Genomic DNA, 72,089 nt, shown 5'->3' with positions numbered 1-72,089 from the left:
CACCCTCCCTAACCCACCCCTCTAGGTGGTCACAAATCACCTAGCTGATCTCCCTATGCTATGCAGCTGCTTCCCGCTAGCTATCTATTTTATATTTGGTAGTGTATATATGTCAGTGGCAACTTCTCACTTTGTCTCAGCTTACCCTTCCCCCTCCCTGTGTCCTCAACTCCATTCTCTATGTCTGCGTCTTTATTCCTGTCCTGCCCCTAGGTTCTTCAGAACCTTTTTTTTTTTTTTAGATTCCATATATATGCATTAGCATATGGTATTTGTTTTTCACTTTCTGACTTACTTCACTCTGTATGTCAGACTCTAGGTCCATCCACCTCACTACAAATAACTCAATTTCGTTTCTCTTTATCGCTGAGTAATATTCCATTGTATATATGTTCCACATCTTCTTTATCCATTCATCTGTCTAAGGACACTTAGGTTGCTTCCATGTCCTGGCTATTGTAAATAGAGCTGCAATGAACACTGTGGTACATGACTCTTTTTGAATTATGGTTTTCTCAGGGTATATGCCCAGTAGTGGGATTGCTGGGTTGTATGGTAGTTCTATTTTTAGTTTTTTAAGGAACCTCCATACTGTTCTCCACAGTGGCTGTATCAATTTACGTTCCCACCAACAGTGCAAGAGGGTTCCCTTTTCTCCACACCCTCTCCAGCATTTATTGTTTGTAGATTTTTTGATGATGGCCATTCTGAATGGTGTGAGGTGATAACTCACTGCACTTTTGATTTGCCTTTCTCTAATGATTAGTGGTGTTGATCATCCTTTCATGTGTTTTTTGGCTATCTGTATACCTTCTTTGGAGAAATGTCTACTTAGGTCTTCTGTCCATTTTTGGATTGAGATGTCTCTTTTTTGATATTGAGCTGCATGAGCTGCTTGTATATTTAGGCGATTAATCCTTTCCCTGTTGATTCATTTGCAAATATTTTCTCCCATTCTGAGGGTCGTCTTTTGGTCTTCTTTATGGTTTCCTTTGCTGTGCAAAAGTTTTAAAGTTTCATTAGGTCCCATTTGTTTATTTTTGTTTTTATTTCCATTTCTCTAGGAGGTGGGTCAAAAAGGATCTTGCTATGACGTATGTCAGAGTGTTCTGCCTATGTTTTCCTCTAAGAGTTTTATCGTGTCTGACCCCACATTCAGGTCTTTAATCCATTTTGAGTTTATTTATGTGTATCGTGTTAGGGAGTGTTCTAATTTCATTCTTTTACATGTAGCTGTCCAGTTTTCCCAGCACCACTTGTTGAAGAGGCTGTCTTTTATCCATCGTATATTCTTGCCTCCTTTATCAAAGATAAGGTGACCATATGTGCGTGGGTTTATTGCTGGGCTTTCTGTCCCGTTCCATTGATCTATATATCTGTTTTTGTGGCAGTACCATACTATCTTGATTACTGTATCTTTGTAGTATAGTCTGAAGTCCAGGAGCCTGATTCCTCCAGCTCCATTTTAACTTCACAAGATAGCTTTGGCTATTCGGGGTCTTTTGTGTTTCCATACAAATTGCGAAATTTTTTGTTCTAGTTCTGTGAAAAATGCCATTGGTTGTTTGGTAGGGATTGCATTGAATCTGTAGATTGCTTTGGGTAGTACAGTCATTTTCACAATGTTGATTCTTCCAATCCAAGGGCATGGTATATCTCTCCATCTCTTTGCATCATCTTTATTTTCTTTCATCAGCGTCTTATAGTTTTCTGCATATAGGTCTTTTGTCTCCTTAGGTAGGTTTATTCCTAGGTATTTTATTCTTTTTGTTGCAATGGTAAATGGGAGTGTTCCTTAATTTCTCTTTCAGATTCTTCATCATTAGTGTATAGGAATGCAAGAGATTTCCGTGTATTAATTTTGTATCCTGCTACTTTACCGGATTCATTGATTAGCTCTAGTAGTTTTCTGGCAGCATCTTTAGGATTCTCTACGTACAGTATCATGTCATATGCAAACAGTGACAGCCTTACTTCTTCATTTCCTATTTGGATTTCTTTTATTTCTTTTCTGCTCTTGGCTGTCGCTAAAACTATGTTGAATAATATTGATGAGAGTGGGAAACCTTCTCTTGTTCCTGATCTTAGAGGAAACGATTTCAGTTTTTCACCATTGAGAACAATGTTGGCTGTAGGTTTGTGATATATGGCCTTTATTATGTTGAGGTAAGCTCCCCATGTGCCTACTTTCTGGAGGGTTTTTATCATAAATCCATGTCAAATTTTGTCAAAAGCTTTTTCTGCATCTATTGAGATGATCATATGGTTTTTCTCCTTCAGTTTGTTAATATGGTGTATCACACTGATGGATTTGCGTATATTGAAGAATCCTTGCATTCCTGGGATGAGCCCCACTTGATCATGGTGTATGATCCTTTTAATGTGCTGTTGGATTCTGTTTGCTAGTATTTTGTTGAGGATTTTTGCATCTATGTTCATCAGTGATATTGGCCTGCAGTTTTCTTTCTTTGTGACATCTTTGTCCTGTTTTGGTATCAGGATGAAGGTGGCCTCATAGAGTGTTCCTCCCTCTGCTATATTTTGGAAGAGTTTGAGAAGAATATGTGTTAGCTCTTCTCTAAATGTGTCACAGAATTCGCCTGTGAAGCCATCTGGTCCTGGGCTTCTGTTTTTTGGAAGATTTTTTATCACAGTCTCAATTTCAATGCTTGTGATTTGTCTGTTTATATTTTCTATTTCTTCCTGGTTCAGCCTCAGAAGGTTGTGCTTTTCTAAGAATTTCTCCATTTCTTCCAGTTTGTCATTTTATTGGCATATGGCTGCTTGTAGTAGTCTCTCAGGATCCTCTATATTTCTGTAGGGTCAGCTGTTACTTCTCCTTTTTCATTTCTAATTCTGTTGATTTGAGTCTTCACCCTTTTTTCCTTGATAAGTCTGGCTAATGGTTTATAAATTTTGTTTATCTTCTCAAAGAACCAGCTTTTAGTTTTATTGATCTTTGCTACTGTTTCCTTCAATTCTTTTTCATTTATTTCCTATCTGATCTTTATGATTACTTTCCTTTTGCTAACTATGGGTTTTTTTTTGTTTTTCTCTAATTGCTTTCAGTGTAAGGTTAGGTTGTTTATTTGAGATGTTTCTTGTTTCTTCAGGTAGGATTGTATTCCTATAAAATTCCCTGTTTGAACTGCTTTTGCTGCATCCCATAGGTTTTGTACCATCGTGTTTTCATTGTCATTTGTGTCTAGGTATTTTTTTATTTCCTCTATGATTTCTTCAGTGATCTCTTGGTTATTTGGTAGTGTATTGTTTAGCCTCCACGTGTTTGTATTTTTTACAGTTTTTTTCCTGTGATTGATATCTAGTCTCATAGTGCTGTGGTCGGAAAAGATACTTGAAATGATTTCAATTCTCTTAAATTTACTAAGACTTGATTTGTGACCCAAGGTATGATCTATTCTGGAGAAAGTTCCATGAGCACTTGAGAAGAACATGTATTCTATTATTTCTGGATGGAATGTTCTATAAATATCAATTAAGTCCATCTTGTTTAATGTGTTACTTAATGCTTGTGTTTCCTTATTTATTTTCATTTTGGTTGATCTGTCCATTTGTGAAAGTGGAGTGTTAAAGTCCCCTACTATGACTGTGTTACTGTCGATTTCACCTTTTATGGCTGTTGGCATTTGCCTTATATATTGAGGTGCTCCTATGCTGGGTGCCCAAATATTTACAATTGTTATATCTTCTTCTTGGATTGATCCCTTGATCATTATGTAGTGTCCTTTTTTGTCTCTTGTAATAGTCTTTAAAGTCTATATTGTCTGATATGAGAATTGCTACTCCAGCTTTCTTTTGATTTCCATTTGCATGGAATATCTTTTTCCATCCCCTCACTTTCAGTCTGTATGTGTCCCTAGGTCTGCAGTGGATCTCTTGTAGAAAGCATATATACGCATCCTGTTTTTTCATCCATTCAGCTGATCTATGTCTTTCGGTTGGAGCATTCAATCCATTTACATTTAAGGTAATTATCAATATGTATGTTTCCATTACCATTTACTTAATTGTTTTGGGTTTGGTATTGTAGGTCTTTTCCTTCTCCTGTGTTTCTTGCCTAGAGAAGTTCCTTTAGCATTTGTTGTAAAGGTGGTTTGGTGGTGCTGAATTCTCTTAGCTTTTGCTTGTCTGTAAAGGTTTTAAGTTCTCCATCAAATCTGAATGAGGTCCTTGCTGGGTAGAGTAATCTTGGTTGTAGGATTTTCCCTTTCACCACTTTAAATATGTCTTGTCACTCCCTTCTGGCTTGCAGAGTTTCTGCTGAAAGATTAGCTGTTAATATTATGGGGAATCCCTTGTATGTTATTTGTTGCTTTTCCCTTGCTGCTTTTAATATTTTTTCTTTGTATTTTTGGTAGTTTGATTTATATGTGTCTTGGCATGTTACTCTTTGGATTTATCCTCTATGGGACTCTCTGTGCTTCCTGGACTTGATTGGCTATTTCCTTTCCCATATTAGGGTAGTTTTCAACTATAATCTCTTCAAATATTTTCTCAGTCCCTTTCTATTTCTCTTCTTCTTCTGGGAACCCTACACTTCGCATGTTAGTGCATTTAATGTTGTCCCAGAGGTCTCTGAGACTGTCCTCAATTCTTCTCATTCTTTTTTCTTTATTCTGCTCCATGGTTGTTATTTCCACTATTTTATCTTCCAGGTCACTTATCCTCTTTTCTGCATTAGTTGTTCTGCTATTGATTCCTTCTAGAGAATTTTAAATTTCATTTACTGTGTTGTTCATTATTGTCTGTTTGCTCTTTAGTTCTTCTGGGTCCTTGTTAAACATTTCTTGTATTTTCTCCATTCTTTTTCCATGATCTTGGGTCATCTTTACTATCATTACTCTGAATTCTTTTTCAGGTACACTGCCTATTTCCTCTTCATTTGTTTGGTCTGGTGGGTTTTTATCTTGCTCCTTCTACTCTTGCGTATTTCTCTGTCTTCTCATTTTGCTTAACTTACTGTGTTTGGGGTCTCTTTTTCAAAAGCTGCAGGTTCATAGTTCCCATAGTTTTTGGTGTCTGCTCCCAGTGCGTAAGGTTGGTTGAATGGGTTGTGTAGGCTTCCTGGTGGAGGGGACTCATGCCTGTGTTCTGGTGGGTGAGGCTGGATCTTGTCCTTCTGGTGGGCAGGACCATGTCCAGTAGTGTGTTTTGGGGTGTTGTGAACTTATTATGATTTTAAGCAGTCTCTCTGCTAATGGATGGGGTTGTGTTCCTGTGTTGCTAGTTGTTTGGCATGGCGTGTCCACCACTGGAGCTTGCTGGTCGTTGAGTGGAGCTGGGTCTTAGTGTTGAGACAGAGGTCTCTGGGAGAGCTCTTGCCAGTTGATATCACATGGGCCCAGGAGGTCTCTGGTGGTCCAATGTCCTGAACGCAGCTCTTCTACTCAGAGGCACAGGCCTGACACCTGGCGGGAGCACCAAGACGTGGGTGCTCCCTTCTCCCTTTTCATCTTACTCCTCCACCATCTTGAAGGTCCTCCATGAAGAGCCTTAAGACAAAGTTTTGTTTAAAGTAAACACTGCTCTTTTTGTGTAATTATCAGGCAGGATTATTGAAGTCATCTTCCAAGGAGCAACTCCATTCTCTATTGTTACCAAAGACTGACATTTTTATAATTCTATTTCCTATTCTCTTTGACACTTTTATGAAAATCCTGACATGACCTACCTTGGAAGAAAATGGATTAATCAGATTTCAATGGAAGTCATTTTTTGAATGTGATTGATTCTCCTCATTTGGTTGAGGGCTAAGTGGCTAACAGGGTAGCTGTTTCTCTCCCAAATGTAGGAAGATCTTGAGACAGAAATTGATCAGGCTGTTTTAGTGCTTTATTTCAGAAAGCAGATACAAAGTTTCTAGGTCTGGAAATGAGAATAAATGGGAATGAGATGAGAAGAATTTTGACAGTTCAATCCAGAGAAAATTGTTTACCTAAACAAATGGTGATTCATTAAAATTGATCATAGATTAAGAGTTCTTTGTTCCAGCTGCATGACAGACTCTCTCTCTCTCTCTCTCTCTCTCTCTCTCTCTCTCTATATATATATATATATATATATATAAAATTAATTCTCCCAGAAGCCTTATGAGTTTCGTGTAACAGAGCCTAAGTAGCCACTCACTGCAACAGCTATGTATCATCTATCCATTAACAAGTAGTGATGGAGCAGGTGAAATATAACAGTTGCTCTGATGGGCTAGACTGAACATGGCAGAGAGCATCCCTCTCCTTAGGGAGCTTATGTTCTATGGGGAAAACAGAAATTAAAGAAATAATTATGTTCACGTTCTACAAGCTTTCTAATGGAGCAACTATCCAAACACAGGGATCAGAGAAAGCCTTTCCAAAGAACTAATATTGAGTTTAAAATCTGAAGAATGAATATCAGTTACCAAAGCTGGGCTGGATGTCTCCTCATTGTGACGTTGTGGCCCACCCACCTCATCACTGTATCCTCTGCTTAATTCCACTATGTAATCCATCAAGATATTGCTTCTGTCCTAAATGAGCTCACAGTTACATGGTAGAAGAAGCATTAAAATAGATGATGAGATCTGAGGGCACTGAACAAGAATCTAAATCCTAAACATTAACTCTATTTCCTGGTTAATAATTTGGGAGTTTTACAGATAATTATGTTTTCATTAGTGAATTATTAAAATATAAATATTCCTAGAATATAGATAATAACTGACATGAATGTGGTGGTTACCTGGTGCCAAGTCCTATACTTAGGGCTTTACACATATTAATTAAATTCATTATTATAATCACCCTATGAGGCAGACACTAGCATTATTCCCATTATGTAGATGAGGAAAATAAGGCACAGAGAAATTAAGAAAATCCTTTAAGAATACACAGCAAGTAGGTGGTGAGGCAGAATTCACAGCTAAAGTTCATTTTCTTAACCTCTTAACCTCTATACTCATGTATCAACCAGCTGAAAATGAGACCCTATAATTACAGAAGATAAGATAGTTGTCAAGGAGAATTTAAGGAGAAATGGGGAAAAAGAGTGAAAGGAAGCAGGAAGAACCAGTTACAGAGGGATGATTCAGTCCTGATATGAGAGATGAGAAGGGGCAAAGAAAAACTCCACTTTATAAAACAAAATGCTGCCCCAAGTAGGTGTTCTCATTTATACTAACTGCTACACTAATTTCATTAGGTACCGTCTGGTGGTCCAATGTGAAACTTCTTGGAGTAAAATAGTTCTATAAGAAACCTTGAAAGCTATGGCCCTATCTCCAGAAAACTTCAAACATATATAGTTTTACATATATATCACTTTGAGGATTTTCAGTCCTAGAAGTCATCTATGAAGATGACCATCTCAGGGACCCTGCTTTTTGTTATTTTCTTGACTGTATTGAAATGATTTTCTCAAAATGCTAAAGCCAGGAAAAGAATCTGTCAGAGGTATATAGAGTTTACAACAAAGTTAATGAGAAGGTTCTAAAAATGCTAACCATCAGGGAAGCAATAGAGAAGAATAAATCGTTGTAATGTTAATGAATATCTGTTCTTCCTGTGTAGCCCTCACTCCTGCTACTTATAAGCAGATGGCCAGGTCATTATAGTCTTCATTTTATATGCTTGGTCGAGTAGGAAGTAGAATTTACATTTAAAGACATTTCTAGTGGTTTTTGTAAAAGCCCAAAAGTTTTTCAACTTTTATGCTAGATTTCTAGAAGGGGATAGAGAAAGAGGAAAAACTCTGAGGGAAGGAAAAGGGGAAAATAAATGAAATTACAGCTTGGGGTGGGCCCTATTTCATGCCATTTCCCAAGAAGTTGTTCTCAGTGGTGGTGACTTCCAGGAGCTTATGGAAAGACAGGACCCTAAGCACTTCTTAGGCCTGGACAACTTTTATGTCCTAAGTATGTCATCAAATAGAGAGTTGCCAGAGAGTTATGACCATGCAGTCTTGGAAAATACATTGCTCAGTGGCAACCCCTATAGACCTGAGTCTAAAAGAATCTTCTGGGGACTTTCCTGGTGGCGCAGTAGTTAAGACTCTGCACTCCCAATGCAGGGGGCCTGGCTTCCATCCCTGGTCAGGGAACTAGATCCCACATGCATGCCACAACTAAGAGTTTGCATGCCAAAACTAAGGAGCCGGCAAGCCGCAACTAAGGAGGCCGCTGGCCTCAACTAAGGATCCCGCCTGCCACAACTAAGACCCGGCACAACCAAATAAATAAATAAAATATTAAAAAAGAGAATCTTCTGGAATATTTTGTTCAAAACAAGATGCCAAGACCTTTGTATGATCTGTGATTGAGAGGCAACCCCTTCAATAACTTATACTAACTTTCCAGATGGGGCTTTAAATCCAATTTAATTTAATTTAATGAAAAAAGTAACATTTTTGTATTGTATTTTGGCACACTTTATTACAAAATGAATATTGATTTTATGCAAGAGGTGGGAAATTTCACATTTGGTGAAGACATTTTGATATTGTATCAGATATTCAAATCAAATTGAAACTCCAAGTACTAAGATGAGTATAACAATCGTAGAAAAATCCCTCCCACCTTTACTCTCACCTCAAAAATACCCACTAGCCCTCACATAGTCCTCTCTAAAAGCAGGAAGGCAGATACAAATGCACTTTACATTCTAGTAGAAGTTAGACTATGGAAAGGGTATGGGAGAGGAACCAATGAGGGTAGGTCTTTCTATTTTCTAGTTTTCAAACTTAATTCTAACTGAGAAACATGTCCTGGAGCTTGAATTGAAAACAGAATTGGAGAAACTACCATGCTTTCTGAATATAGTCTGGGCTGCCCCTTTGGCATGATCTGCTTTGATTCCCTTCCAGCTCCTCTCTGCTGTTATCTTCCAATGCACCAAATGTGACTTCTGCAATTAGCATGCCAAGCTTTCTGGCTGACCCAGTGTCCTGGAATGAAATCAATGTTAACGGTTCCTGTGATTCTGGTTGTTTTTGCTTTATTGACGTTTCCTTCTCCCTTCATCCCACCTCCAAACTAATTTTCATTCTATTTGAAAACAGCCCAAAATGATAAATTATTTTGTGCTTTTCTGCAGTGGTAAGATTTAATTGGGTTTCCCTGGCTCAGTTCAATTCCTGGCACAACGAAGTCAAACCCTTGAACATGAGGGACAGACAAGAGGTAAGATGGTGAATAACGTGTCCTGAGCACTATGAAAGTCTGCTGAAAACAATTATGTCACCCACGTATCTCCCTTCACCTTTTTCTCTCTCCCATTCTTTCTTTGTTTTTGTTTGTGTTGGCAAAATATTTCCAGTATTACATGGAATAACATTAGGATACAGAAATGTTGCAAATAGCATTAATATTAATATTCTGGTTCATAGGAAAATAAAATAGTATAAACCTCTCTGCAACTTTAAAAAGGGAGTATTGATAATATTTGGTTCTTTCTATTGAATAAAGAAGAGTTAAAAAGAAATGCCAGGGCTTCCCTGGTGGCGCAGTGGTTGAGAGCCCGCCTGCCGATGCAGGGGACACGGGTTCATGCCCCGGTCTGGGAGGATCCCACATGCCGTGGAGCGGCTGGGCCTGTGAGCCATGGCCACTGGGTCTGTGCGTCCGGAGCCTGTGCTCCGCAACGGGAGAGGCCACAACAGTGAGAGGCCCGCGTACCGCAAAAAAAAGAAAAAAAAAAAGAAATGCCAAGCATACCATTTATCTACTGAAGTGTTTAACAAGCCACTGTGATTCTGATGCTCATGCGGCAGCTCTGCTTTTTTCTGGGCTCGTCACATGGCTGTAGCCAGCCAGCTCCTTCCTTGGGGCTGCAGGATCCAAGATGAACTCACTCCTATGTCTGGGCTTTGGTGCTGCCTGTCGACTGGGTGTCTCTCGCTCTCTCTCTCTCTCTCTCCCCCTCCCTCTCTCTCAAAGGTCTTTCCTCATTCATGGGCTAGGTGAACTTCTAATTGTGTTGGAAGCATTCCAAGGGCTCAGAGATGGAATCCATACATCTTCTTGAGGCTGAGGCTGCAGAAACTCACACAACCTCATTCTATTGGTCAAAGGAAGTCTTAATGCCAGCCAAAATTCAAGGAATAGGGGAATAGACCCCACCTTTTGACTGGAAGAATTGCAATAAATGTGCAATCATATTTTATCTACCACATTGAGCAAGTAAAAATTTATATTAGAATTATATGTCTAAATGCCAAGGTGGGCCTCTTGAAGGCAGTGAATATTTATTATATTTATTTTCACATTTCAAGCTCAGAGTGCTACCACATAGTAGATCCCATTATCTGTCTGTTGAACAAGTATTGGTGCCTATGGGTTGAGAAAATATAACAAAAATAAAATAATGATAATTCCTTATGATTGACTATGTCACTTAGAGTTTTTATGGTTGTTTGTGTGAAGTCATTTATTATGTGAGATTAATTTGGGTGGACCTAGAAGCTCTCTTTTAGGGGTACAGAGTAATTTGGAAAAAAATGGCCTTAGGCATTTTAGACTGGGAGTATAACATGTATAAACATCAAAAAGGTGGAAAGGCAACTTATATGTGGAGGGCAGCCAGCATATTGTTGAGTGAATAAAGGACTACCAAGTTTGTTAAGCTGAGAAGTGGAAACCGGTGGATTTTTTAAAGGCAACACAGATAATATCAGATCCAATGTGATAGGTTAGAGGAAGATGTAGAAGGAAATTAGACTTTCAAAAAGTGGCTCAGCACTTTCCTATTAAGAAGTCTTTACATTCAAACACTGGTTCTTCCACTCAAACAAGTCATTCCCAAGTGCTAAACTTAAAGGGGCTACATGGAATATTAAGGAAGCTGGAGTAAATAGAGTTTGTTTTGTATCAGGCTTAAACTCTTTGCCTCTAGGCTCAAACCTAAAGAACCTCTGACTTCCTCTAATTTTGACTCTTCCCATTCTCAACACTCTCTACCTGTCTGACCACTGCCACACAGGCCACCTGAGGGGTGATGCTTCTCTGAGATTTTCCTTATGCACTAATTGCAGTAAATACCATCCTGCACTTTGCAGCCTATGAAACACTGCTCACTTGTTGGCCATACTCTGTATCCCTAACCAAACTATACATTCCTTAAGGACAGAAAGGTCGTCTAGTCTTTTTCCTCTTTTTGCCCTCAGTGATGGTATTCAGTAAATTTCTAATTTAAAATAAACAGAAAAATCTTAAAAGTATTTTTCTTGCATAGTAATAATATATGCATGCCTTTTACTTTCTCTAAAATGTATTAACATGAGCAAAGCATTTATACCAGTGCCTGACATAAGGAATTGCTAAATGATATTTTACTGGCCTTACTACCATTATCATTATTACCTGCATGTAACTTATAAGCAGATCAGATCAAGGCAACACCTCTCATCGTAGATCCTCTGTAAACCACAGGCAGACTGGCCACCTGCATTAATTGATTTAGGTAACAAATATTCATTGTACATTTCACATGTGCTAAGTTTGCATTTTCAGTGGTAAGCAAAATAGACATGGTTCTTCCCTCCGTGGAGCTTACAACCTGGGTTTGGGGCTGAAGGAAGCACATATTAAATTAGTGAAGGAGCAAATTACAAATTTCAGTAAGTGTTACGAATGGAAAGGACAAGGTGCTATGTATGAGTACATACGACAGAGGGCAATATACTAGACCAGGTGGTCAAGGGATACCTTTCTGAAGAAGTTATACTTAAGATGAAATAAAAAAATAAAATAACATGGTTCAAGCCCAGAGAACAGTGGTAGAAAAACAGTGTAAACAGAAGGAGCAGCATGGGGTCAAATGCATAAGATAAAAAGAGAGTATAGCAACCGATAAAATAGAAGAATTTCCCATTCTTGGTCTCTGAAGCTAACTACCTAAGTTTAAATCTTGGCCTTTTCCTTTGCTAGCTGTGTGATTCCAAGCAGTTTATTCTGTGCCTTAGTCTACTCATTGATAAAAAGAGGTAATAGTAATTACCTTATAGGGCAGCAGTCCCTAATCTTTTTGGCACCAGGGACTGGTTTTGTGGAAGAAATTTTTCCATGGAGCGGGGTGGGGGATTGGGAGGATGGTTCAGGCAGTAATTCGAGCAGTGGTTCAGGTGGTAATGCGATCGATGGGGAGCGATGGTTAGCGGCAGGTGAAGCTTTGCTTGCTCGCCCGCCGCTCACCTCCTGCTGTGCGGCCCGATTCCTTAACAGGCCTTGTACCCGTACCGGTCCGCGGCCCAGGGGGTGGGAACCCCTGTTATAGGGTACTACGAGGATTAACATGAAAGTGCTTAGCACATTGGCTTAGCATGCTATAAATGCTTTATCAGTATTATTGGAGAAAACTGGGCTGGCTGACTCATTCAGTCAACTACGTGTTGAGAATATACTGCGCCAGGCCTACTGGTGATGCTCCTGACATCACCTGGATCACTGGCCCCTGTATCTCTGCTACTAACCTCTCTTTTTTCAGACAGAAGCATGACATCACTTTGAATGTCTTGCTTTTTGGGTAAGAGGTCCTCAGCAGAGCTGTTTGGGTTCTTAATGATAAAGGCTTACATTTTCCACTCATACCACAGCCCTCTCTTTCCCAAAGCTTGGAATTCTGTAGGTGAAGCTTGGAAGCAGGGAGCGCCTGGGAGAGGTTGGGTCAGTGGGCTTTCATGCGGTCTCACACTGCGCCCCCCCAGAATATCGCGCTGTTCTCTTTTACACGCTGCTGCCAGCCTGCAGTTTTATCTTCACACACAGCTTCTCTCTGCTTGCCCTTTATCCCTCCAATCCTCTCCATGTCTCAGAAATCTCAGCCGTATCTCAGACACACAAGCCACAAGTCTTTCCTCCTCTGGCCCTGGAATTTTCTCCTGTGCCCTCAGTAAGAGCAGCGTGGAATTCAGGACAGTTAATGCTCTGAATCCTGGACCAAAAGCAGATGGAAACAATGGACAGAGCCTTCTCTTTCCTCCCCTGACCCTTCTTTCATATTGACGACTCTCATAATCGTTTCATCCGTTTCTCACAGCAGCCCTAGTAGAAACCCCAATAAACACCCTGATGTTGGCTTTTCCTCCTTCCCAGAGTTGCCCTCACAGTTGCTTCCAGTGATAGCCTGTCAAATTATTACTTACACTCCAGCCCCCCAAACAATGGTCACCTCTGCACCTAACAGTACTTTTTATTCTTCCTTCCTTTCTTTTTAAAAATACAAATATTATGTAATTTTAGAAGCTATCTAATAAGAGCCATTTGGAAAATTCAAAAGAAAAGAAAATATATTAGAATATATATATATATATTTCTCTCTAGCATATTTTATTCTCTCCCATTTATGTACACACACACACATATACACATCCATACATATATACACGAACATATATATTCTTCCTCCATGAGTCCTTGTGCTTAAAGGGAAGAAATGAATTTCCTTAAAAATTTGAGAGTACTACCAACAAGTACACATTTTAGAAGTACAAAGCAGGTAACTTACTGATGTTTCCTCCCTCTGTAGCATTAATTATAGTGGATGCACACACACAGAACTCTGAGAACAGCATTCTAAGGTTACATTCAGTGTGCGTTCCTGATATACCACCTGAGAATCCATCCATATGTCTTTTGCTTAGGAAATATTTTTGAAAAATATCACAGTCCCCTCTACACCTAATAGTACTTTTTCCCCCTTTCTTTCTTTTTAAAAATATAAATACTGTGTAATTCTAGGAACTATCTTATAAAAGTCATTTGTAAAACTCAAAAGTTACTTAATCAGAAAATCTTTATATATCGGCTATGTAGAAAGACAACTCATTTTCAACATTTTTTAAATGCGTGCAATTTCAAGTAGTCTGTCTTTTTGTTTCCATGAATGCATTTGTAAATACATGTTTAAGCTTAAATACATTTACCACTTTAAATATGTAAACTATTATTGCTCACTATCTTATCTTCATCTGTTCTCTTGCTCCAAGACCTCCTCTGTGATTATCAAAGGATACAACATTTTGACGAAATGAAAAGGTAAAGATTACTGACTGGAAAAGCAAGTTACAGAAATACATAGAGTGTGTGATTTTATTTTGTTGAAAAAAGAAAAATACATTTATGTATGTGTTATTCATCTAACTCTGAGGGAGAGATTTATTATTTACTTAATTCTAAGAGAGAGAGAGAGAGAAAGGAGGAGGAGGAGGAGGAAGAGGAGGATGATGATGGGGAAACGAAGAGGAGATCCAGAAAGCATACCCGAAGGTATTAACACTGAGTATGCATTCTTATTATTGCTTATTATCTGTTTTATTATCTGTACTTCTTAATTTATTACAATGCCCATATTTTAGCTTCGACCAAAAAATATACATGTATATGACAACTTACACATGTATATGACAATATATATGTATATATATGTGCGTGTGTGTATGTGTATGTAACAAACTTGAAGAAAGCACTGATTTAAGTTTTGTTTGAGGCAACTATTTTACTCTTCTGAAAAAGAAACAAAAGAACACATAGTCTCTTGCCAAGGATAAATCAACTCAGATGCTCACAAGAGGTTTCAAGTTTGCTTGGAATTTCCAAGTTCATGAATGTTCAGTGGGCTTTAAATTTGGAAACCTGTTTTTCCCGTTGCTAATAATAAATCTTATGAACTATCCTACACAAAGCATTAGGTACCCTAAATAAACACTATAAAAATAACCTCCTTTATTTAGGGTCATGCTGTTTCAGATGCCCACAACCAACTGTCTCCCCTGCTTTAGAGGCCGGAACCCTTCTTGTCTCTCTTCATTTCACCCTTGTCACTCCCAATTCTCTGGCAAGTTTGGTAAATACTACAAATAAAATAGGCAATATATAGAAAGATGATAAGTAAATAATATATGTAATTTATACCTTCAAATCTTCTTCAATGTGTTCTTTGAGTTCGTTTTCCAGTCTGTTGGATCAAGGAGTTTTCCTTCTTCATATTTTACAAAGAATTCTCCCTTAAAAAAAAAAAAGGAAAGGAAAGAACGAAAGTTGAGAATCAAGCATATGTCACTGTTAATGGAATGATGGAGTCCAGACTATGAGACACAGTCCCTGGAATTCCCAGCAGCCTTTGCAACATCTCTAGGTCACTTACCTTTAAGACCCCTCTCCTCAAACTTCATAACCCTATTACGTTCTACAGAAGGCCTTTTTTAGGGGTGCCATTCTTTATTTTATACACAGCAAATGACTTCCATGGTAAATTTTGGAGGGGAGAGGCAAACCCAATAGCTTGCGCTGAAAGATTCCTAGAAATAAAGAAGTAAAGGATAAAAGTTCTTTCTCTCCCTCTCTCTCTCTCCCTTCCCCTTTCGACAGTGAGCATAGTTTTCTTTCTGCAACTGAGGAGAGTCAGACAGAGGGCTGGGTTCCCTGAGAAAGATAAGTGTGTGGGCACTCTAACTCTATTCTTTGTGATGGCTGAGAGCCTTGCCAGACTGCTATAATGTACAGATACTTCGTAGAAGCAAGGAAATACTATGAGATTTCATTTACTTAATGGCTTACAGATTGAGTTCCATACAGCCTTGAATATTGTACAGTTTACCTTATAACATATTGTACTATTTTTTAAAACAGTATAAATGATTCTTTCTTAAATAAATGTAGTATTTTTTTCTTCTTTTGAATTAACTAGTTCCAAGTGACCCATCACATCAAAATCATATGTGGAGGAAGAGACCTTCAAGATGGCGGAGGAGTGAGATGTGGAGATCGCGTTCCTCTCCACAAATACATCAGAAATACGTCTACACGTGGAACAGCTCCTACAGAACGCCTACTGAACGCTGGAAGAAGACCTCAGACTTCCCAAAAGGCAAGAGACTCCCCACGTACCTGGGTAGGGCAAAAGAAAAAAGAAAAAACAGAGACAAAAGAATAGGGACGGAACCTGAACCTCTAGGAGGGAATGTGAAGGACGAAAAGCTTCCACACACTAGGAAGACGCTTCACTGACGGAGGCAGTGGGTGGCGAGTGGAAAGCTTCAGAGCCGCGGAGGAGAGCGCAGCAACAGGGGTGCGGAGAGCGAAGCGGAGAGATTCCCACACAGAGGATCGGTGCCGACCAGCACTCACCAGGCCGAGAGGCTTGTCTGCTCACCCACCGGGGCGGGCGGGGCCTGGGAGCTGAGGCGCGGGCTTCGGAGGTCGGACCCCAGGGAGAGGACTGTGGTTAGCGGCGTGAACACAGCCTTAAGTGGTTAGTGCGCCACAGCAAAACGGGAGGGAGTCCGAGAAAAGTCTGGAGCTGCCGAAGAGGCAAGAGACTTTTTCTTCCCTCTTTGTTTCCTGCTGCGTGAGGAGAGGGGATTAAGAGCGCTGCTTAAAGGAGCTCCAAAGACAGGCGCGAGCCCTGGCTATCAGCGCGGACCCCAGAGACGGGCATGAGACGCTAAGGCTGCTGCTGCCGCCACCAAGAAGCCTGTGTGTGAGCACAGGTCACTCTCCACACCTCCCCTCCAGGGAGCCTGTGCAGCCCGCCACTGCCAGGGTCCCGTGATCCAGGGACAACTCCCCCGGGAGAACGCACGGCGCGCCTCAGGCTGGTGCAACGTCACGCTGGCCGCTGCCGCCGCAGGCCCGCCCCTCACGCCGTGCCCCTCCCTCCCTGTGGCCTGAGTGAGCCAGAGCCCCCGAATCAGCGGCTCCTTTAACCCCGTCCTGTCTGAGCGAAGAACAGACGCCCTCCGGCGACCTACACGCAGAGGCGGGGCCCAATCCAAAGCTGAGCCCAGGGAGCTGTGAGAACAAAGAAGAGAAAGGGAAATCTCTCCCAGCAGCCTCAGGAGCAGCGGATTAAAGCTCCACAATCAACCTGATGTACCCTGCATCTCCGAAATAACTGAATACACAATGACTCATCCCAAAATTGAGGTAGTGGACTTTGGAGGCAACAATATATTTTTTTTTCCTTTTTCTCCTTTTGTGAGTGTGTATGTTTCTTTGTGTGATTTTGTCTGTATATGTTTGCCTTTACCATTTGTCCACGGGTTCTGTCTGTCCGTTTTTTTTTTATTACTTTTTAATTTTTTTATTTTTAATAATTTTTTTTTCCTTTTTTACTTTAATAACTTTCCTTTCTTTTCTTTCTTTCTTTCTGCCTTTTCTTCTGAGCCATGTGTCTGACAGGGTCTTGGTGCTCCACCTGGGTGTCAGGCCTGTGCCTCTGAGGTGGGAGAGCCGAGTTCAGGACATTGGTCACCAGAGACCTCCTGGGTCCACATAATATTAAACAGCAAAAGCTCTCCCAGAGATCTCCATCTCAATGCTAAGACCCAGCTCCACTCAATGACCAGCAAGCTCCACTGCTGGACACCCTATTGTCAAAAAACTACCAATACAGGAACACAACCACACCGATTAGTAGAGAGGCTGCCTAAACTCATAATAAGGTCATAGACACCCCAAAACACACCACCAGACGTGGTCCTGCCCACCAAAAAGACAAGATCCAGCCTCATCCTCCACAACACAGACACCAGTCCTCTCCACCAGGAAGCCTACACAACCCACTGAACCAATCTTAAGGCACTGGGGGCAGGCACCAAAAACAACGGGAACTATGAACCTGCAGCCTGTGAAAAGGAGACCCCAAACTCAGTAAGTTAAACAAAATGAGAAGATAGAGAAACATACATCAGATGAAGGAGCAAGGTAAAAACCCACCAGACCAAACAAATGAACAGAAATTAAGCAGTCTACGTGAAAAAGAATTCAGAGTAATGATAGTAAAGATGACCCAAAATCATGGAAAAAGAATGGAGAAAATACAAGGAACGTTTAACAAGGACCTAGAAGAGCTAAAGAGCAAACAAACAATGATGAACAACATAATAAATGAAATTAAAAATTCTCTAGAAGGAATCAATAGCAGAATAACTGAGGCCGAAGAACGAATAAGTGACCTGGAAGATAAAATAGTGGAAATCACTACTGCAGAGCAGAATAAAAGAAAAAGAATGCAAAGAATTGAGGACAGTCTAAGAGACCTCTGGGACAACATTAAATGCACCACAATTTGAATTATAGGGGTCCCAGAAGAAGAGAAAAAGAAAAGGACTGAGAAAATATTTGAAGAGATTATAGTTGAAAACTGCCCTAATATGGGAAAGGAAATAGTTAATCAAGTCCAGGAAGCACAGAGTCCCATGCAGGATAAATCCAAGGAGAAACATGCCAAGACACATATTAATCAAACTATCAAAAATTAATTACAAAGAAAAAATATTAAAAGCAGCAAGGGATAAACAACAAATAATATATAAGGGAATCCCCATAATGTTAACAGCTGATCTTTCAGCAGAAACTTTGCAAGCCAGAAGGGAGTGGCAGGACATGTTTAAAGTGATGAAAGGGAAAAACCTACAACCAAGATTACTCTACCCAGCAAGGATCTCATTCAGATTCAACAGAGAAATTAAAACTTTTACAGACAAGCAAAAGAAAGAGAATTCAGCACCACCAAACCAGCTTTACAACAAATGCTAAAGGAACTTCTCTAGATAGGAAACACAGGAGAAGGAAAAGACCTACAATAACAAACCCAAAACAATTAAGAAAATGGCAGTAGGAACATACATATCGATAACTACCTTAAATGTAAATGGATTAAATGCTCCAACCAAAAGATACAGACTGGCTGAATGGAAACAAAAACAAGACCCGTATATATGGTGCCTACAAGAGACCCACTTCAGACCTAGGGGCACATACAGACTGAAAGTGAGGGGATGGAAAAAAATACTCCATACAAATGGAAATCAAAAGAAAGCTGGAGGAGCAATTCTCATTTCAGACAAAATAGACTTTAAAATAAAGACTATTACAAGAGACAAAGAAGGACACTACATAATGATCAAGGGATCTATCTAACAAGGAGATATAACAATTGTAAATATTTATGCACCCAATATAAGAGCACCTCAATACATAAGGCAAATGCTAACAGCCATAAAAGGGGAAATCGACAGTAACACAATCATAGTAGGGGACTTTAACACCCCACTTTCACCAATGGACAGAGCATCCAAAATGAAAATAAATAAGGAAACACAAGCTTTAAATGATACATTAAACAAGATGGACTTAATTGATATTTATAGGACATTCCATCCAAAAACAATAGAATACACTTTCTTCACAAGTGCTCATGTAACGTTCTCCAGGATAGATCATATCTTGGGTCACAAATCAAGCCTTGGTAAATTAAAAAAAATTGAAATCGTATCACGTATCTTTTCTGACACAATGCTATGAGACTAGATATCAATTACTGGAAAAAATCTGTAAAAAATACAAATATATGGAGGCTAAACGATACACTACTTAATAACCAAGAGATCACTGAAGAAATCAAAGAGGAAATAAAAAAATACCTAGAAACAAATGACAATGAAAACACGATGACCCAAAACCTATGGGATGCAGCAAAAACAGTTCTAAGAGGGAAGTTTATAGCACTACAATCCTACCTTAAGAAACAGGAAACATCTCAAATAAACAACCTAATCCTACCCCTAAAGCAATTAGAGAGAGAACAACAACAAAAAAAAAACCCAAAGTTAGCGGAAGGAAAGAAATCATAAAGATCAGGTCAGTAATAAATGAAAACAAAATGAAGGAAACAACAGCAAAGTTGAATAAAACTAAAAGCTGGTTCTTTGAGAATATAAACATAATTGATAAAGCATTAGCCAGACTCATCAAGGAAAAAAAGTGAGAGGACTCAAATCAATAGAATTAGAAATGAAAAAGGGGAAGTAACAACTGACCCTACAGAAATACAAAGGATCATGAGAGATTACTACAAGCAACCATATGCCAATGAAATGGACAACCTGGAAGAAATGGACAAATTCTTAGAAAAGCACAACCTTCTGAGACTGAACCAGGAAGAAACAGAAAATAGAAACAGACCAATCACAAGCAGTGAAATTGAGACATGATTAAAAATCTTCCAAAAAACAAAAGCCCAGGAACAGATGGCTTCACAGGCGAATCCTATCAAACATTTAGCGAAGAGCTAACATTGATCCTTCTCAAACTCTTCCAAAATATAGCAGAGGGAGGAACACTCCCAAACTCATTCTATGAGGCCACCATCACCCTGATACGAAAACCAAACAAAGATGTTACAAAAAAAGAAAACTACAGGCCAGTATCACTGATGAATATAGATGCAAAAATCCTCAACAAAATACTAGCAAACAGAATCCAACAGCACATTAAAAGGATCATACACCATGATCAAGTGGGGTTTATTCCAGGAATCCAAGGATTCTTCAATATATGCAAATCAATCAGTGTGATACACAATACTAACAAATTGAAGGAGGAAAACCGTATGATCATCTCAATAGATGCAGAGAAAGCTTTCGACAAAATTCAACACCAATTTATGATAAAAACCCTGCAGAAAGCAGGCATAGAGGGAACTTACCTCAACATAATAAAGGCCATATATGACAAACCCACAGCCAACATCGTTCTCAGTGATGAAAAATTGAAACCATTTCTACTAAGATCAGGAACAAGAGAAGGTTGTCCACTCTCGCCACTATTATTCAATATAGTTTTGGAAGTTTTACCCACAGCAATCAGAGAAGAAAAAGAAATAAAAGGAATCCAAATTGGAAAAGAGAAGTAAAGCTATCACTGTTTGCAGATGACATGATACTATACATAGAGAATCCTAAAGATGCTACCAGAAAACTACTAGAGCTAATCAATGAATCTGGTAAAGTAGCAGGATACAAAATTAATGCACAGCAAACTGTTGCATTCCTGTACACTAATGATGAAAAATCTGAAAGAGAAATTAAGGAAACACTCCCATTTACCACTGCAGCAAAAAGAATAAAATACCTAGGAATAAACTTACCTAAGGAGACAAAAGACCTATATGCAGAAAACTATAAAACACTTATCAAAGAAATTAAAGATGATACAAAGAGATGGAGTATAGATATACCATGCCCTTGGATTGGAAGAATCAACATTGTGAAAATGACTATACTACCCAAAGCAATCTACAGATTCAATGTAATCCCTATCAAGCTACCAGTGGCATTTTTCACAGAACTAGAACAAAAAATTTCACAATTTGTATGGAAACACAAAAGGCCCCGAATAGCCAAAGCAATCTTGAGAAACGGAGCTGGAGGAATCAGGCTCCCAGACTTCAGAGTATACTTAAAAGCTACAGTAATCAAGACTGTATGGTACTAGCACAAAAACAGAAATACAGATGAATGGAACAGGATAGAAAGCCCAGCGATAAACCCACACACATATGGTCACCTTATCTTTGATAAAGGAGGCAAGAGTATACAATGGAGAAAAGACAGCCTCCTCAATAAGTGGTGCTGGGAAAATTGGACAGCTACATGTAAAAGAATGAAATTAGAACACTCCCTAACAACATACACAAAACTAAACTCAAAGTGGATTACAGATCTAAATGTAAGACTCTTAGAGGAAATATAACACTCTTAGAGGAAAACATAGGCAGAACACTCTATGACATAAATCACAGCAAGGTCCTTTTTGAGCCAACTACTAGAGAAATGGAAATAAAAACAAAAATATACAAATGGGACCTAATGAAACTTAAAAGCTTTTGCACAGCAAAGGAAACCATAAAGAAGACCAAAAGACAACCCTCGGAATGGGAGAAAGTACTTGCCAACGAAGCAACTGACAGAGGATTAATCTCCAAAATATACAAGCAGCTCATGCAGCTCAATATCAAAAAACAAACAACTCAATCCAAAAATGGGCAGAAGACCTAAATAGACATTGCCCCAAAGAAGATATACAGATTGCCAACAAACACATGAAAGGATGGTCAACATCACTAATCATAATTGAAATGCAAATCAAAACTACAATGAGGCATCACCTCACACCGGTCTGATGGCCATCATCAAAAAATCTACAAACAATAAATGCTGGAGAGGGTGTGGAAAAAAGGGAACCTTCTTGCACTGTTGGTGGGAATGTAAACTGATACAGCCACTATGGAGCACACTTTAAAAAACTAAAACTAGAACTACCATACGACCCAGCAATCCCACTACTGGGCATATACCCTGAGAAAACCATAATTCAAAAAGAGTCATGTACCACAATGTTCACTGCAGCTCGTTTTACAATAGCCCGGACATGGAAGCAACCTAAGTGTCCATCGACAGATGAATGGATAAAGAAGATGTGGTACATATATACAATGGATTATTACTCAGTCGTAGAAAGAAAAGAAATTGTGTTATTTGTAGTGAGATGGATGGACCTAGAGTCCGTCATACAGAGTGAAGTTATGTCAGAAAGAGAAAAACAAATACCATATGCTAACACATATATATGGAATCTAAAAAAAAAATGGTTCTGAAGAACCTAGGGGCAAAGACAGGAATAAAGACACAGATGTAACGAATGGACTTGAGGACACGGGAGCGGGAAGGGTAAGCTGGGACGAAGTGAGAGAGTGGCATAGAGTAATATATGGTACCAAATGTAAAACAGATAGCTAGTGAGAAGCAGCTGCATAGCACAGGGAAATCAGCTTGGTGCTTTGTGACCACCTAGGGGGTGGGATGGGGAGGGTAGGAGGGAGGTGCAGGAAGGAGGAGATATGGGGATATATGTATATGTATAGCTGATTCACTTTGTTATAGAGCAGAAACTAACACACCATTGTAAAGCAATTATACTCCAATAAAGATGTTTAAAAAAATCATATGTAGAAATTTTAGGCTGAAAGACATGAAAATATATTGTTCCTCTAACTTCAACATAAAGCAAGATTTCACCCTTCTGAATCCTCCAGGAACATAACCCAAACACAGAGGTTGACTTTTAAGAGTGCTTTTCAAATAGGAGAAGCTTGCAAATGTACTTCAGTTTTTTAAAAAATTAGTTATTTTTGTTATTCTTTTCTTTAACTGAGAATGAGCAAAAAATATTGTTTGACTTATTTTCATCCTTAGAGAAATTTCGGTTTTCTTTGAGTTGTACATTCAATGAATTCTGGGGTGAAGTCAAAAAGCTTTTGTCAAGAACTTCCTCCCCTATGTAACAAGACCTATGTTGAACAAAGACACTGCAAGGAATTGTTTTCTTAAATAAGAAGTGAAACTAATGTCACACACATATTATTCAGAAAACAAAATTAATGATAGTCATATAAAGATTGTCAAAATTCAGAGAAGTAAGCAATCCACACAGGCCAGAGTAGGGAATTATCATTGATGAGATAAAATGTACTTTGGGTGATGGGCTTAATTTGGTTACATGAGGGAAAGAGTGTTTTATGACCAAAGTGTAGGTGGAGGGTATCAGGGAACGGCTGGTGGCAAGGAGGAAACTGGCCTGCCTGGAATAGGCATTTCATGTGAAAGAAAAGTGGGGAAGTTGGCTAAGTTTGGACTATAGGTTGGGGAAGTAGACAGGAAAGGCAGTGAGATAAAAAATAGGGCAAATCCTTAAGTACCCAAATAAGAGGTTCAGATTTGAACATTCAAGTACTAAGAAGTCATTGAAGTCTTCTGAAAAATAAGGATTGTCATCTCTATAAAGGAGGGCAGAACTAAGATATGAAATATAGGAAAAGGAAGGGAGAGACAGCTTTTTGCAATTTTCTCTACTGTTAATGAAGATGAAAGTGATAGACACTGAAATGGAAACATATTAACCATAGCAGCAACAATACAGCCACAGATCACTAGAGAGTAAGGAGTCAGAATGATATATACCTCACTTTGACCATGGTTGAGTTTTTTACAGCACTAAATGGGCTCTTGGCAGTTGAAACAATACAGGAAGAAACAGTTCAGGCAAAAAATATTATAAATGAGAGATATCCTCAAAGCATGGGAAATACTCTTACTTTTTCCTGTTATAAATGGCTGAGAAGATGAGGGAAAATTTTGTCTGTTTGAAACTAGTCTATTTTAAATCAATCAATTAAATTAATTGATTAAATTAAATTAGCTAATTAAATTTATTTTAAATTAATAGTAGTCAGCTTACCTTATTTCCCCAGTTTCCTATAACCAGTGCATTAGTCCTCTTATTGCCAGATTAAACCCTTTGCTTATGCAACATGGTCCTCTACTAGTGTTTCCTATCTTACACTATGGATCTTCCTACCTCCCTCAACTTTTCTAGCACCTGCTGTGCTATTTTCATATTCAGTGTTCCTCTCTCTCTCTCATTGCACCACAATGTACACTGTAAATGTCTTGCTGTTCTCATAATTCTACTCTTATTTAGCTAAAAAATTCCTCCAAAAGATCATTTCAGATTTTTTCATTTCCAATTTTTTCATTTTTCTCCTCTGAGCTCTTAATTAATGATTGAATTGACATGATGAAAGAAAAAAAAAAACCTACATGAGCTTTATTATGCACTTGTCTTCATTAAAGTTAAATGACTGTCTCTAAAGTTATCCTTTCAATTCCTGGAGAATTAATGTTTTTCACTTCCCTAGGCTGAATTCCCTCCTCTAAATGCTGGAACTGATCACTTCTTGCCTCTTCTGGGGTTTTGTTTCTACCACAGATATTCCATGTGCTCTTAAGTAAATTTTAGCTTACTATATCTTTTAGAAAAAAAAATACACACAATTTACTGAGAGAAAATATTTGTTCTATTAGCCAGTGAAATTTTAAATGTTTGGTTTCCGTTTTCCAAATTCCTATCAGGGATTCTTAGGCAGGATGATTGGCTAACCATCCATGACCACCTCTCCTCCTTCCTGAAATCTCATTGAAATGTGAGAAAACTCTGCACAACTAAATCCGTTGTACCACTGCAAAACCCAAAAGGGTATCATTAAATTATCAGAACATCACGGATTTTCTTGACAGTATAAAAGAGATTGTTTATGAAACTCAACCAATCTTAGTCACCTGCAGTTCATGACAGATTAAAAATAAAAGTGCACCCAAGTAAGCGAGTTTACTCAGCAGAACTTTCAAAGTTTTCCAATTCCCAAAGCAGCTGGAACTGGGAGTAGGACTTGCCCTGTCGGGTGGTCGATTAATTCAAGGACTGTGGAATAGTTGCAGTAGTCTCTCAAAAAGAAATTTTCCTAGAAGATAAAACTAAGTAGAGCTCTCCAAGTAAAATGGAAGTTCTGCCCTAGGAGACTTTGTAAGGAAATTGGGTCAAGAAGAAGCCGCTATAATGGACAAAAAACAAACAAACAAAAACCCCAAACAAAAAATCTGTTGTACCTATAAATTCCCTTCTCCTTCTAAAGAAAACCCAGCCACACACAAAGTTTCTCCCCATTTTAATCCTCCCCCCTACCCTTGCTCTCAGCCAGTGACCTTCACAATCAGGGTCAGAATTCACTGTGGGATAAAAAGCTTACTTTACCTGTGATTTGAAGACATCTGAATGTAACATGTTGCTACAACTGGGCTGTTAGTTAAAATTGGGAACAAACTAAAACCTCAAACAACTGAGAGAAAACAAAGGTAAGAAAGAGAGACAACAGAGTGAATAAATAAAGTCCCAGGGAAAGCTAAAGTAATAAAGGAAATAGAAGGTAACATCCAATATAGGATGTTTAACCACCTCAGAGATTCTAAAGGATTGCATATCTCGAAAGCAAGAACTGGCTACCATAAAATAGAAGTAACTAAGTAAACTGAGGTCTTGAGAATTAAACTGTAACAACAACAAAAAAAACCCAACTTCAGTGTTAATAAAGTAGAATAAGGAACAGCTGCAGAGTGACATCTGTCTTAAAGACTATATACAGAGGCATGCCTCAAAATTAGAGATGAAAATTATGAATGAGAGGTGAAATTATGAGAATGCAATTAAGAAATATGGAAATGGATCCATGAAATCAAATACTCATTCCAGAAGGAATGAATAAAGATAGAAGAAAACTTATCATCTAGAAGAAATATGTGGTGCAATGAGCAGAACTGTCTAAAAGTGACCCTAAATTCCCTGGCAGTCCAGTGGTTATGTCTCCCTGCTTCCACTGCAGGGGGCACGGATTTGATCCCTGGTCAGGGAACTAAGATCCCGCAAGCCGTGTGGTGCAGCCAAAAATAAATGAATAACGTTAAAAAAAATAAAAGTGACCCTAGATGTTATTGTAGGTTCCCCAGACTGGCTTCTTCCACTTTTCTCAGGCGTGTTGCACCAAGCTTGGCTTCCCGTAACAGGCCAAAGGCCACCCGGTGCTAGGCAGCTGGTTTCTCAGACAACTCTTGTAAACAGCTTGAACTGTTTCCAGACTACCCAGCATGATTCCAGACTACCCAGCATCAAAAGGTATTTTCTTTCCCTGAAAACACTGTCCTGCTTGCACCATAACAAAGCAGATAACACAGGGGAGAGTGACCTTCAACAGGATCCCAGCCTCACACTGCAGGCCAGGAGTACCCAGGTCTCAGGACATTCTTCTGCAGGTGGTGGAAGAATGGGAACCTTCTTCCTTTGCTTGCTTCTCTTCTTATTGAACCTGGACCTATGTGTTATCCTTCTCCTCAATGAATCCTGTTCCTTCAGCCACACAAAATGATGTTGTGATATATCATAGATGGAGACCTACAAGGGACTCACCATGCACAACAAATTATTATTGAGTCTTAAGAGAAAAAGGCCCACCAGATAATGGTTATTTAAACATATTTTGGAAAAAGATACGATCTTCAAGGATAAAAGGAAATACCTATATTTTCATCTTTTGGACAGATTACATTTATAGAACCAGTTAATCTTGAATTTAATGGAATTCCAAATGTATTTCAAAGAAAAATTAAAAAGGAACTCAATAGGCCAATTTTAAAATTCATGTGGAAGATAAAGGGTAACAAATAATAAAAAAATTTTTGTGTAAAAATATAATGTGTCGTGTAGTGGACACTGTGCTTTTCTACCCAGATCCCTCTTGTGGACCGAAGGACACCTTCCTCCTGCGGCTTCGAGTTCTGCCAGCAGATAGCCCCCAGTAACCTGTCCTCTCCAGGAATGTCTCTCAGGGGAAGAAAGCACTTCACCCAGAGTCTGTGTTCCTTCTAAGAGGCAGCCTATATCCAATTACTAGTTGATGCAGGAGTATAATAGCTCAGCCATCCCACTTCAACTTGGGACATCTCTCGGGGACTGTCTCTTCAGAGCTCCCTGTGGGGTTAACTGTGGCTTAACATGATGTATCGAGCACACTTTCTCCCTCAGCCCATTCCTGCATCAGTGTCTTCCCCACAGATGCTGATCACCAGAGCACTCACTAACAAAATTCCTATATACTAATCTCCATCTCAGAGTCTGCTTCCAGAGAACCAGACTTGCCCTATCAGATGTAGATACCACAACAGCAAAAGACAGCAGTTAAACACAGTGATACCAATATATCAATAGGCAACTGAATCAGGAAGAAATAGAAAGGCAAGAAATAGACACACACATATACTATGGTGATTTGGTATGTCACAAAGGCGTTGTTTTTTTTTTTAACTTGGCCAGGAAATAACGGACTTTTAAATAAATGGTTGGGGACAATGGTTGTCTATACATCAAAGGAAAACATAATATAGTCAATTTTCAACTTTAAATAATACACAGGAACAAATTACACATAAATTAAAGATGTAGACATAAAAATCAAAGTAGGAAAATACCTAGAATTAAGCATCAGACAATATTTTATAAGCTTGAATGGGATGGGGGTGTTAGTATAAGGCTTCCCAGACAAAACACAAAATTCAAAGGTCATTTAAAAAAAATGGTTGTCAGATTTTAAATTTTTAAATTTTTTACCTTTGCATTTTGACATAATTTCGGACATACACAAAGTTGCAAAAGTAATACAAAATATTACCATATATGGTTCCCCCATGCTGAAGAAAAACTGTCTAAGAAATATTTAGTATGTTTTTTTTTCCACAAAGATATGATTCAGCAGTTGTGAAACTACTTTATTTGTATTCTAGGACTGAGTAAATACATAAATATATTGTAGATAATGAAAACCAAGTTTCTCAAAGTCAGAGAAAAAGTTTATTCTAGTGAGAACACTATTAGAATAAATGCTGTGGTAATTGGTGGCATTAGTAATAATTCATGATTATAGATAGATAACCACCCAGGCCTGGATTTCTCCCTGGGGCTCAATTCTTCAAAATTAGATTTCATTCCATTTCTGTTATCTTGATTCTGTATATTCCCACCTTTCCCCAATTTCAATTACTTCCATAACTAATTTAAATGTGTTTATAAGCTTGAATCTTCCCTTAGTAAATTTCTCCTTGCTAACTCAAAGGAATCTAACATTTGAAATCAAATGCAAAGTAATAAAGTGAAATAAAATATTCTAGACAATGTATATGAGAGAAAAACTGCCTTCCCTAATCTCACAAAAATGTCCCATAATAAAAATTATCGGGCTTCCCTGGTGGCGCAGTGGTTGACAGTCCGCCTGCCGATGCAGGGGACACGGGTTTGTGCCCTGATCCGGGAGGATCCCACATACCGCGGAGCGGCCGGGCCCGTGAGCCATGGCCGCTGGGCCTACGCGTCCGGAGCCTGTGCTCCGCAACGGGAGAGGCCACAACGGTGAGAGGCCTGCATGCCACAAAAAAAAAAAAAAAAAAAAGATTATCAGCTGTGTCCTTAAGGATAGATTAATTTTTAACTTTTCCATCTGGATTAATTTTCCTTTACTAACATAGCTTTGACCTCACGTTTGTACCATGTGATTACACCTGTCTAACTTTTTAGAAGAAGTGTGGGTCCAATCAAATCCTCTTTGTGTAAATTCAAATTAAAGACAAAGAAACTAAGAATCAGAGTGTGGTGACTGCGTGAAGCAGTACTTGGAGATACGGACTTTGGGGCTATGGTGGCCATTTTGACCCATGTGCACCAATGAGGCTTGCAGTAACACTGTTGGTACAGAAGACAGAAGTGGCACAGGAGACCATGCATTTGCAGAGAGAGTAAGTAGCTAAAAAGTTTATATATTTACTTGTTATCTTTTCATGTCTAGTAAGGTCTTACTATATCTATAGTTAAGTTTAACTAAATGCTCGTAATTCTTTAATATAGAATGCCCTCCTTGCTTAAGCTACCTTGGGTGGGGTTTTGTTTGTTGCAATTAAACAATTATCTGTTAAAATTGTTAAACAGATAATTAAAATTGTTAAAATTGAAGTAGGGTAATGAAAGCAGTCACTGCAATGCGGATCTTTAGTAAATAATAGTATTTACTATTAGTTTAAACCATGTATAAATACATTTATAAGTAATAGTTTAAACCATGTGTAAATTCATTTATAATATACAAAACAACAAAAAGTTATCATATTGCTGGTAAAATAACAAGAATGAAGTCTCTGTACTGATGTTTCCTCCATAGTTTGTTGTGGAATTTATTTCTTGATAGGTATTCTATGTTCGTTCAGACTTTAACCTAGATGTTTATAATGAAGAAAGAATATAGAAAGAAGTGCTTCAAAGATTTGGAAGTTGAAAAGAGACATATATATATATATATATATATATATATATATATATATATATATATATATATATAAAAACATGATCTTCAATAGTCCTAGCATATCCGAAAAAATTTGTGTTCAATATAATTCTCTAATGTATGCTGATAATCTGGAATCAAAGAGCTGAGAAATACTAAGCTGAATCTAGTATTATAAAGAGAAAATCATCAATAATAATAGTATTAAAAGGTACCCTTTCCAGAATTCAGGGGAAAAAATTCTCCCCTTCCCTTAAAAAATAATTAGGATGCTTTGGAATGTTCTGCATTTCCCTGATCAAAAGCATTTTAAGCAAAACTAGCTCGATCTGAGGAACTAAAATATAAGCAAGTATCGAAAAATTGAGGAAGAAGCTTTAGTAGGGTTAGGGAGTTATTTCTCTCAAGAATCATTTTAGAAGATCTGAAGCATGCAGACAGTGACAATCTATTAATTTTCCTCATAAGCTGCCTTATTTTTTCCACTTAGTGGTCAGCAAATGCAAAGCCAACTACCAAACACTCAACTTTGAATATTCACTAAATAATAGACAATTATCTCTGACTGAGGCCAGGATGAAAACAACCCAAGAAATAAACCACTATCTTACCCTTACTCCATTCTTCACTGTATCTGCACTCTCTCCTGGTACGAGCATTCTAAGCATTTAGTGATAATTTTTTGAAACACACACACACACACACACACACACACACACACACACTTCCATATAAAATTATCTTCTCAGAATACTTCACAAGGAAAACTCACTTTCCCATTGTGGCCAACCTATGAACTCAAAGTCAATACAATAAGCAATTCAGACTAGCAATAAAACTAACATATAGTATACAATTACATTGATTTTGTGCTAGATGTTTACATTTTTTGTTACAAAAATTAACATATGCATTTTTATCCTCATTTTACAGATGAGGAAACAGAAGTTCTAAGAAATGAAATCTTATCCAAGGTAACATAATTAGATACTAAGTGATTAATCCATCTTAAAACAACCCTTTAAAACATTAACCACCCACTTTTGCCTCTGTCCATGAGATAATGTAGAAGTATATTGCTTTAGGTATTTTGCTAGCAGTATTTTTTTAGATGGATCTATCAATTGGTATAAAGCAGTAAAAATAAATTATATCTATATTCATTTTACAAATATGAAATGTAAGCTTAACTATCATTCTATAGAAATGCATTCTTTATAATTCTGATATTATTACAGGTTGTCCATTTTTAGAATGACAAGGTAGGTTGTCAATCTGTCTGAAGTTTATCTTCCCTAAAATATGATCATGTCATTTTCATGCTAATTTTTACATAAATTAGACTGTACTTTTCGCTCATGTTTTTGTGCTGCCTCATATCCACAACCCACAAAAACATGTTAGTGTCTCAGAAATACTTGAGTAAAACATAAAATGAGTAATGAAAGGTGTAACATGAATTATACAACTCAGAAAATTGTCTCAAATTACATCAAGCATGAGAATCTGGTATGAAAAAATAAATTTGTTAATATAGTGACAAATGTACAAATGTGAATATTTGTATAAGCACCTATATCAGAAAATTACAATCAAGATATTTGATAGTAAATATCTGAACATAGGATATTATTAGATGGGAGAGTCAGCTGAACAGCTTTGGCCTAGAGCCAGTGAAGTCTCCATAATTAAAAGTAAAAAAAAAAAGGGAAACCTAGAGGGTTTTTTTCCCCTGAATTAGTAGAAAAATACAATTCAGCAAAAAAATAATTAATTTTAAAGATAAAGACAGAGAAGAAACGAAAGCTATAATTATAGCACTCAAAATTGTAGTCCTGAGACTTAAGTATAAATCACAGTATGACAAGATATTTGCAAAATCAGGTCGAAAATTAAGAATTAATGTTCTGTTCAAAGAGAAAACTGAAAAAATTATTGTAAAAATCCTCTCATTAAATGATGTTTGTTATCACATAGTGGTAATGAAGTATATTACAGAAGAGCAATTATTATCACAAGATCACTCCATCAGATAGTTTTGTTTATAGCTGTGCAAAAACCGTTGAGGTACAGAATATGACTCTGCTCTTAGAACATATGTGGTACCTATATCAAGGAGATGGTCCTGGTTAGTATTTGTTTGATCTGCTACTAAAACCCAAACCACTGGGAAAGACGTATTTCATCTCGTTCACATATCTTATGTACCATAACTTAGCTGGAGAAGGAGGCATTAATGCCAGTAGCAATGGAGAGTTATCAATAAGTGTGCCAAGAAAGGGCATTTCTGTGTGAAGAGAAAATGCTGACTATGAATACTGTCAACTAAAAAAATGCATAACCTAAAATTTGAGAATTATGTTTTATTTGGCAGACAAAACCAAGGGCTTAAGCCTGGGACTCAGCCTCTCAGAGGGCTCTGAGGAATGCTCCAAAGAGGTGAGGGAGGAGCCAGGGTGTGTAGGAGTTTTTGCAACAAAGATCAGGTAGTCAGAACTTCAAAAGGTTAGTGTGAATTAAAGAAAACCAGACATCTAAGGAATTTAGCACTATTTCTATGAGCAGATGCAAGAGTCTGGGCTCAGTGAAATCTTTCCTCTGATGTGCACCTTTTTCATTCACAATACCAATCCACATAGAGTTTTATTCAGAGACAATGGCTGAGAGTCAAAATTAGATTTTTGGATCATAATTTGGTGATTAAAGAAATGGTAAATATCTTAAATTTGTTCAAAGCATATTCTCTGGGTCTACATCTTTTCAACATGCTGAGTGAAGAAGTGGGCAGCAAATACAAACCTAATTTCCCATATGAAGGCTAGTGCACTTCAAAGTGAAAGATGCTCATCCAAATTTAAAGAATGAAATATAAGGTAAAACTATTTCTTAATGAATGATTCTAATATCGAAAGTTACAGTGTCCTTTGAATTTATGTGGCTTGCTCGGGTGCCACAGGTTAGTGATATACTCAGCATGTTGCAGGGTCCAAGTCTGTTATTTAAGGATCACAGTATTATTTTTATTATTGGAGATAAAAGAATGGTACATCTTAAGACAAAAGTCCATCTCAGGGTGTATTAGTCAGAGTTCTCCATAGAAACAGAATCAATAGGAGTTCTATCTATCAAGAAAGATTGATTTCTTATGAGGAATTAACTCACATAATTATGGAGGCTGAGAAGTCCCAAATCCTGTCATCTGCAAGTCTGCAAGCTGGAGACCCAGAAGAGTCTGTGGTGTAATTTAGTCTGAGTCTGAAGGCCTGAGAACGAGGGGAGCTCATAGTGTAAATCCCCATCTGAAGGCAGGAGAAAATGAGATGAAATGTCCCAGCTCATCAGTGAGGCAGAAGAAAGGGGCAAATTCCTCCTGCCTCCACCTTTTGTTCCATTAAGGCCCTCAACGGATTGGGGGACGCCCACCCACACTCTGTGTTACTGAGCCCACCAGTTCAAATGCTAAACTCATCCAGAGCCCCACTGACAGACACACTAAGAAATACTGTTTAACCTGGGCATCGCTTCATCCAGTCAAGTTGACACATATTATCACAGAGGATAAGTAAATAGGTTGCTGAAAATTTTATTTTTCCTTAATGCTTTATTATTTTCTTCACTCACTAAAGATACATTATTAGACATATTTTAACATTTATATCCAAATGATACTATGACATCCTGTTGAGTGTGGGATCCTCCCAAAGAGTAGACTAGGAATTCATTTGCCATTATCCTTTGTGCTGAACTAATCAACCTAGGAGCTTTCAAGTGAACCATACTTACCAACTTGGCATCCAGGGAGAGGCACTGAAAGAAGCTGTTGATTCCATTAGAATCCAACTATCCAGAACTACCTGACAGAAGCACCACATTCTGGATGCCTTTCCCAATGATCTGCAACTGTAACTTAAGACTATTTCACTTAGTGGAAAATGCAAGCAGAAATGCAAGCAGAACCTGATTCATTGCTCAAAACTCTCCATTCCCAAAACAGAAGATAACGCTTATTTTTCTGTACTTGTACAGGAGACAGAGAATCCCTATAGCTGGTCATGTACTCACTTTGTAATTTTAGATTAACCAATTCGGAAGAGAGACTATGGGAGCTTCAGAGTCTTTACCTATAAATGAGCAATTCCTTCCTAGAAAGGGCTTTAGTAGAATAAGTTAAAAGTGTAAAAACCACTCAAAGTATCTTATGATAAAGAAATAATATAAATGACAAAATAAGCCAGCATATTTGGGCTGGAAGTGTTCTTATACATCATCTAGTGATTTCTTTTAGAGGTCCAGAGGGTTTAATCTCTTACCCTGGAACACACAATTAGATAAAGACAAATCACAGACTGCAACTCAGTGTTTTGGTCTGTCTCAGAGTTCAGTGCTCATTCTCCCTTGCTCTGCAACACTCTTTGTGCTTTGTCTCATTTAGGCTCTGCCCTTCAAATGTACAACAGATATTTTGCTGAAGATGCTGTGTAAATTCACTTAATGTAATACTAATCATGTTGTACGTATACGAAACTAAACTTTACACACATAAAAACCCCTGTCTTGAAGTCTAAGGTAACAGAAATAATCATGTAACCTCTCTGAATTATGAGTTTGATTTTCATGTATCAGTACTGTCTATATTTCAAGGTGTCTTGACCCTGCTGCATTTTCTTGTTTTCTTCATGTATGACAGCAGTCCCCTGAAAAGTGCCTTGAGTCCCAAGTGAATTTTTCATGGATACATGACTGCTGCTGCTGTTGTGTCCTGCCCACTGGACACCATGGCAGCCACTCCCATCCATGGCACTGGCCTCAAATGTATTGGACATTAGACTCACCTGGGAGGTTTCACAAATCTTCATGTTCAGTTTGCAACCCTCATCGATTAAATCAGAATGTCTAAGGGGTGAAAACCAGGCTTGGGTACTTTTTTAAAGATCCTCGGTGATTCAAAGCACAGCAAAGTTTGGGAACCACAGACCTATTCCCAGGAGCTGTTAAACTACTCAAGCTGCATAATGGTCTATGGGGCAAATGAAGTAGAATTGTTTTCCCCATGTTTTCTATCATAGTCTGTTCTTGGGTGTGTCGGTTAGTTTCCTCTTGTCTCTCAGCCATACACATGGCTTTTTATTTTCTCCTCTACTCTGCCAAGGATTGGAAGCCTCCAAATTATTCTCCTGGACTCCTCTGCTAACTGGGTTTTGATTAAATTCTGCCAGTGGGAGGCACTGGCAGCTGACTTGAAGTCAGGAGAAAGAGAAAAGTAATTTTTTTCTGCTTCTGGCTCTGGCAGTTGCTGAGCTACCAGCAGCGAGTCAGCAGTGTTGGAGGGACTGCAGGCTCCTGGCTCCCTGCTCCGTGGTTGCAGTAGCTGTAGTGTCCCCCTATGGGTTCTGGGCAATGCCACTTTGCTTTTCACCCTAAGCAGTCGTAGCACCTTCCTGCATTTACTTGCATTTCCTTCTCCCTTTGGATCCTCCTCCTTTCCAACAATTTAGAAACATTTAGCTTTGAAATACATAGAGTGATTTTTTTTCCTCCAGCTTTATTGAGGAATAACTGACAAATAACATTGTAAGACATTTAAAGGGTCCATCATGACGATTCCATATATACATTGTGAAAAAATTCCTAACATCTAGTTAAATGACACATACATCACCTCACATATTTATCCTTTTTGTGTGTGAGAACATTTAAGTTCTACTCTCATATGCTGTCTTTGGGTAACTTAGAAAAATGCAGTTTCTATGGACAGATTAATTTTTTGCAAAAGAATAAAAGTATACTCTGCAGGTGGATACAGCCCATAGGCACATGCCTTGGGAAATGAATATTTTCTTTGTGGGAAGAAAGAGGCATCCCTCCCTCCAGGAGGCACAATGCTGCACTGAGGCATATGCTCAGCAGACGGATCAAGTTTCTGTCCCCACGCACCCCTCTGCCAGGCACCCTCATGCTTCACTAAGCTACCCTGGGAACATGGAGTAAGGAGTATAGTGCCCTGAATCAGGCTGTGGGGATTTAAAGAAGAGGGATGTACACAGACGACCAAGGTATTTTAAGGAGTAAGAAGAGTAGGTTTATCTACTGAAAACGATGGAAAGAATGGTTGAGTGTGGTAGGAAGAAAAACAATGCCATGAAGTGCCACTGAACACTGCAGGAGTTCAGGGGGGAGGTGCTCCACAATGTTGATTCTAGAAAGACGATAGATTCCAACCATTATTAAACTAGTAAGTGATGCTCTCAGTTTAGTCATTTCCATTTCTCTCTGATTCAGTTATGACCCCTGTGAAAACCTGACTATAAAAACCTGGTGGGATTCTATAAATGTAGGCAAACCACCAAAAATGAAATCACCTTTCTGTTCTGGCTTTGAAAGCCCCAAACTATAAACTGAATTCACTTAGTTTTTGTGAATATAATATGCCAATGTCTTTGACTTTGTAAAATAATCTTTTCTGACCTTTTTCACAATCTTAAAAAGAGGTATGGGCTTCCCTGGTGGCGCAGTGGTTGAGAGTCCGCCTGCTGATGCAGGGGACACGGGATTGTGCCCTGGTCCGGGAAGATCCCACATGCCACGGAGCAGCTAGGCCCGTGTGCCATGGCCGCTGAGCCTGCGTGTCCGGAGCCTGTGCTCCGCAGCGGCGGTGAGGGGCCCACGTACCGACAAAAAAAAAAAAAAAAAGAGGTATCATTCACCTTGCATTCAATCACTTCAATATTTTCTATTATAGCCAGTCTTGTTTATATTTCCCCCCTTCTATATGCTCATGAATTTAAATACAACACTAAATAAAATAAAAAAATAAAAAGAATTAAAATATATTTTCTATATCATCCTTTTTTTATTCCTGCTACCTTCTTAACCATTAAAAGAGTTCAAGTGCCTGATTGGCTAACATTTATTTTAGGCCCTTTACAAAGAGAAACAAATAGAAATAGTCTGTGTAACTTAGTAGATCATAATCTTTTTTTTTTTGCAGTACGCCGGCCTCTCACTGTTGTGCCCGTGGCCTCTCCCGTTGCGGAGCACACGCTCCGGACGCGCAGGCTCAGCGGCCATGGCTCACGGGCCCAGCAGCTCCGCAGCATGTGGGATCCTCCCGGACTGGGGCACGAACCCGTGTCCCCTGCATCGGCAGGCGGACTCTCAACCACCGCGCCACCAGGGAAGCCCCATAATCTCTTATTTTTGAATCTGAAGTTATTTTTATTTCCTGATTATAAAAGTAATACACACTCATCATAAAAATTCAGATAATGTAAGAATTTGTTCTATCATAAAGGAACTTGACTGGGACCCAGAAACAAAACAATAAAAATATTCTCCACTGCAAAATAAATTAATTGTATATAAATAGCTAGTAAATTTTTTATAACAAAAAGAAGTGAAAGCATAAAAGCAACAGTGCTATTTTGTTTTTAGAGCATCTAACAATTTACAAACACTTTTAAAAACTTAAACATACAGTTAGGTTACTTCTCCTGTTGCTATATTCTTTTTGTGTGTGTATGTGTGTGTTGCTATGTTCCGAGTACCTATTTCTGCCTACTAAATTGTGACTTGATTTTACGACCTATGATTCATAGAATGTATTATGATCTTATGAAACAAAGTTTATCAGTAACTTATGTTTGATTGCAGCTTGTTCAAAGGAAAGTTAGTACAGTCCATGTTTATTATTCTCATTTTTGCTGCATTTACCATTCGCATTAGTTTCCTAGGACTGTTGTAAAAATTAGCACATACTCAGTGCCTTAAAACAATAGACATGTATATTCTCATGTCCTGGAGGCTAGAAGTCTGAAAAGTCAAGGTATTGGCAGGGCCACACTTTGTCCGAACGATCTGAGGTAGAAATCTCTTCCATGCCTTTCTCCTTGATTTTGGCAGTTGTTGACAATCCGTGGTATCTGCCTCCATCTTCCCCTGGCATTCTCTTCTCTATATGTGTCTATATCTCTGTATCTGTACCTCTCCATCTCCCCTGCTTATATGGACCCCAGTCATTGTATTAGAGCCCACCCTAATTCAGTATGATCCATCTTAACTTGATTACAACTGCATAAACCCTATTTCCAAACAAGGTCATATTCACAGGTGTCAGGGGGCAGGAATTAGGACTTCAACATATTTCTCTGGGAGACATAATTCAACCCACATTGTTTTGTGGCATTTGCTATTGCCTATGTCTTCCTTCTGTAATGTTTCTTGACTACTACCTCTCTTCAAGGAGGTCCTCTCTTGGTCTCTTGGAAAAAGAAGAGTGTTTGTACAGAAGTTAATGCAGTGGTTCTCAACCAGGAGTTATTTTGTTTCAAAGGACATGTTTGCCAATATGTGGAGAAATTTTTGTTTGTCACAACTGGGAAGTGGGGGAGTTGCTACTGGCATCCACTGGGCAAGAATGCTTCTAAACACTCTTCAACGCACAAGGCATCACCCCCATCCCCACAATAAGGAATTGTGGTCCCTAATGTTAATAGCACCAAGATTGAGAAACCCAGATCCAGAGGTTTCACAGAGCTGTTAAAAAATACATTCACAGGCTTCCCTGGTGGCGCAGTGGTTGAGAGTCCGCCTGCCGGTGCAGGGGACATGGGTTCGTGCCCCGGTCTGGGAGGATCCCACATGCCGCGGAGCGGCTGGGCCCGTGAGCCATGGTCGCTGAGCCTGCACGTCTGGAGCCTGTGCTCCGCAACGGGAGCCCGCGTACCGAACAGTGAGAGGCCCGCGTACCGAAAAAAAAAAAAAAATTCACTTAGGATTCCTATTTCATGCCTTCATTAGAATACACATTGTTGAGCTGAGGCTGGTGAGGGAATTTGGAGACACAGACCTGGGACTGGTCGGACAGGACCTCACCTCACAGCTTGGCCTCACTACTGTACTGGTTATTAAGAACAGATGACAGAACCACCAGGGAAACATTAAAAATTGACAAAAACTCAGGTTCCACAGTTGGATCTTTTGAATCAAAATTGACAATGGATTGTAGAAATCTACTGTTAAGAAGTTTACAGTCTACTAGAGTAAGTCAGGGAGTAGAAAACACACAAACATAATGTTGTTTTTCTACTATAGAAAAGGAAGTAGCCTAGGGGAACCCGCCCATAAAAAAGAACAATGGGAATATAGTGCTTACATAACTAAAAGGGATAATTAAGGAAAACACTTATTATTTTATTTTATTGTAGGTTAAGTCAGAAGTAAACATGTCTCCATTTTTAGAGAGGATCAATGACTAGAAGAGGTGTGTGAAGAATGAACACAGGGAACCATCACCTTAGCATAATTCTCCACTGTGTCTCCTAGACAGTGGAGCTCTGGGCACCATGTTCACTTGAATACTTCCTGAGCATCCCATGGCCTTGAAACATGGCCCTTGAGCCAGGAAGTCTGCTTCGATTGGTGCTAACCTCTGTAGTGAGGTAACTGCCTAACATCTCAAACCAAAACTAGTAAGAGCAGTGCCTAGAAAATATTGGGTGCTCAATAAATGTGTTAAATGAATTAATAAAGAAAGAAATGCTCCAAAGTATAAGGAAAAACTTATCTGATCTTAGCTGTCCTCCGGAACAACCTAGCATGTAACAAACAATGTGCCATGTGAGCAAAAGTGATGTGGTTCCCTCAATCCTGCGAAAACTACAATAAAGAGGAAAGTCTAAGAATTGGATAATATTATAACTGGGATGTTGAACAAGCATGATGAGTTAAATGCAATACAATGAAAACATATTATTGTTTTAAACTATCTTTTTTAATGATCTTTTTTGATCATTCAATGATCTTCAAATGATCATTTGATCATTTGAAAAGATCTTTAATGATCTTTTTTAGCTTCCTCTAAGTCCCACGCACCATCACTAACTGCTAATGAGAAAGCCCGATCTTCCGTCACAACATTGAACTTGGCCAACTCAGACAGTGCTGCTCACCAGACCTTTCCTTTCTCTGTTCTACTTTCCCTTTCTTGCAAATAACGGCTTTGGTCCACTGTGGATTGAATTGAGGGAGGAGGGTATATGCCTCTCTTGACAAGGAGAGTGAGTGTCTAACCAAGTAGTGCTGCAGAGGCTGCTGGTATTTAAGCCTTTCTTTCTTGGGTACTTTCCTTGGTCCTTCAGATGCCCCCTCCTCCCTTCCACTGGGCCGCGGCAACTGGGAAATACACTTTTTTTTAATCAGTCAGCTGTTACCAATTTAGCCTCATGGTTTTTCTCCTGGATTCACTCCACACAGAAGTCTCCCTGTTAAAATCCCCACCACTACCCCAGGCATTGTAAGTGGCAAGGTTGGAAAGGACTCCAAGTCATCTCACTCTTTCAACTCTGGACCTTGGGAGAATTTATGGGAAAAACTCATGCATTCTTTAAGATGCTGGTTTCAGTCTCTGGTGAGAGCACAGTTTGCACTGACATTCCAAATCTTTCTTTCTTTCTCTCCCTCTCTTTCTCTATCTCTCCCCCCGCCTCTTCCCCCCCACCCCCAAATGCTTCAGGCCGATAGCTACTGTCTCTCTCCTTAAGATAACCCAGACTTGTGTCAGACACTATCTACTGAGTAACCTAACTGCAGACACTGGTTTCTTTGAGGCTGCCTGTCCTCAACTTGAGAGCAGAAAGTAGTAGCCCCCTCCTCACTCTTAATAGGGTGGACCCAAGAGAGTGGGTGGCAACTCTTCACATATCCACAATTATATGTTTCGCCTCTCAACCCATTTCTATCTTCCTTGTGAATCTGAGAGTTCTCTATCTTGACACCTCTTGAGAAATGTCTCCTCAGCAGCTAGCACATTACTTTGAAATTCCACATCTATTGGATCCAGTTGACTCAACTGAAACTGAGAAAAGAGGCCATTTGTATGAGGATCACATCCCGTAATTGCACCTTCTTTTTTTCCAATAGTACATAGTAATTTAATAATTGGTAAATGGCTATATTCAGGTTTTCCCCTCATTTTAAAATGTGTTTAATTTAGAGTAATAATTAAATGAAAAGGTGTGTTAACTTCTAATCATGGCTATGTAAGTTTTTGCATGGCCAAGACACCATGTCTTGATGCCTAGACAGATTAATTACTTAGTCTCTTGGGTGAAATAGCCCCTAGAATGCTCAACTAGCAAATCGAAATCCATAAAATGAAAGTAAAAAATATTACCAAAATTCTAAAATAAGTTTTAGCTTTGAACTCAGGTAGCCCATCTACTAATAACTTAGTAAAATGAGACACTGGCAGCATTACATTTAGCAGCCACAGTGATGTTAAAGTGTAAATTGTATTAGAATTGGCCTTACTAATCCTCCAATGTCTTCCACCTGTACATAAAGTGAAAGCCTAGATCCTTACCACAGCCTGCAAGGCTCTAATGTGATCTGGCCTCTGCCTACATCCAGACTTTTTTCCTCTCACTCCCCCCCTTAGATCCCTATCTTCCAGACACACTAGCTTTTTACATGCCTCTTTAGCTTGTTGATGTTTAGGGCCTTTGCACATTATGATGTCTCTGTGCCAGTGGTTCTTACCTGGGAGGAAGTTTGCCCTCCATGGGACCTTTGTCAATGTCTAGAGGCATCTTGGTTGTAACAACTGGAGTGGGATAGTGCTATCAGCATCTCTAGGTAGATGCTAGGGATGCTGCTAAACATCCTACAATCCCAGAATAACCCCCATAACAAATTATCATCTGCCCTCAAATGTTAATAGTGTCAAGACGGAGAAACCCTTCTTCTCTGTTTGCAGTCATCCACCTGAATACATCCCCATAGCTTCTCCTCCTTTTCATTCTCAGCTCTAAGCTTCAGAGAAACAAACATCCTTTCTACCACCCAAGCTAACATAGCCCAGGCCCCACCCCACCCATTCTTAGGTCACCACCATATCTTGCTTATTATGAAGTTTATTGTTTTACTGTCTTTATTCTTCCAGTCTCTGACTCTAGCAGGAGATCCTTGTTCTACACATTCACTGCAATATACCCTGCATCTGAGCAGTGCCAGGCACACAGAGATCTCCATTAGATATGAGTTAGATTAGTGAGACAGAGAAAAAAGTACGTAAGAGAGAGTTAACAAATAGCTAAAACTTTTTGAAAGATTTTTTTTTCCTGAAACACGTTGCTGGGCCAAAAAAAAAAAAGTGGAAAAAGAGTTCAGGAATTGATTTATAAAAACAGCAAGTGTTTTCAGATGCAATGGATTAGCATCACTGATGTTTTAAAGCTCAGGTGAGTCAGAAGAGAGCTAGAGCACAACACACTAATGTTTCAGTAAAAATAACATGTTCATACAGTGGCAACTCACACTTCCATAGAAGTAACTTAGCACTGCAGTGAGTAAGTGGCAAAGTGGAGAAAGGCTGTGAGGTCCCTCAGGAGGAAGGAGAAGAACCACTTAGAGAACACTACAGGAACTGAGGATTATACTTTCATTTTCTTGGAATGTCGTCAGTCCCTTTACTATAAATTATTGTCAGATCAGTCGTTTATAGGTGCTAGATTTCTCAAAGCACACCAGATGAATTTCTCCTTTCTTTTTGGGTGCCTGAAAAGTAAAGATGGCATTCTTACTCCCCACTGGTTTGATGGCTCAGTCTTCAATTTCTGTTGATCAACACAGGAGGGAAGAGGACATTCCCTTATGCAATTGAAATGCTACTGAAACGTGATCATTTTCTAAATCATTATCCATGCAGGTCTGACTTTTAAGGGAGCAAGATTTTCCAATTTCCAAAACAATGGGTATGCAGGGGTGTGGGGTGGGATAGGGAGAAAACACTAGAAGGAGTGAATAGGTTAAATCTATAAGCTTATGAAAGTATCCTGATTCACCCCAGTTTCACCTTCAGTCAAGGGGTAGATGCTCTACAGATCAATGATGGGAATCTGTGAACCTCGCAAATTAAGTTTAAAATAATGTTTATGTGCATTTATGTTTGGTTCTCAGAAGACTCTCCACTACTTTATTGGAAGTTCTAACATTTTCTTTCTTTAGGTATTCTGCACTTGGGGAATATTCCCTATTTGGTGACACAGCAGTCAATTACAAAATTAGTGTAAACAGGGACTTACTTTGATGAACTTCGCAGAATTCAGTGGTGCGTTATTCACATGTTCCATTTTTAGAAAGTACAAAGATTTAGTAAAGAAGCTTATGACTCACCAAAAGCCACATGGAATCTTTGGGCTGGTGATAAAACTATTCCTGAGCATCCTGTTACATCATCCGAGAAGAGAAGTGAAGAGGGCAGGTGTTGTCTCCTTAGGGCAGGAATTCCAGCAAGCAAAATAAAGGAATTTATCTGATGCTATCTATAATTAGAGTTTATCGGAAGGAGTTAGGAGAAATATGGAAAAAAAGAGGACTACTTCAGAAGGGAATGATGAATGAAGCATGGTAAAGCAGGACAAACCTGGGAAATTCTGGGCTTTTCACAACTAAGCAGTTAATAGACTGTAGAGTCTGAACTTGGAGAAGCAGAAGACAACCAGTGTGAAACTTTCTCCTCCTCCTGTCTCATCCCATATTCGTTTGTCACATTTAGGAAAGGAGCTTAGGTTTTATCTTCCTTCACTATGTTTGAAACTTGTGACAGGTGAGGAGGGATGGCAGTGATCAGAATATTGCCAAGTAAATTTGTAGTAAGTGGAAAACACTAATAAAGAAAAATGCTAGAATTTCTACATCTACCTGGACGAGGGATTATTTATATTAACTTTGCCATTTGCTTTACTTCACATAGAAATATACAGTACTTGCACAAAATTATCCCATACCTGGGATAGGGGTGAAATGGAGATGAAAATACTTTACTTGGCAATCCTTACTTCCAGGAACCAAGTGAAGTTTCTTTGGGCATTGGACTTCCATCTCTATGACAAAAGTTTTACAGATAGCCAAATTCCTTTAGTGACTAATCTTTGACTTTTCACATCAAAAATAGATGATCCCTTGCTATAGAAAGATGTGTGAGTGGATCATATCTCTCGCTTTGAGGCTGAAAATTTAATACAAAGTTGATAAAAATGCTGATTGTATGTATTTATGTTGAGATGGAAAGGTAAAACAGGAATACTCAAAGAAGAAAAACCAATGACTAGGTTGGGTTTCACATCAAGAGAAACAAGAGATCCAAACATGCTTTCTGTCTTTAAGAGCATGTGGCAGCCACACCCACATATTAAACAATAACTAATATATTATAAGAAATATAGCTAGTAAAAAAGAAGATTTGATAATGAAGTCCTGAGTTACTTGAAAATAATAAAAAAGTATGATGAATAATTCTTTGTGAAAACTCTATAAGCAGTTCTGGGGCATCTGTCAGAGGAAGGACAGATGAGGACAAATCAACCCAATGAGCCTGTTTCTTGGATGCAGAGGAGTGTCTCCCAAGTTGCATTTATAGTGCTTGAGGGCATAGCAAATAAATGTGTTCTTTTTCTTTGATGTTCACATCTGTAGCTGTGTTATTCCACTTCAACCTTGGCACAGATAGCCATGAAGCTATCCTAGGCACTAATAGTGATCCCTTTGAGAGCCTGGCATAGCTCCCCATAAGAAAGCTCTCTACCTGTGTATATGTATGGCAGGTAGTCACCTATATTCTGAAATTTGAGAGGTACTCAAAATCTTCATCATATTTTCCCCTATCACCATAGTGCTGCTAAGCTTTAAAATACCAGTAGTCAATTCCTTCTGTACAAATTTTCTGAAGCTTCTTAATAGTAAAGTTAATTATGCTAGTACAAGTATTGATCCTAGCACCTTGTTAGCTAGCTAACTGGTAGCAGAGCTTTTAAGTTTTATTTTGTTATTTTATTTTATTTTTGTGACTAATTTCCTGTCATACAGCAAAAGGGATAAGCACAGACAGCTTCTGATGCAGAGTTAAGGAAGGGAAAAACAAGTAGGAAAAATTCTGTTCATCAGGTTCTGACTAGGATGGTAGAAACCCAAAACATGAAATATGAAGTACCTGATTAGCGGAGGTCAAAAGAAATTAGGGTGACAATTCAGAATATTTTTCTGGCTGTGTTTTCAGGTGATTGTTAGGGTTCTTTATCTTCTCTGAATGTCTTCCACATATCGATTGTTATGTCAGACTCATCTTTTCCTTGGAGACTTCAATTCTGCAGTATTGAAACCGTTTAGTACTGGTTTTTCTCTAGGCCAACTGCATAGTAGTCAATGTGGCATCTCCCTTCACCATCATTATGAAAAGTTCTCTCTTTTGAGTTAGAGCCCCTATTTCCTGAATTACACACATCTCCCTCTTCAATGGTTTATTCCCATTGCTTCCTAGAAAAAGCACTTAGGATGTAAATTTTTGGAGACTTTGTAAATTGACTAGCAGCTTGCCTGAGGATAGAATTTTAGGTAGAATTAATTTGTCCTTTAAATTTGAAAGCAATGTTTCATTAGAGTCAAGTTTCCAGTGCTGTGCAAGAAATTTAATTTGATTTTTATTCTTATTACTTTTCAGGTAATGAGGGTTTTTTTCCCCCTCTCTGGAAACTTTGATAATCTCTTACTGTCTTGTTTTTAGAATGCTTCAGTAATGTGTGTTGGTATGAGTCTGCTCTGCTGTCACATAAGCTTGGGCACTTGTAGGCGTTTTTAATCAGCAAACTGTTATTTTCAGTTTTCAGTACTTCTTCTTGAATTGTTCATAATTTCCTACCCTCTGTGTTCTCTGTTCTCGTCAACAGAAGCTTTCTATATTTGGATTTTTAGACTTTGCGGCTGATTCTCTAACTTTATTACCTTACCTTTCCTATTATCTTTTTATTTTTGGTTATTTTTCTACTTTTTGGTAGATTTCTGAGACTTTATTTTCCAAAATTTCTATTAGCTTTTTCATTTCTAATATTATATTTTTAATTTCTAAGATTTGAGGAAAGAAAAGAGAGTTGTTTTATATTACTTTATGAATATCCTGGTTTGTAATTTCAGTTCATTTTAATGAAGGGATTTAATATTAATGATAATTATGGAAGTAATTTATCCTTTATCTGTGTGTATGAATTTTTTCCTCCTGCCTTTATTTTTTCCTCCTACTCCGGTTTTCCTCCTTTTTGTTTGTTTTGTTTGCATGCTATCGGCTTACTTTAAGTGTCCAGTGATTCTTAACTGTCTGTTCTTATTTAAGAGTAAAACATCAGAAGTTATTTGGAGGCAGGTGTTTTCAGTGCTTGGATTTACTGCAGGATGGCCTGGATGGGCCATTTAATTGGGTAAATCCCCAATTGACAGATTTATTATTACTGTTTTCTTAACTGGATCAGTCTCTCCATAAACACTCAATTTCTTACTTGGGAGGAAAAAACTTAGCTACCAGAATTTTCTTGAATCCAAGTAGGAAATAGTGGAGTGAGGTGTTTACTTTCTAAGAAGAAAACTTTCAATTAATCCCTCTGTTTTCAGTATGTTACTTCAGGCCTCACGTGTGCTTGGTGTCCACAAATCTGGTTCTCTCTCATTTAATTTTTATCTTCCAATGGTTTGAGAATGGAGCCATTACCCAGCTGAATTTTTATACAAATATTCGACCAATTCTACTCTCTCAACCCCATATTGCACCCTCCCTTTTAGACCTATCCAAGATGAGTTTCAGAGTTCCTGAGGTTTTCTGGAATTCTATGGTACAAATCAGCATGATTCTGGTTCTGAGTTAGCCTCATAAGTTCTCTCTCTCTCCGTCCCTCTCCCTCCCTCCCTCCCTCCCCACATCCATCAATCATGTCAGTAGTTTCTTGTTGGGTTATTTGGTAAGGAGGCAATAACTTGCTTTCCTTTTACTTGCATGAGTACTAAACCACTTCAAAAATAAGACAAAGGAGGCATATGAAAAACAAAATAAACATTGTGACATGTTAATGCTGATATTAAATAGTGTTTCTTTTACCTACAAGAAGGAAGACTTCCTATTACTGAATCCTGCAGTGAAAGACTTACCCTTCCAGCAGTACTAGACAGAAGCAGGCCTCCATCCCTGAGACAGAGCTACTCACAGAGATCCAAAACACAACATATATCACCTGCTCTCTGCCTGTTTCTTAGGAAGAAAGGAATCTGCTCGCCACACAGGCCCACTTTCTCCTTCCAATCTACCAATCAGATAAGGATATTCCACCTGCCCTTGGGCACAGTGAATAAGTAAATAGCAAGAGGCCAAGAGAATTATGCACAAAGATCTCCTTTTACATGGAAGCAATCATCAAGAGTAAGGTAGAAGCATCACCACTTCCAATATTCCCAAGGTTTTGTTCTTTTAACTTCTTGGCTTGACCATTAAAACAATGCTACCTCCCTCTTTAGAAGAGATTAGCTGTCCATCAAAATAATACTTCATGATGCATTTAACAACTGCTTATTTGGCTTTCTGTTTGCATATGGGTCAGAAGAGTGCATTAACTACATCATCTCTAAGACCTCTCTGTACTCAAGGCTAAAAAGTCACTCTTTACTCTATTTCCCTTCTCAAATTATGCTACTTTCTTAAAGGTCTTCAATGGGACCAAACGACATCATAAATATATTTCAATAATATATTACATAAAGTCACAATAAAAATAAAATTCCATCAACACAGAGGTGTTTCAGATAGATATACAGATGTTACAGATATAGATATATCCCCTGCCATCATCAAATTCCCTGGGAGAAAACATATCCAACTATTTTTTTAAAATTTTTAGCCACACTGCACGGCATGTGGGATCTTAGTTCCCTGACCAGGGATTGAACCCATGCCTCCTGAAGTGGAATTATGGAGTCTTAACCACTGGACCACCAGGAAAGTCCCCTATATACAACTATTAAATTCCCTTGCAAGTCAAACCCCGAAGACCAAAACATTTGTAGATCCAAAATTAAACTATATTGTTCTTATGTATTAATAGTGCAAAGAAATAAAAGTCCACCCGCATTTCTTATTTTTGCTGAATTTCAAAGCTCAGTTGTATTTGTCTCACTGATCAAAAGTAGTGGATAAATTGTAAAGCAATTATACTACAATAAAGATGTTTTTAAAAATTCTTAATTAAAAAACCTAAAAAAAAAAAATAGTGGATAAAAGCACAGTCTGGATCAGATCACCTAGATTAGAATCCTGTGGACATTACTTGATAATTGGATGACTATGTCTCTCAGATATCCAATCTGCAAAATGGAAATGATAATCATATCCATCTGATGAAGATAATGAGTTTTACATAAAGTAATATCTGTGCTTAAAAGAGTACCTGAGATATAATAAACTCTCAGTACAGTTTTAATATAATTTCTTCAGCAGCTTCAACCTGGACTATCTTCCAGTGGAACTGGTAGGACTCCTCTGAGTCCTTGGAAGTTAAAATGATCAATGCCAAATCTCTGAGGTTGCTTATTTTTAGAATCCATATCATTAACAGGGCATCTAAGAATGTGATGACACCAATTCCACACCCACCAAAATAATACAAAGTCCTAGAGCAGTTATCCCAGGCAAAATTATATTGCCAGAAGTCAGTGTTCAGAGTTGCTGAAGATCATAGCACATTCTCAACGGTAACTGTTGAGAGAACATTAATAGAGAATATCTTTCTTTAGTCTTAGCAACATTCAAGTAGTTCAGAATCCATGACCCATGATTTTAAAATGCTCATTAAGATGTTAATTTGGGCAAGTGCATTTTCTGTAAATGGTGGGGAGTAGAGGGAATCTATACACACAATCATTTCTCCTATAGAGTGGCATTTGTGTAACAGCAGCTCTGCTTATCAGATATTTTGAACTTGGTGCCTTTCTTTAGATTCTAGTATCTTCATAACTTCTTAGTTTTCTTTTCCATTTTGCATCCCCTGTGGCCATGAGTCTAGCACAGAACTGAGCGAAAGAGAGAGACACAGAGACACTGTCTATCTGTAGACAGCTACCCTTCCAAATTCACTAAATAATTCCACATTTCCAAGGGCAAAATTATGAGGAGTGAAGAGAGATTATGCTACTGTGCACATGGTAGGATACCCCAAGAATGGAGATAAATTCCACTAACTTTTTTTTTTTTCACAGAACTTAACATTTGGTCTTGTGGATAACTTCTTATCTTAGCTTTGTTTTCTCTTTCTCTAATTTATGTTCTTATATTTATTCATTTTCTTCCACCTACTTTCATTAGGTTAATTCCGTTTTTCTTTTTCTAATTTGTTGAATTGGAAATTTAACTCATTAATTTTACCATTTCTTTTATTCTAGAATCCCTTTTAAACATTGTTTTAGCTGCATCCTACAAATTTGGGTATGGAGCATTTTGATCATAACTTAGTTAAAAATTATCAAATCATTTAATATCTTCTCTGACCACGAATTGCTTAGACTATTTTTAATTTTCTATTCTATGGAAAGTTTAATTCGTCTTTTATTTTTGCTGTCTAAAAATTGTATACGATTAAGAAAATGGGTTCTTTGTAATTCTAATTCTTTAATGTTTATTGAGACTTTGTAAAGCCCAATATGCAATAAATGTTATAACTGTCCCTTATTTGTTTATAAAGACTGTACATTAGCTAATTGTTGGGTACAGTGTTCTCATGTTGTATGGTCTCTGCCCATGTAGATAGGGCAACCTCTAACATTCCTTACCCTTATCTCTAACTTTTTTTACCCTTTTGAGTCCAAGGAGACTAATCTCTTTGGACTACATCAAGAGGAGAGTACAGTAGGATGTTTAATCCTCTCTCACTGTGAGGCCACAGATTTCCCCACGGAAGGCCACAGCTTCTGTCAGACAGCTGTCTTCTTCAGCTACCACTATAGCTACACATTTCACTGGGCTCAGGGAGACTCTCCTCCACTTGTTTCTTTACATTTAGAGGTAGTTTGGTTCCATGCTATAGCTAGCTCCTGGAAAACTTCATCATCCCTTCTTGCTTTCCCTTAACTCCCTACTCAATTAACCCACATGAATGTGCCATCTCTTTCCTTCTAGGGTCATGGTCAATATAGTGCTATACATGTTTGCTCAATTATAATTATTAATTGTATTATTACTTTATTTTTCACCATTCCTTTTTTTGGAGGGAGGTCAATTATTAAGAGCAATGTCAAAAGATTAGTTTAATTTCCCGGTTTAATTCTTTAGAGAACTGTTACTTTTCTTATTATGTAGCCATCCTCTTTATAACTCACTGACTTTTGCTGTTTATATTTTACATTATAAATTTTTATTTTTTGAGGCCTAGTTTACATACAACAAAATTCACCCTTTATATAGTGTAAGTCCTATGTGTTTTGAAAAGGGCATAGTAAAGCAACCACCACTAAATCAAAATATATAAAAGTTTAATTGCCCCCCAATTCCCTTATTTTTCTTTGTAGTCAACCTGCTCTCTCACCCCTCATCCTTAGCAACCACCAATATATTATCTGTTACTATAGTTTGCCTTTCTAAGAATGTCATATAAATGTAAACATATAGATTTTTCATTTAGTTTAATTCATTTGAGATTCATCTGTGACGTTGCTTGTATCAATAGTTTATGCCTTTTTGTTTCTGAGTAATATTTGATTATATGTATTTATCATAATTATGCATTTACCTATTGATTAAATGTTGGTATTTGAACTGATCCTAGATTTTGTCCATTATAAATAAAGCCATTATAAATAGTTGCATACAGGTTTTTATATTGATATGTTTTTATTTCTCTTGGATATTTACCTTAGAGTAATATTGCTGGGTTGTAAGGTAACTGTATGATTTACTCCATGATAAACTGGTAAACATTTCCAACATGGCTATACCATTTTGAATTCCAACCAGTAATATCTCTTTGGTTAATTCTGAGTAATTTATTTGGGTATATAGTTTGCTAATTTTCTCTTTATATCTTATCTACATTGTTATCAAATTCACTGACAGTCTTAATTTCAATAATTATGTTTTTCATTAATAGAAGCTTTGTTTACTTGTTTTCCTATCTAGTAGTTTTCTACAATCTTGTTCTCGTTTTTGATTTACCTCTTTAATTATTTTATATGTAGTTATGTATTCTCTCTGATATTTTTGGTGGCTAAGGTCTAATTGTGTTTTTTCCCCTGTTCATGATATTTACACTGATTTTTTTTTTGTCAATGTGAGCTATTTCCTAGTATGCCTGGTAATTTTGGATTATTAAGTCATGTTCATTGGAATTTGATACGTGAGAATCCAGTGAGCCCTAGGTTGAGGGTATACCTTTTAGAAATTATTTTTATTTGGTTTTGTTAGGACTCCAGAATGCTGCTAATTCAGGCTAACTTTAAGTTAATTTTATTGACCTGAGTTTCTTTTCTTTGAAGGAAAATAGGCTTATGGTTTCAATTTCTTAGGGGACCCAAGGCAAAAGAAATGTTTCCTTCTTGTTTCTCATTTATGTCAGGCATATATTTTTTTCCTATCATACTTTCAGTCATTATGTAACCCTTAAAATTCTTAACTTTTTTCAGGTTTCTCAGTTCTATCTCTCCACAGGATCAGGGTGTACACCATGTCTTTTTTTCCCACATGGCTGCTAAAACCCAAACCTCTTGCTGAGGCAGATAAACTCCAGTTTCACTTACAATTCTATTTAAGAGTATTGTACTTTTGTTCTTTGGTTATCCCCCAAATCAGACATGTTATTAATTTTACATAGCCAATATTTTTTTAAATTTAAAGAAATTTTTTATCATTTTCTTCTCTCACTATTTCTTCTTATCTGATGGATATTTCCTCCTGGTTCATTTTCTTATATTTCATGCACAGGTGCTTTATATACTGTAGCTGATAATTCTAATATGTGAAATTCTATGAATGCTGTTTTACTGAATTTTGCTCATGTGACTTGTTTCCTTGTGTGTTAAGTGATCTTTGACTGTGATTTCATATTTGGTGGTTCTTTATCCACATGGGAATCCTATGAGGCTCTGACTTTGCTTTTGTGAGGCACTGGGGGAAGAGACTGTTTAATGATTTGAGGCCCATTTAGCTCCCCCTGCAATTCATGCAGGAGTTTAAGTTCAGCTACTGAACATTACAGCTGATTCAAGACTTATCTAGACCTTAGAATTAATAAGGATAACAGCGTTCTGGGCAACCAGTACAACAAACATGGCATACAAATAGAAACCTACTTGCCAACTCTGTGCATTTTTAAGGCATGAAGGATAATTCCCAAAGTTTTGAAAGAGTGATTATACCTGCCAGAGTTTATGGCTCATTTCCTGGTAGCAGCTTAACATTTTACACAACCTGTCCAATCATCTTTTAGACAGGAGGTACCTATCAGAATTAAATACATAACAGAAGAAGAAACTTAAGAGATCACACAAAGCAGTTACAGAAAAAAATAAATGACCGACCCAAGTTCATACACCCAGCTGGTAGTGGAACGTGGACTAAGACTCGAGTTGGTATAAGGTGAAATGTGTTAAGTATTTCAACAGACATGAAGATCATATGAACTAATCTCTCAGGATCTGGGCATCTGCAGCCAAAGGGATCAATTCTCATTTAGTTTTCTGCCTTCTTCCCTTTTCCATATCCATTATCTAACCCCAGTCTCCTCATTAATATGGATGTTTAGGCTCTAATTATACTTGTTATGGTGTTAAACTAGATAAAGTTGTTGCAAATGTTCTTTGCTGGTTTTGCATTTTAAAGATTATAAATCTAAATCCTGTTACAGTGCAATAACAAACGTTTATTTATATGTACTTCAATACCACATTAATCTCGAATACACTAATTTGTAACATCATTTGGGATGAGTTGAGCTGGCGTTCACTTGTGTTCTATTTGTGAAAAATGCATCTTGGAGCAATCAGATGGGATATGCAAACTTCAAGAACTGTAGTTAACCATTTTAAGAGAAGAAATTATTTTTAATTAACCTAGAGACTCTATTTTCGATAGTTTGCATGCTAATTACGAGTCTTATCTTTTCAATAAAAGGAGTCATGGATATTGACTAAGGTAAAGCTTTGTTAAACAGGTTCAGACTGCATAGCACCTGAACTTTAATTAAAAATATCAAAAATTAAAACATTACAATTTGAGAACCCACTCCAATATTTCATTTAAAAGGAAAGAATTAGGAGGTTGGGCTAAGATTTTGAAAAATTATATTGTGAATTCATTCATAGTCTTACAAACTAAAAGAACAAAAATAGTAATAGAAATAGTTCATGCATGTCTTTAAAGAAGCTAGTCTGGAAAAAAGAGCAAATTGAATTAAGTCAAGTCTAACTCTGTGAAATGCAGAAGAATGAACCTTGAGAGTTATTCAATTCTTAACTTCCTCTTCTCTCTCTCTTTTCTATGGAACCAAATACCACTGTTTGTTCTTTAAAACTCCTTTCATGTGCCAACTTCTCTAGGCAAACTTTCCTGATTCAAGGTCTCAATTAGACACCATTATTCTGTTCTTCCAAAATACCAGCATAATCTCTGTCACAGAACTTCTCGCATGACAATTCAATAGTTGGCTCACATATATCCAGACATCACATATCTAATCCTCCCGAATTATGGTCATTCAACCTTAATTTGCTTAAAGGTAGAAACCATGTCTTTGTTCTCTATACTCTGACCCAAACACACAATCTGGCACAGAGTAGGCACTTTACAAATATGTAGGGCATATAAGCAGCCAGAATTTAAAGTTCTGTTCCCTAGAAAAAGACTGTAATTCTAGAAATATTCTATATATTGAACAAATTTTATCAGCACAATTTTTATTATTCATACAGTTTATTTTATAGGGAGTTTTTTCAGAGGATCAAAAATACTTATTCCCACTAGTTACTTTTTTTTCTTTTAACTTATAGGTATGTTGTTTCGATGTATTTGATGCTTTCCATAAACATGGCTAAAAACTTTACAAACTTCATACAATTAAGTAATTCTGACCCATTGAGTTAGGGAAAGGAGATTATATAGGAATAAGAAATGAGAGAAGAAAGTCAATTAAGAAGAGAAGAAAAGAAAGCAGAGATATAAAGCGTTCTTTAAGAAACAGGAAGAGTCAATATCAATGCACTTTTATTAAATACCTACTATGAGCTATATACTGCATTTGATATCAAGTTGAATTTTACATGGATCCTGAATTCCAGGAGTTAGAGTCCTAACTTGAGAATAAAAGATGAAAAGTAACTAACATGTTACTAAGCCCTAGGCAGGGAAGAAAGCTACAGGAAATTCACTTCTGTACCCACTGTACTCCTAGCTAGTAGAGGACTCCTGATAGAACGGTTATAGCTATTATTCTTGCTCGGCCACTTAATAGGTAGAGAGCATAAGGAAAGTCACTTAACCATGCTAACTTTCCAAAGTAATACTGCTATGCAGAATGGTTATAAAGATTGAGTATTGAGAAGAAAAGTATAGAAAGAGGTCTGGTACATGGTAGGAACTCAATTTAAGTTTTGAGATAGTGTGGTATTATTCTTTCTCTTTTATTTTAGATAATTATAGACTTCATTTTATTGGAAACATTCAAACAGTTTAAGAATTAGAAAATTCTTTTATGTTCTCACAGAATTAAAGGTATTTTGGTGTGCCTGACATGTATCACACAAGGGATAAGTGTATAAGGCTGCCTTTGTGTCAGAAAAGCTGGAATGGAACAATGACTTCTCAAAGTCCAGCTCAGCGCTGGGTGTCCTTGCTACGTGGTTTAATGGTGGAGGAAGTGAGTGATTATGTTTCCTTTCTGTTCTATGTTGCGATACCATAACTAATACATTTGTGACACATAGGATTCCTGCTGTCCTGAAAACAATTACTGAAATCAAATTTCAGATGGCTCTTTGATCCTAAATTTGTGGTTGATCTTCCCATTGCTCCCTTTACTAAGGAGATAGATAAGAAAACAGAGGGAGGGGGCTTCCCTGGTGGTGCAGTGGTTAAGAATCCGCCTGCCAATGCAGGAGACACGGGTTCAAGCCCTGGTCCGGGAAGATCCCACATGCTGCAGAGCAACTAAGCCCATGCACCACAACTCCTGAGCCTGCACTCTAGAGCCTGCAAGCCACAACTACTGAGCCCACGTGCCACAACTACTGAAGCCCATGAGCCTAGAGCCCATGCTCTGCAACAAGAGAAGCCACCATAATGAGAAGCCCGCACACCGCAACGAACAGCAGCCCCTGCTCGCCGCAACTAGAGAAACCTCGTGTGCATCAACGAAGACCCAATGCAGCCAAAAATTAATTAATTAATTAATTAAAAAAAAAAACAGAGGGAGGGAAGCACTTTGCTCCAAATCCAGCAGAAGTGAACTATGCAAAATTAATCCTCAAGAGGGATTACTCTCCCACCTGATATGATATGGAATAATGCCAGAAACATATGGTTATGGGACGGAGGAATTTGAGATTCAGGTGGCTATCCAACTGTAGGCTGAGATTTCTTAAGTCTACTTACATACAGGTAAGTACATGCTCAAGTAGATAAACCCACAGAGATACCGTAACAAATACACAGGCCGACGAACTTACTAACACCTACATGCATTCAAAGACGTGAATAGAGTAGGTAAAAACGCGAGTGAGTAAGCAGGAGGGGGGACAGGGAAGCAGGAGGGTAGGTAGGAGATGGATGGGGATCAAGTAAGATGACAGACAGTGAAAGTAAATGTGAGCGATCTCCACAGAGACCAAAGGATGCTAGTGTACAATACGTTTTAACTTAGAACATGAACACAATCAGTTGTAACAGCCAGAGGAATCACACCACTTTTCATGAGTGAAAATTCTAAATTTATCTGTGCTATTTGGAGCCATTATATGCCGTCATGTTGGCCTTCCCCGGGTGCTGGCTGTCTGATAAGAATTGAAACATTTAATCTGAAAAGACGACATCTGGTGATTATTTATTTTCCCAAGAAAATAAAGAAATCCTTTTTTCTATAGAAGAGAATTCTTCTGTGCCTAATAGCAAATGCATCAAGCCTTTAAATGGCAATATCTTGAAAGCATTAATCACGTTCATTTCCAAGTGCTTCCTTTGCCTCTTGTTGCCTGTTAGGCTAGAGTACCACTTGACACTCCACTCAACATCTCTGCAATATCATGTCACTGGGATGTAAATGTCCCATTTGAAACAAATCAGGAGTTATCATTTGCCAATTAAAAGTTCACCAGAACTTCATCTATGATATTCTACCATCTCACCACTGGAAAGAATGTACAGTGAATATTTTGTAATTTATGGGATGAAATGATTTAATTTATATAGCACAGAACATCCTTCTGACAGCTGTCTTGTTGCTGGGACAGTATGGACTCCCTCTAAATCAGCAAGCTTCCAGAGATTTTCTTAAGATAAATACAGTGGCCTGATAGCCCTGGGAGCTCTGCCAAGTGGTCTGGCCTCATGAGAACCGACCCTGCCAATGTGGAGAATTTCCCAACCAGCCTGTGCTGTTAAACAGAGGTGGAAGAGCTGGCACTGCATGATGAATTGTCCTCATCTCTGAGGTTGGCCTTATGCATCCCCAAGGCTCTGGTTCTATGAGTTAGCAAAGGGAAGGTGTGGGGAGATCATATTTTCCAGCTGCTTCCTATTCTCCTGGAGCCTGAGATGACTATACCAGTGATGCTGTCCTAACACCCTCGATCCTTCCAGACACTGGCATCAACAGAATGCCTGGAATAAGCAACATTTAATAAGTGCAAACTGTTTGCTAGGTAGAGTGCTAGTCACTTCACCTGCAGCGTATCACTGAACTCTAATGATCATTCTAACAAATTGGCATTCTGATATTCATTTTACATACGGGCAAATTGAGGCTCAGAAAGGATAAATAACAAAGTCCATCTTGATAGCAAGTGCAGGACCAGGATTCAAATCCTGTCAAGATGACCATAAAACCACAGGCATTTATCATGACGGGTTGACATACGAGTTCATGTGAAATGCAGTCTGAGCACACCCACACAGCAGCAAACTGCAGTACATTCCAGACTGGGAAACATCTCAAGGGGAAGTCTGGAAGGAGGCAGTTTCAGAGTAAACACAGGGCATCTATCTCCCCGACAGATGGCTGCCTTTGTGAATCTTCCTTCCAAGGGTGTAACTGTGCTGGGAGGGATGTAGATCTTCACCAGGCAGGAAAAGTCATGGGATAATCTGAGGAGGTGTCTGTTTTCTGGCAAATCTCACTTCTCACCAAGTATAGTCCCAGAGGTTGGAGATGAAGGTGAGAAGAATGTTCTCTCATTTATTTTCTCAGGAGGATTGAAGGCCAACTTCCTGGCTTGGAGGCAAGGCAGTTTTTCTCTACAACCACACTCCTGCCGCTACAATCCCCAGTGTGTCTGTTTAACACATATTTCTTCTAAGTCGTATAATTTAAGAAGAGAGCAAGTACATAATTTTGGAAGTCGAGTGGCACTTTCAGAATTAACACTGTTTCAAAGTTCCAATATTTTTAAAATAGGGTGTCAGGAAATAACTGAGAAGGGAGGGATTAGCTGCTACTTTTAACTATGTTTTCAGCAGTGGTGATGCTGAAAATCTTCAGTTCTGTTGATTTCAGCCCCAGTGTGTGGAATGCTTGCTTAATTAAGTCCTTGCCTCCAGAATTAGATGTGAAGCACAGTCTGGGCTCCCACCTACCCAGAGCACCATGGCCCATGTCCTGCTTCTACAAATAAGGATAGGATTGGTGACTAGATACATAAGCTTTTCCTAGGCACAAGGATGGGTGTTAGGCACACCACACATTTCTTCACATGAAACCTCCCTGTAATCAACAATAACACAGAAGAAAGATAGTTGGGTAGGATTAGGAGGGCTCTCAGGGTATATATTTCCAGTATAAACTTATCTGGCTCTTACAGAATCCTTGACTTCTCCGATAATACAGCAAGAAAACCACAGACAAAAACACACAGAAGGAAAAAAAAACATTTCAAAAAATGATAAAAAATAAATAAAAAAGCAAAAAAAGAACATTTTTCTCTACGTTTCATTTCTTAGATCAAAGAATAGATTGAAGATGCTAGAAGGTATCTTTGAAATAATACATTCTAACCATCACAGGAAGGGAATGGGACTTCTTTCCTTCCTTCCAATTGAATGTAAAAGCTCTGAGGGAAAAGATTTTTTTTTGTTAGCTTCTCTTCATATCTTTGGCAGTACCTAGCATGTTTCTTGTACATGATAGACATTAAAAATACTTATAGAATTTATTGTATTAAATTGCCTTAAGTCACATAGTTAGAACAAGACAAGCAGAGGCTGGATGGAGCCTGGATTTTTTGATAACTAGTATTGTGGTTTTCTCATTACACTATACAGTCATAACTGAAAGAAAAAAAGTGTACCTATATACTGAATGCTATGCAGATTATAAAATCTCCAAAGATATCTTTTGATAATGGTGGCTTCATTTCTGCTTCCGGAACTTCAGCATATCCTAAACTACTCCTTCATATTATAGATTGCCACATATATTGTACTAATGATCTAGTGATAAGGTGTGTAGGAACTGTTAAAGCACCATGCCCTTACAGGTGTTGCCATTACTGATGAGCTCTCTGCTCATGGGACTTTAGGCAAAACCATGGTTAGGCAGGATGAGTCAAAATTCTTAGACTATCACCTCATAGCCAATACCTGAACATTTAGTCTCTAGAATTTTCAGAATATCACAGGAGCTTAAAGTAAACACCACAGACAAATTAGAGTTATGTGGAGAAACCAAGAATAGAATGTCACACTGATTAAAAAAAAAAAAAGGAAACTTTTACAGAGAAGGAAAGGCAATAGCCTTTATTAGCAAGAAAAGTGGGCGCTGTTAACTGAGATGGGGGCAACGAAATGACAGAGATGGTGTCAGATGACTTGAAGAGGGAGCTGTCAGATGACTTGGAGGAAGCTGTGTAGAAGGGTTAGGGCTTGAATAATAAAATACATTAGACTTAGGAATCATTTCATTAAAGACCTTTAAACTATATCTGAAGACGTTGAGAACAGAGACAAAAAGCGGAGACAGTCAGTGATAGAACAAGGACTGGAATTAAATTTGTTTTAGCACAGATTTGCTATGCAGTTACCTGAAAGGGGGTGGCAACTCAAGGACAAGGATATGCAGCAAACTGATAGAAGTCTTAGAAGAGAAGGACGAACAGTGGGAGTGGTTGACTCTGGAGGAGGAGAATCCTGCTGTTAAATGAGAGAGGTCAGCAGGAAGGAATAAATACAACTGAGGTAGCTAAGGATTGCAGAAGATTATTTTAATTGTTTTTTAGCCAACCTCCAATTTTTTAGACTTACCTGAAACTAAAAGCTCTTTTGAGGTGACCATGTAGTATAGTTAAGTGAGTGTAGCACCAGGGCCTAGTTTTATGGGCAATCATCCAGTTTTCTAGGGGATTAGATGACAGAGCTAAAAGCGAAGTATTTTATGTCTGTGAACAAGCTGGATTCCTGTCTGGCAAATCAGTGACTGAGTCCCACCTTTAAGAAGCTTTCAGGTTTTCTATTGAGAACAGAAATCATATTGATGCTTGATGCTTATAGTTTGTAATTGCAGGGTTACTCAACAGCTATGTGTACTTGTGTTTACTTTCATGGGGGTCTTTGCACTTTCATTCATGCCCAGGTGTTGGAGAGTAACAGGTAAATTATAAACAGTTTTTAATTTGTTATTTAACATTAAAAATATGGCCTTAACATAGGGCAGCATAACCGGCATCTGCTTTAGAGCTATAAAGAGCAAACAGTTAAAGTTGGATTTTAATCTACCACTTTGTTTAATTTTCCTTACCTATAATATGGGGATAATAATAATATTATCTACCTCATAGTGTTATTGGGGAAATTAAATATATACAAAGCACTAGCTCAGTATGGGCTCATAATAAACGATCTTATTATTGTTGTTGTTATTATTATTTTTTATTTGAACACATATTTGTGGGTTTTTTTACACAATCTAAGAAAGGAGTAGAGAAAAGAGACAGGATAATTAACATTTATTAAGTACCCACTGTGAGCCCTATGAATTTTTGTGCATAATCTCATTTTAGTAATCTCAACAGTGTCTCGGGTAGGTGCTGTCATTCCTATTTGGATGTGAGGTTCAGAATGCTATATTTAACTTGCCATAAAGTCTCACAGCTTATAAGTGGCAGGTACATGACTAGAAACCAAATATGTTTCCATTTTAAATAAATCACATGAATTATTCCTCTCATTTGGAAATTAGTTATTTGGAGTGAAAGTAGAAGGTTCATATGTGTCTATATTGATTTAACAAGTCTTCATTAAACCTCCACTTTAGTTGCTGGAAACTACAAAAAATCCCATAAGCAGTAGCTTGATCTCTGGTCTCTACATCCTTAGAGTCTGGGGAATGAATACCATCCTTGAATTGCCACAGAGAGACCCTCTCCTTCCTGGCGAGGAGGGAGGCACTTACACAAGCCGAAGCAAATGAAAACTGTCACCTGCACAGCCAAATCACCCTGTCACCCAGCCAGAGTCAGACACTGATTGCACAGCTGACATCTGTATCTCATATTAATCATAGTGTCCCAACTTGGCCAGAGACACAAAGACACAGACAAAGAAGCAGCAAATAATCCCAGCTCCTCTGTGGTTCTTCCATCTGTCTATCAGGAATGCGTCAGCATGAGTATTACTAAACTGATATATTCAGGGGAAAGAAAGGCCATCAACAGAAGAGCCAAAAACACTATCCCGATACATGTTAGATGTGATCAACATTCTTGTTCAAGGCAGTGTTTTTATAATTTCATGCATGTTTGTCCTTAAAAATCGTGTGTGTGCTGTTTAATGACCGCCTCCCATTCCTTCAACTCTCATATATGAGCAATTCCATCATGCTCTCTTGGGGCTCTTCAAGTATGTACACTACGTCTTAAAGAGGTTAGTAACAGAGGACAATCAAGTAAAAAACTGATTTTGCTTTGATCAAAAATGAACCATTTATTAGAGTTCTCCCCCAGCTAATTTTTGACTCTCTTAATTTCTATATAGGGCTTCCTCCTTGAGCATTTCTTTATTTCCTACCCTAAAAAAGCGCTGAAGATCCCCTTTACCTATCTTTCTTAAGTCTGAAGTTTCTGTTAAGCTCTAAGCATCCACATCCTTTCTTCCTCCTCCCTAGGCTCTATGTTACCTGCTCTAGCTTCCAGATAAGTGGTCAGGCATATGTGATAGGACCTATTAAGGTGTCACATATACATATATGTTTGTGTGTATATACACATATAGATGTGTGTTTATGTGTGTGTGTACAGAGAGGGAGAGAGGCAGACAGAAAGAGAGTCAGAAAGAAAGAGAGAGAGACTGGTGTCATCACTAGGAACGTGGGCCAAATAGTTGCATTGTCACTACAGAAAGTGAAGTGTCTTCATGGAAGCTGGGATGCAACAATGAGGAAAGATTGAGGCAGTATCCGTATTTATTCGCTAGCAGTGGATTGAGACATTTAAAGTTTGTAAATGTCTGATTAAGTGGGATTTATGCATCATACCATCTAATGTACCTTAATTAGCCCTTGTAAAATGCAAAGAGCCCTAAGAAAGTTCCTTTAAGGAAACTGTGGTGTGACCATAAGGCAATACGACTAGAATAAATAAACAAGAAAAGGTCTGAACTGACACTTCTATTTCAGTGTATCTGTGAACATCTCTGTCAGCAACTGTAGAGACAACAATATTTACTGCTGGTAGTGTGCCACTGGCAGATATTAGAAAACTAATCATACAATCCACCTCTTCAAAGTAAAGAAGACATTTTCAATATAGTTACCCAAAAAACTGATTTTTATTTTATTTTCCGAATAGCTAATTTTGAAAAGAAACTTGTATGATGGAGAGAATACTTTTTAAATTGGATATTCTATGTGATTTTGTTGTTGAATTTAAGCTAACTGAATAAACCTTATTTAGATACTTTAATAATTTAGAAATAAAACACAAACTTAAAAACATGATTTTCTATCCAATGTAAAAATTGTCTATGCCAGACTGGATTCATTTGTTAAACATATCAAAGTACAATTTCCTCCTTTATATTCATAGGAAAAATTTCTTGACCTCAGTGATTCTTACATTCATGCAAGAATTATTCTGTGGTATAAATATATGAACAGAGGTATGCTTAAAGTAACACCATTTCTGTGGCAGGAATGTGTGGAAGTGGAGACATAAAACAAAAATTTAATATTCATAAGTTGGCCCTTTAAGAATGAATCAGGGAGACAGTGGAGAAGTTATTTCAGAGACCAAAATACGCCAGTGAACAGCCTTTAAAACACGCTCATGCATTAAGATAACTGAACGGGGGCAGCACTGCTGGACTGAAGCTTGCAAGGGGTAGGGAATAGGTAGACTGGAAGCTGGAGAGGTAAACAGGACTAATCAAGATGATTCACTGTTCTCTTCTGAAGAGTATGGCCTCTTGGGGTGATAGGAAATTGCCTGGTAAGTAAAGCATCACAGTCAGATTTATGATATAGAAAGATTACCCAGGCAGGAAAATGGAGTGTTGTATAGGAGGGTTAGTAGTTTGGAAGCAGAGAGCCTGGTAAGAAGACACTTAAAATATTACGAGGTGATAGATATTGAGGTAGGGCCGGAAAAGAACCAAAAGCAATGAGGAAAGACATGAGGGGGGAAATGTAAAGACCTACAGACTATAAATAAATATTTTGTGATGGACACCCGTGCTTGGCTGAGAAGGGAGAAAGGTCTAGGGCTAATGAAGTTACATAGAAGAATCAGAGTCACTAAGTTTAGACAATAGCACTAGGGATTTAGGAGTCAGGCATTTGGTTCTAGTTATATTACACAAAGATGCCTTCAGGGATCACAGGTCATCCAGTGTCTTCTATCAGAATTATTTTCTCCAACTTCCAAACAGGGATATTAACATCTATCCTATTTCTAATTCCTGCTAACATGATGAGCCTTAATGATAGATAAAACAATGACACCAGGCAATACAATGTACAGATAAAGCTTGTTTATACAGAAAGCTAAACAAAGGTGTCCAAAATGTAGAACTGCTCTAAAATTTGTTAAATGATCATGTTCTTTTAAAAGCACTCCATGAACAATGCTGAAGAACAATTTGCTATAATACTAAGCTCTTGGTGATGGTGGCACATGCCAGGCTGCAAATGACCAGTTGGTGATGTTGCAACAGTCCAATCTGTGCAACATGAGCAAGGCATGGAAAATGCCTGAGGATGGAAAATTATTCTGTTAGAGTCTAGATTGTGTTAGGAAAATATCATAACTTTTATGGAATAAAGATCACTTGCTATAGCATAGGAAATGCTCAATATGTATAGGCTGGTAGCCATAGTTAGGAATAACAAGAGCAAGCAGAAGACAGTAAGCAATTTCTTCAGAAGAGCTGCTGCATCATTCTTACCTTCAGGCTTTCCAGTGGGGCAAAAATCCACATGCCTAGCTGAAACTCAACATGGGCTTCTGGTCAATTACATTCTACCAAATTATAATGACACATTTTTGGCATTTTAAAAAAGTGCACTGAAAATTCTGGTTTTCAGTGTGAGAGTTATTAGTAAAATGTATGTGTCATGTTTAAGTCACTATAAACTTGGAGGTTTATGTAATATTTTTCTATTCTTATGTAACTTCAGTTGTTTTTATTAATATGAAGTCATGACAAATATGTACTATGTTCTTCAACTGCATTCACGTGATACATTCATTGCATAGAAGCGCTTTCCAAGATATATGCTCATTTATTCTTCATATTTTATAGGTTCCCCTTTTTTAAAAACATACTGCTATTCTGAATGAAAGCTATCTAAACTCTGGAAAGATCTTTACTGTAGTGTCTGGAGAGTCAGGAAAAAATGAACATTCAGATGTTGATGGTTTGTTTGTTGCAATGTATCACCACTCCATCAGAGAGCAAGAGACAATGTGTGAACAAGAAGATCTAGCTCTTGCTTCCAAAATCTGATGGAGTAAACTAACAACTGGGATTCAGTATAGTAGGTGAGTCAACACTATGTGCCTTAAGAGTGGGAAGTAAAAAAGGACTAGCTGGGGAAAGACAGTGTCTGGGAAGGCTCTTAGGGGAGGTGATAATTCAGTAAGACCTTGAAAGGTGAGGAGAGCTTGTCAGTTGGTAAGAAAAGAGGAGAATTCCAGGCAGTTAGAACACATTATGCGAAAACAGAGAGATCATAGACTCTAGCTTGAGGTGGTCACATTGAAAGTTCACCTGACTACCTAGAGCACGTAGCGATGCAGGAAAGAAGGGGAGAGCCAGGTTCTCACATGAGGACACACAAGACAGGAAAGAGACACTCCAGCTCAACTGGGACAAGTCTTGTGTGCCAAGTGGAAGAACTTGAGTTTGCTCCTCTTGGAAAAGAGGAATAATTGAATGTTTTAAAATGAAAAAATAGTAATGTAATCACAGTGATCATTTTGATATCAATAAATAAATAAAATAGAAGAAGAGATATTGGTGATATGGAGTCTCATGAGAAGACTATTAATATAATCAAGGAAAGAGGTATAGCTTTAGGGTACTTTATGTCTCTGTATATTGTTGTATCTTTGTGCTGGTGAGGGAGATATCATTTACCATTTTTGCAAATGGAAAAACCAATGGTGAGTTGAAGTAAATCATCTGTGGTCATTAAGAAATTAGAGGCCACTCTAAAATCTGCTTCTAAACCCTGTCATTTCTTTCCAAAAACTTTGACCTCTTTTTCTTCTTAGCAGAAAGCAAAAACATAAGGAATAAATAATATTTATTGGTCAATTATTCCTCAAAAAAGCTGACAATTATTATTTTGAAATATTTATTCTAATATCTCATGCATTTTATGCTTTCAGTAATTAAAACATCAACAGGGATTAACCTTATATCACAGATTACAAATATGCAAGTGTATGTAACAATAAGATTAATTTTAATTTCTACTTTGTTAGTTTATAAATAGTATTCCAAACTGAGATGCTCACAGGACAGAGAGTGGGAGGGGAGCGATTTTTTTTTTTTTTTTAAATACAAAACTTCTAGAGAAATCATAAAAGTGCCTCTAAAACTCCAAGGAGTCCAAACTCAACACTATGCTGTTGTGGGAGAGGGAACCTAATAGTAGAAACTTCAGAAATACTATGGAAATTCCAGACACAAGGAGTTAATTCTAGGACAACTTGGGTTTTTTGAGGTCCAGGTCTACATGGCCATTAGAATTCTCTTCAAGGCACCTTAATCCTCTAACTCCGATAACAGATATCAATAGGTTTGAATACCAGTTCTGCCCTTACTAACAGGAACTTGAAGAAATTATTGAGCATGGCTTCCCTCCTCTACAAATCAATGGCAGCACTTACTTCATCAAAGGGCTGTTTCTGAGGAGTAAATAATTTAATCCATGTAAATGATTTGGACCAGTGTCCAGCCAGAAGTGTGCGTTCAATACATTGTAGCTGTTATTATAATCATCTGTTTAGAAATCACAGAATCGGAGCTAAAAGGAACTTCAGCAATTACCTAAACCACCACCTGGGTTTGCAGTCGAAAAAACTGAGGTCTAGACAGAAAGTATTTCCCCAGGTCACACAGCCAATCCATCACAGAGCCGGGACTGTAACCCAGACCATTTAGATTCTGGCCTGGTGTTCTTTCCACTAAAACACACTAACTTCAGTGCTGCAAGATATACTGATACACTGTGAGTGGTTTAACAGCAGATGTGTGATGGTTCTGTCTGGCATAAGTGTATGTAGCTGAAACTCAAGCAATTTGGACGTGCCCAGGGGAAAGGGCGGAATAAATAAGAGTGAGCCTCATATTTGGGCACAGATTGAAGAATCAAGCATAATTATAATGCGTACTGCTCTCTTTCACCTTTGGATTCTTTGGGATTTACATGTCTTTCCACACAGGAAGCTAACTTCTTTGAAAGACAGGTAGTGTGAGACACATGCCCTGAACTCCAGAGTGAATAGCAGCTGAAACAGCTGCTTGAGCCCCAGCGCTGTCACTGAGCACCCCCTCTGTCTCCAGGCCGACAGACAGCTGCTGACAGCATTTCATCTGTCAGCATCTTCACTCCTCCAGAATCAGCAAATAGTCTGGGCCCTGATATGAGACGAGGAAAAACAGCAGCATCATCACTGGAAACTCTGCCACTGATGTACCTGCAAGAGCAGTTTATGACAATGAAAAAGAGTCACACAGTTGATAGAAAAGTCCATATTTACATTATAACTGTGTGAATAAGTGCCTGGCTCATCTTCAGGTGAGGAGAAAATCTCCCATCAGGACTTTGCTCCAACAGTGCCAGTTTCAACATTAATCATTTTCAATAAAGAAAGCCTTAGCTCTCTTTTAACACTGGAAACACAAATTTAAAAAAACATATTACTTTAAATGGAAGGGGTATCATCACAATTTAATCAATGTTTATTTTCTGCTTAAAAGTCTCCATGTGTGACTAAAACAAGTTGGCTCTGACTGTATTTTATTCTTAGGTGTTAAATTAGACTACTGAATTAAATAATCCCTAAGGCCCCTTTCACTCTCCATAATATTGTAACATTGAGCTTAATGGTTTAACATTTAATAGTATATATATAACTCATTGTACTTCTCTATGATTATTTACCAGCCCAAAATAGGTAGGGTTCCCATTGGCCTAGAAATAGTCTTTAAGCACATATTTTATGAGCTCAGGCAATTTTACAGAACAGTTAAGAACTATTTATCCTCTTGATACACTGAGAGAACAACAGTTGTATTTAAGAATCAGGAGATGAGAAGAAATAACATAATAATATTTTATATTAAAAACATTTTATAGCTTCCCAGATACTTCTGTATACCATATTTTATATAAACTTCACCAAACCCAAAAAAGTACATATTTTCTCTCCTTTTTTTTCTGTAATTCTGCAATTCAGAGAGTTAATGGAACTTGTCCAAAACACACAGCTTTAGCTACAACCTAAAACTAAGCCTTTGGATTCCAAGTCCGAATCTCCATCACTAGGTCTATGTCTGCCTCCTGAGGAGGGGATGGTGCCCTCCAATTAAACGCATATTTTTAATGAAGAAATGATAATGTTAAAGTTCTCTATTTTCTTGACTTATTTAAAATATATTAATATAAATACAAACTAACTATAAATTGTTTATCAATATAAACATGCAGCCAAAGAATAAATTAGTTCTGTAATGAAAAAGAGAAAATATGGATGAGAATATGTCTTGGAATGGAGAGATGGAAATAGGATGGGGGAAGGGAATCATATAGGAGTTAAACTCCATCTGCAATTTTTTTAAAGAATATAAATACCATTATATATAAAATAGATAAACAACGACCTTCTGTAGAGCACAGGGAACTATATTCAATATCTTATAATAACCTATAATGGAAAAGGATCTGAAAAACAATATATATGTGTATATCCGAATCACTTTGCTGTACACCTGAAACACAACATTGTAAATCAACTATACTTCAATAATGAAAAAAAAAGTTGAAAAAAAAGAATATATATATCAAATATGGAAAAAATACCAAGAACTGGCCAAGTTGTCACTTCCTTTTGAGAAGGTGTCTCCCTCCCCAGTACCAGGAAGGAGAGTGAATCTTATCACCAGAGATAGCACCCAGAGGAGTCTGCATAAACAGGACCTTACTAAACAACACTTATCTTTCATTTGTTTCCTTCCATAGAGTTACCTTCCCATGATTTACTGCTGCTAAAAGCCCAAGCCCCTTTTCCTTTGTCTTGTCACCTCTCCACAAGTTTATCACTCTCTGGGTCTAACCACTTCTTTGGATCTTCACTATTTTTCTATGAAGAACTCCATATGCATAATAATAAACTGTTTCTCCTGTTAATCTGTCTTTTGTCAGTTTAATTTGTAGATCCCAGACACAGAACTTAAAAGTGTGAAGAAAAACATTTTTCTCCCCTACACCCTCATAAACTTATCATAAAATCTAACTTGCCAAGCCCTTGAACTGCCATTCAATTTATTACTGTAAAATTTATTTTCTACTTCTCCAGAATTAAAAAAAAAAAAACATATTGTTGGTCAAAGACAATTTTTTCCAGAATACTGCAGGGACCTCAGAGTTGACTGACCCTTAGAAATGAAACTCTAAACTTCTGCTGTCTGACGGGCCTGACCAAATACCCTGTGACACAGGAGGTAAAGAAGAATCTAATGTTCCCAGCTTCAACTCTGATTCTGACTACAGAAATACAGGAAACTGCTTTCATCAATAATGAAAGTAGACTTTACCTTGAAGATACCAGCTCCACAACAATGTGGTGCTAAAGGTGACAGTGTGTTTTGCTTGGTCATTTTCTGAATGTAACAGCACTTGGAGGATGACCATTTAACTCTTTTGTTATTTATTTAAGCAGTAAATTGAGAGGTGAATACACTGACTTCTTGAAAACTTTAAATTAACCACCTAGTGGCTCTATAAGCAAATAGAAGGAACAATAGCCAGAAGACTGAGTCATCCTGCAGAGAAGCTTTCAAATGCAGGGTATTCGTCTTATCTTCCACTTTAAGAGCTGTGTTGTCTGGAGAAAAAAAAGATGAATGTAAAGAAAAAGGTTATATAAAACTGTTCTTTTATGCTGTTATTTTCACAACTTATTTGTAAGAGGAAGACATCCAAATTATATGTGTGTGTGTGTGTGTATGTACGTATATATATGTGCACGTATATATATATATGCGCATATGTATATATATAAAATGCCCATACTTGGGCGTTAGTAATATCAGCAGATTAATGTATCATGCTTGCTTTTGTTTGCATTTCTATTCTCAAATGTAATGGCTCCAGCTACGTGCCTTCTGTTTTTACTCATGTTTTCAGACTATGAAAGTAATTACTGGGTCTATCTTCTTCTAGGGCATGAAAATTTTATGATCCAAACATATTTGAGAAATGTAAACACATTTTTATTGACTAAAGACTATAACCAAGGATTGAGCTCTGAGTTGAAAAAATTTTTGAAGTGCTTTATAGTATCAAAATCTGTTCTAATGCAACATTTCATCTAATCTTCACAATCCTGTGAGGTAGATATTGCTATAATTCTTATTTAATAAATGGAGAACCTGCAATACAGAGTTAGTTATTCTGTCACATTTTAACAAAGGGTATATCTGGTTATTAACCATAGATTCATTTGCTGTGAGGGCTGTGAATAGCTATTTTGTGCCATATACGGTGCTGGGTGGTAGAGAAGAAAGAAAACTAACACAGAGTGCCAATATTAGGGAGAAACAGAATATTGAGGAGATAGACAACAAATAATTAAAATACAGTATTGTTGACTGCAAGAAAGTAAATCCAGAATGCTATAAAATTACATGAAAACAAAACAAGGCCGCTTATCCAGTTTAGCTCTGAGTATGTGTGTTAGGAGGGACTATTAAAAGGTAGATAATTAAAACTTTAAGGGCCGATGAAGTTAGATAGGTCAAGGACTGCACAGGGCAATCAAGGCAGCAGCATCAGTACAGAATGAGGAACAGACTTCTGCACAATCATGGAACCATGGAATCCACAAGTGGTGCAGGATAGGGTGCTGGAGCATAGGGTACAAGAGGGGAGTGGCAACTAATGAGACTATAGATGTGAGCAGCCAAATGACAGAAAATTTTCATGTAAAGCTGAGGAGATTGGAAGGCAGCCTGAAGCAGTGGGAAGCCATGAAGGTATTTTAGTAGGTACATAACATTCTTAGATTTGTTTTTTAAAAAATACACACACTTACTTACACACTGGCAACAGTTGGGAAAAGAGTTTAAGAAGAGGTAAGATTGGAGACTGAAGCAGTCCAGGGTCTCCACTGAGGGCAGTGGAGATGCTGAGAAGAAAAAGGGCACAAAGGATATGAAGGCAAATTCAGAAAATAGGACAATGCCAAGTTTTCAGACTTGAGCCACTAGGTGGATACTAAAGATATAAAATGTTGATAGAGTTCAATTTTGGACAGACTAAATTTGAATGTTCAAAAGGGACATTCAAGTAGAGTTGGATATAGAAATCTAGAGGCCAGAAGCCCGGACTAAAATTATATTTTAGCTCCGTCAGTGTTTACATAATGAGGAAAGAGGATTAAATTCATCAGAGTATTAAAAGTAAAAACAGAAAATATTTGAAGAGAAATCTCTGGGAAAGAAACCTGAGAGAGACGGAGAGAGAGAGAGAGAGAGGGATTTTGTGGAAAAAACTGGAAAACCAACAAAACACCCAGACAGTTTTGAGTAGGTTGGAAAGGTCAAAGGCACCAAGTACTACGGTGAAGTTAAGTCACTCTTGATAAAAGGGTACAATAGTGATGCTAGGGAAAGCACTTTTAGTAAGATGGCACAGATGGAATTGTGTATCAAGATTGATTTGTGTGAGCCACAGGTGAGAAAATGAAGACCACTAGCATAGACCACTTCCTGGAAACTTGGATGTGAAAGAAGGGATGAAATTGACCAGTACAAAATGTAAATATAGGGCTAAATCATGAACCCAAGTATTCTAACTCCAAATTTCTGTGTTCCACTACTTCTGTGTTGTTTTTTTTTAAATCATGATTTTTTATAACCTATTCAGATTGTTTTCTTCTGAGAAGATTAGTTTAGCTGGTGAGAACTTGATGCTAATGAGGTGAAAGTTCTCCATATACCCTAGCTTGCACTCCTGACCCTAGCTGATGGCCTTGTAAATGTGTACCTTTTGACTAAACAGAAAATGCAGAGCAGTGGGAGGCTCAGAAACCTTATTATTGTCCTGCGCAAACTAGGTCACAGATCAGTAGTATCCACTTTGCATAAAAGGATAGGGCTTCTTAATGATGGTAGAAACAGTGTGTCTTCAGAGATTCTGTAAAGACAAGTGCTGTGCTGTATTCCTAGGTTTCTAACCAGAACTTGAACAGCAGCAACCTCCTTCTGCACTCGTTTTTGTAGCGGCAGGACCCGTCTAAGTAACAGTGTAAAGTATTCATTGGTACCCTCTTATCATTTGTTGCCCAATTCCATGTGCTGTTTGACCACACTTACCCTAAAAGTCTCCTTCAGATGATACTTATTTAGTAAACCGGTCTTTTACGCGAGGCATAAAAGTGCTCTGAGACCTTAAGGGTTGGAACCACCCCTGCCTTCAGGAGCTCACAATTTAGTAACAGAGAGGAGAACTGTAGTACACTTGAATTTGTAACCAAGCAGGACCCTACGGGGCCTTCCTGGGACAGATCCCTCCCCCATATCCTCTGCTGTAGCTCCTCTCTGAAGTACCTAGATAACAGTACTTGATGCACACTTCTTGAGTTTACAGTTGTTAAAACCACCACCAAATGGAAGAAATTAACTCCTTGATGATCATGAGCCCCCAGACCTACGAGCACCTAAGGAATGATAATGTTCACTGCTCTATTACCTCAACATCAACCAATCAGAGAATTGTGTACAAACTGATCATATACCCTGTGCCCCACCCCACCCCCCACCTGGCTTTTAAAAATGCTTTGCTGGAGCTCTTCAGGGATTCCGGGGTATTTTGAGCACTAGCCACCCATTCTCCTTGCTCACACCTGCAATAAAACTTTCTCTGCTCCAAGCTCTGACTTTTTAGTTTGTTTGGCCTCACTGAGCATCTGGCACATGAACTTGCATTTGGTAACAGATTGGCACATCTTCCTCTCTCTTAGCTGTGTTGGAACTCCTATACATCCTTCCAGTTTGTGTTCAGGCATCAGTTCTTTCTGGGGCCTTTAATAATAAGGCCAACAGTGGGAGCCACCCCCTCCTTTGCTCTCCCACTGTACCCTTGACATATTCCTATTAGAGGCCTTGCCATGTCCTGTAACAGCAATTGTTAATTGTCCAGCCACCCTGTTAAACCATGGTCCCCATGGGGGCAGGAATTTTCTTATTGATGTTTCTTTCCCCAGAGTCCAACCTCATATAATTAAGCTCCTGATATAAGATTGGGTGTTAACTAGACTTATTGTGGTGATCTTTCCATAATATATACAAATATTGAATCATTATGTTGTACACCTGAAACGAATAAAATATATGTCAATTATATCTCAAAAAAATAAAAAGATTGTTGAAAATTAGTCATGAATATAAATGACTATAATACAGTGAAGAACTATAAATAAAGTTCTATAAGAGGTCAGAGAATGTGGTAATATTTGACCCGGGCCTGGAAGAATAAGTAAAATTTGGATATGTAGAAATGGAGTGAGGGAGGTATTCCATGTAGAGGAATTAGTGTGAGCAAAAGCAAACATTTCACTGGAGCTTTGAGACATAGCAGGTATAGGAAGCTCAAGGGACAAGCTTGAAAAGAGAGGTTAGAATCCAACTTTGGAGAACTTTGTATATCAAGTCCAGGATTTTGCTCATCTATAACCACAGACACATTCAGGTATGAATTCATCCCTATAGCTGTGAAAACACACTAGTCTTTACATTATTGTAAGAATGGCAAATATAAGACAGAAGTA

Source organism: Monodon monoceros, unplaced genomic scaffold, assembly GCF_005190385.1.
Source record: "Monodon monoceros isolate NGI ecotype Baffin Bay Population unplaced genomic scaffold, NGI_Narwhal_1 Super_Scaffold_2, whole genome shotgun sequence".
Taxonomy (NCBI): domain Eukaryota; kingdom Metazoa; phylum Chordata; class Mammalia; order Artiodactyla; family Monodontidae; genus Monodon; species Monodon monoceros.
This window is presented reverse-complemented; position numbering follows the sequence as displayed.